Below are 72089 nucleotides of genomic sequence, written 5' to 3'. Positions count from 1 at the left end.
CGTAGGCCACCTGGAGTCAACCCGTGTATATAAGGGGACGACCCGGTGGCGGTTTAGGGCAAGAAACAACCAAGTCGATAACCAAGCCGACGAGTTGAGCCTCTTGGAAGTCAAAACCTCAGCAATACCAATCCCAACTAGACGTAGGCTTTTACCTTCACCGTAAGGGGCCGAACTAGTATAAAACTCTCTCATGTCCTTTGTCCCGATTAACCCCTTTAAGCTTCCTAGTGCGATGGCCCTACGATTAAGTCCTTGCTCTAGGACATCTGCCGTGTCAACTCCAGAACAGTTGGCGCCCACCATGGGGCCTGCACACGGTGGATTTGAGTTCTTGAAGGGCAACTTCGAAGGGCTCAAGGGATACGCTGTGGGCCGGATGACCAAGAGTGTAACGCCCTCGATGCGGCTATAGCTCCCACGTGTCGAGGCACGACTTAGAGACATAACCGCATTGAAAGCAATGTCGCAAGTTAGGCAATCATCACAACATCCCATGTAATGTATAATAAAAGGGGGAGATACATAGTTGGCTTACACTCGCCACGTCACATCAAAGTACATAAATAACATCCATCATTCAAACACTCATGGCCCGACTACGGCGCCAAAATAGAAAAGAACCCAACATGCGACAAGGCCCCGAATCAAACCCCAACTGGGCACCACTACTGATCATCAGGAAAAGACACGTAGTAACGCTGAGAGTCCTCGTCGAACTCCCACTTGAGCTCGTAATCGTCACCTGGAGCGGAATCACCTGGACCTGAATCTGGTATAGTAGGAATCTGTGAGCCACGGGGACTCAGCAATCTCGCACCCTTGCGATCAAGACTATTTAAGCTTATAGGAAGGGTAAGGCAAATATATGTGGAGCTGCAGCAAGCGACTAGCATATATGGTGGCTATCTTATTTGCAAAAGAGAGCGAGAAGAGGAGGCAAAGCGCGAGCGAGAGTCTAAAGGAACAACCTGCGCAAGCATAACTCCAACACCGTGTCCACTTCCCGGACTCCGCCGAGAAGGGGCCATCATGGTAACACACACGGTTGATTCATTTTAATTAAGTTTAGTTCAAGTTATCTACAACCGGACATTAACAAATTCCCATCTGCCCATAACCGCGGGCACGGCTTTCGAAAGTTCAATCCCTGCAGGAGAGTCCCAACTTAGCCCATGACAAGCTCTCACGGTCAACGAAGGAATAGACCTCCTCCCAAGATGTTCCGATCAGACTCGGTATCTCGGTAACTCAAGACACTTCGACAGGTTAAAACAAGACCAGCAACACCGCCCGAATGTGCCGACAAATCCCGATAGGAGCTGCACATATCTCGTTCTCAGGGCACACTCAGATGAGACTAGCTACGAGTAAAACCAACCCTCAAGTTTCCCCGAGGTGGCCCCGCAGGCAGCTCAGTTCGGACCAACACTCAGAGGGAGCACTGGCCCGGGGGGGTTAAAATAAGATGACCCTTGGGCTCCGGTAACCCAAGGGAAAAAGAGGCTAGGTGGCGAATGGTAAAACCAAGGTTGGGCATTGCTGGAAAAGCTTTAAACAAGGCGAACTATCAAGGGGTTCCCATTATAACCCAACCGCGTAAGGAACGCAAAATCCGGGAACATAACACCGATATGACGGAAACTAGGGCGGCAAGAGTGGAACAAAACACTAGGCGGGAGGCCGAGCCTTCCACCCTTTACCAAGTATATAGATGCATTAAGATAACATAGCAATATAATGATATCCCAACAAGTAAATAAATGTTCCAACAAGGAACGGCTCCAATCTTCACCTGCAACTAGCAACGCTATAAGAGGGGCTGAGCAAAGCGGTAACATAGCCAATCAACGGTTTGCTAGGACATGGTGGGTTAGAGGTTCAACATGGCAATTGGGAGGCTGACAAGCAAAAGGTAGGCATCGTAGCATTGGCATAGCAAGAGCGAGCAAACTAGCATAGCAAAGATAGTAGTGATTTCGAGGGTATGATCATCTTGCCTGCACAGTTGTCAGAGTTGACTGGATCCTCACAAGCAAACTCAACAGGCTCCTCGGTAGCGAACTCGTCTCCTGGCTCTACCCAAACAAGACAAACAAGTAACAAGGACACAATCAACCACGTGCAAGACCAAGCAATATGATGAAATGATGATATGCTATGCGGGATGCGATGCGGGATGTCAAATGCAAGATATGACAGGAAATGCATGAACCTGGCCTCAACTTGGAATTCCAAGGGTGCCACTGGAAATATGAGATGAAATCGCTTGAAAACGATATAAAGAACGCCGGAATCGGAGTTACGGTTTGGAAATGGCAAGCGTTTCAAAAATGACACCGGTCTGCGATTTACAGCAAGTAGGCATCTAAATGCAATGAGATGAACATGCTACAGCACCCAAACATGACAACAAAATGCATGGCAGGGATGAACACAAGATTCTTAACAAAAGTCTAGCACTGAGCTACGGCCAAATCATCCATTAGGAGGTTCAAACAAGCATGGCAAAAACGCAAATGCAAAACAGATTTCAGACTTTGTGAAATTAACACTAGTCTGAAATTTCAGATCACGAAGCCCTCTTCGGAGCAGCAAAACAACATGATACATGACCTAATTAAGACAAGTAAGAACATGGAATGGAGCTACTCAACAAGCTTAACAAAATACCCAAAGTGACCTGGGGCCAAAAGGGTCCACAAAATATACTAACGGGCACACGAACATAGCTAAAACACAAACAGTTTTCAGACTTAGTGAAAACTGAGACATGCTGAAATATAACTCACGAAGGCATGTAAACGAGCTCGATGCACTCACTACGGTGCAAGTCATGACAAGGCAATCATACAGACATTAAGAAGGCACAAAATTCTAGCTAGACATGGCAAGAACAATGGCATAGCATGCACGGATCAACTACAATAGCATCGGCAAAATCGCAAACGAGTTGACGATCTGCCCAGATTCACCACGAAGCAAAAGTAGAGCTCGATTGACTCAAGCTAGGTTGCTCCATAATTGCAAGTAAAGACATGGATGGATAGAGCATAACATGATTAACAAAACTCCTTTACTGATCATCCTCAAAAGAGGCACGGATCACTAGGAAACAAGCTGAACATATGGCATCATGAACTAAATAATCCCAGACTTAGTAAAAACTACCAAGTCCCTGAAAACAGATTCACCGGGTGCCTCACTTTGCAAGCTTGCACAAGTCACCACACACATCTTAAAAATGCATGGGTTGCACCTCTGGAAAGATAACAAAATCCTTAAACAAAACATATGAAGGACTCACAGGCATAGCATGCACACAACAAACATGGCAAAAATGACAAAAGTCCAAGATGAACTAACAGATCTGACAATTAACTCACGAAGGCCTCTTCTAACAGCATTTCGGGCATCAAGATGAACTTAAATGAAAATGATGCAATGGAATGAAATGATGTACTCGTCGAGGCGAACATTTTGATATACTATATGTCCAAAACGGAGCTACGGATGCTAAATTACGGGGCCTCGAACATAGGCACATGGATCTGCAATCTCGGGACTTAGAGAAAATTTCACCTCCGCGAAAAAGTCAACGCGGGACGGGTTCGCCCCGGGACGGAGGGATCCGGGCGCGGCAAGGGTGTTTGGTTCACCGTCTTGGTGGATCTGATCCATCTTCGGCCCGATCCGACCGGATCGGACTCCGGCGATGGCGGCGGCGACCGACGACCGGAGCGGCGCGGAGCGGGTGGCGGGGACGGCGTCCGACGGCGGAGATGGCGGGCCGCGGCGGCGCTGCGACGGGAAGGTGGCGGAGCAGGCGGTGTGGCGCGCGGCGTCGCGCGGCTGGCGGCAGGCGATGGCGGCGGCTGGGCAAGGCGGCGGCGATGGCGGCGGCTGGGCGAGGCGGCGGCGATGGCGGCTCCGGCCACCGGAGTCGGAAGAGGCGGCGGGGATGGCAGCCTCGGGCGGCGGCGCTCGGATGGGCTCGCGGGGGCCTGGATCGGGCCTCCCGGGCCGGCGGCGGTGGTAGGTGGCGGAGGCCACGTGGCGCGACGTGATTGGCGGCGGCGGGCGGTGGCGGACGTGTCCGGCGCCGGGCGGACGTGTCCGGCGCGCGGAGGAGAAAAATAGGGTTTCGGGGAGAGGGAGAGATCCGAAAAAACGGGGGGGTCTATTTATAGGCATAGGGGGAGTTAGGAGAGTCCAAATGAGGTGCGGTTTTCGGCCACGCGATCGTGATCGAACGCTCTAGGACATGGAGCAGAGTTTGGTGGGTTTTGGGCCAAATTGGAGGGGTGTTTGGCTGCAACACACACGAGGCCTTTTCGGTCCCTCGGTTAACCGTTGGAGTATCAAACGAAGTCCAAATGATACGAAACTTGACAGGCGGTCTACTGGTAGTAAACCAAGGCCGCTTGGCAAGTCTCGGTCCAATCCGGAAATGTCTAATCCCCACACACGAAAGAAAGCTAGAAATGACCACCGGAGGGGAACGAAGCACCGGAATGCAAAACGGACAACGGGGAAAAAGCTCGAATGCATGAGATGAACACGGATGCAAATGCAATGCACATGATGACATGATATGAGATGCATGACAAAGAAAACAACACACGGAGACAAAGACCCGAACCCGAGGAAATAAATATAACTTAACGCCGGAAACGGCAAGAGTTGGAGTACAAATAGGGAAAGTTACATCCGGGGTGTTACAAAGAGTCATCACGGCAAGATCTACATCGACGACGAAGGCTGGGGCCCCGAGGCCGGCTCAATCAAGTACGGGTACAGGGTCCCCTTCGGCGGAATTCACGTCTTTTCATCGGCCGGATCGGTGAGTCAGGCCCTGAGCCGGATGTCCACACCGACCTCATCGAAATGGCTCAGCGCGCCGGGTCCGCCCGTGTTCAATCTATCGTGAAGCATGCCTTCGTAGGCTGCATCCATGGCGGTGAATACTCCAAAGGATCGATGGAAGGCGGGGAGACGGCCATCTGCTCTGATACTGCATCATCAACAGGTGAGACGGACTCGTTGTACCAACTGCAAGACGGCATGCTCGGGGGCTGTTCCGATGGCAGCAGTATTTCGGACCCCCTTGGGCCGTCGAATTGGGCCGGAGTCTTCATGGCAGGGACGCAGCCCGGGCAGAACTCCACCACAGCGACAGCAGCAGCCACCGAGTCGGCAGCAGCCGGGTCAGGAGACCCCGCGCGCCCCCCGACTCAGGTTCTCATGGACCTCATGGATAAACTGACGACTCTGTTAGTCGTTGCGGTAGAGCCGGCGGATAAAGCCCAGCATGACGCGGAAGTAGCACGCCTGCGGGAGGAGATGGTGCAAGCTAAGGAAAATCTGGCCGCGGAGGAAACCCGGATGGCAGCAGAACGAGCAGCTTTGGATGCTCGTGCTCAGCAGCTTCAAGCAGAAACCTTCCGGCTCTCGGTGGATCTTAATGCATCAAACAAAGTCATGAGGAGGAGGCGTCAGAAAACTCAGTCGCGTCTGCCTCTAACACTGGATCCGAGGAATCTGTTCCATACACCCGGAGCTAGAGGGAGCAACCCGCCGGAGGCAAACCGGGTCACGACGCCCGGTGCACCAGTTTAGCCACGCACCATGGAGCCGCCGCGCATGAATACAGCTCCTCCTTGTTATATATCAACACCCCCGGGTCACTTCTCCAACCCCATGGAGAACCTCATTGCAGCGTCGGCTCGTTTGGCAGCTCTCCCGATGGAAGGCGACTCGCCAGCAGCAATTGAAACCCGGAGGATAAGAGAACTACTTCAGACAGCTTTGGCCCAGCAGGATGCATACTCCTACAGTCGAGACAGAATTCATTCAACTCCTCGCCCAAGCCGGAGCCCGAGTTATAGTAGGCACATGGAATCTGCAGAGATGTCAAGTAATGCTCAACGCCACAACCGGTCATATAGGCATGAACCAGTGCAGGCTGGAGCCCTTAACTTGGCGGATCAGGAGAGGATTCGTCAAGAGGCGGAACGGGCGGCTCAGATAGCAGCAGAGCAGGCGGCTCACCAAACCTTTCCGGCTTATCCAGCAACCTCGGTTGAGGTAGGAGTGGCTACAAGAACCGGAGGCGTACCTTGCCTGGTCCCAGCCATACGCAATGAGCGGTTGCCCAAGGATTTCGAGGGACCTCGTAAGGTGCCTAACTACACGGCTGATTTACAGCCAGGGCTTGGATTGAGAGTTATGAGATGACTATGGAGCTGTTGGAGGTTAGTGATGCTGCAATGGCCAAGTACTTTACCATGATGTTGGATGGAACGGCTCAGACCTGGTTGAAAGGATTACCACCCAATTCCATCGGCTCATGGGCAGAGTTGAAGGCACGGTTCATCCAGAACTTTAAGGACACGTGTAAGCAGCCAATGTCGATTATGGACCTGACCAATTGCAAGTAAGAGGATGGAGAATCTACAACCCATTGGGTGCGCCGGGTCAAGGAGATACATTCATATGATAAGATGGATGCCGGCTCAGCAGTCTTGATGTTGGAGAAAAATTGCCGTTTTGAACCTTTGAAGCAGAAGTTGGGGCGGCTTAAACGTGACTGTAATGACATGGGAACGTTGATGGCGGCTCTTGTCAAGTACGCTGATTCTGATACCACCAAAGACCCGGTGTCTGACGAGGAAAATGCAATAAAGGGAAAGAAGAACGGCAATGGCAAGGGTCACTAGCATAACCCGGCGAATCAGGGAGGTAATAAACGTAAGGCTGATGAGTTTGTTGCTAACACTAATGCACAGGGCGGTAATCAGCGGCGCAAGGGTAGACAACCCCCTCGATAGGGCGGGTCAGGCCCCACCCTTGAGCAGTTGTTGAATGAACCTTGTCCAAGACACGGCATCCGGGAGAAGCCAGCCACCCACCTGTGGAAGGACTGCATGATCATGAAGGCATTTAAAAATTCAAATGCATTTGATGGGGGTCACGGCCCAGGTGGCGGCTCAGGTAGAGGCGGCTTTCAGGGTCCGGGCGCCGGTTTAAGCGAAGGAGGTTTTCATGGTCAGGGTCATCCTGGTCACCAGGGAGGATATAATCAGCAACATGGCCAAGGGAATCAACAGCAGCAACAATCCGGCTATCAGAGCAACCCGAAACAGTTAAGTAGTGGACAATATCATGTCTTTACTACCAGTTTATGTAAGAGAGACCAGAAACTCCACAAGAGGGCCGTCATTGCCGTTGAACCAGCAATTCCACGTTATCTACGTTGGTCAGAGAAGCCTATTGTGTGGAGCAGAGAGGATCACCCGCCCCGGGTTGATAATCCGGGCCATTTGGCTTTGGTCGTGGCACCTCAGGTTGGTGGGTACAAGTTTACAAAGGTACTCATGGATGGAGGCAGCAGCATCAACATCCTTTACTATGAGACATTCCACCGGATGGGATTAACGGATAAAAATCTTAAACAATCCAACACTGTTTTTCATGGTGTGGTACCCGGTAAGTCGGCATACCCAGTCGGTAAGATCGAGCTGGAGGTAGCTTTTGGGGATGAGTATGACTCCAGGGCAGAAAAATTAACCTTTGAAGTGGTTAAGATCAAAAGCCCATATCATACTCTGTTTGGGTGGTCGGCTTATGCCAAGTTCATGGCTCGGCCGTGTTACGTGTATTTGCAGCTCAAGATGCCGGGTCACAAGGGCACCATTACAGTCCATGGGAGCCGGAAGATAGCCTTGGAATGTGAAGAGGGGGATGCTGCCTATGCTGAATCTGTTTGTGCAACAGAGGAGTTGAAATTCTACAAGGATCATGTTGACCCGGCGGACATGACGTCATTAAAGAAACCAACAACAGAGCATGAGCCGGAGTTAAAGTTCAAATCAGCTGATGACACTAAGATGGTTGACTTTGTGCCTGGCGATTCATGCAAACAGTTCATCATCAGCGCAAACTTGGATCCGAAATAGGAAAGCGCGCTCATCGAGTTCATCCGTGAGAACTAGGACATCTTTGCATGGAAACCTTCAGACATGTTGGGTGTCCCGAGGGAACTCGCTGAGCACACTCTTAATATCGATCCAAAGTTCAAACCTGTCAGACAGTTTCTTCGGCGGTTCAATGAAGAAAGGCGCAAGGCCATCGGAGAAGAGGTGGCCCGACTCTTAGCGGCTGGGTTCATTGTGGAGGTCTTTCACCCAGAATGGTTAGCTAACCCGGTGCTCGTGCTCAAAAAGAATGGCACCTGGCGTATGTGTGTGGATTACACAGATTTAAACAAGGCTTGTCCGGCTGATCCTTTTGCTCTTCCACGTATTGATCATATCATTGATGCTACGGCGGGTTGCGCACGGTTGAGTTTCTTAGATGCTTACTCCAGTTATCATCAGATTAAGATGACAGTCAAGGATCAAGAGAAGACAACATTTATAACTCCTTTTGGGGCTTTCTGCTATGTGTCTATGCCTTTTGGGCTTAAGAGTGCCCAGGCGACTTACCAGCGGTGTGTGCAGAATTTTCTTCACAATCAAATAGGCGCAATGTCCATGCCTATGTGGATGATATAGTGGTGAAATCCAGGGAAGAGGAAACCTTGGTCACAGACCTGAAAGAGACTTTTGATAATCTTCGGGTTTATAAGATGATGCTTAACCCGGCCAAGTGTGTTTTTGGAGTGCCAGCCAGCAAGCTCTTGGGTTTTCTGGTGTCTAATCGAGGTATTGAAGCTAACCCGTAGAAAATCAAGGCAATCACATCTCTAGCCAAACCAACCTGCATCAATGATGTTCAACGACTAGCGGGCCGTGTGGCTGCTTTGAGCCGGTTCATAAGCCGGTTAGGGGAAAAGGCTATGCCTCTATATCAATTGATGAAGAAAACGGATGTTTTTGTTTGGAGTGATGCTACGAACGCCGCTTTTGAGGATCTGAAGGCACAGCTAGCTGAGCTGCCGGTCCTAGCTGCTCCAATTGAGAAAGAGCCGCTATTGTTATACATGGCTGCCAACTCACGGGCTGTTAGTGTGGCTATGGTAGTAGAACGCAAGGAGGCTGGCAGAGAGCATCCGGTTCAGTGGCCGGTTTATTATGTCAGTGAAGTGCTAATTGAGTCTAAGCAACAATATCCACATTGGCAGAAGCTTGTTTATGGGGTGTTCATGGCAAGCCGGAAGCTTAAACATTACTTCCAGGGACATCCAATTACTGTGGTTAGCTCCGCTCCTTTGGGAGACATTATTCAAAACAGAGAAGCTATAGGGCGAGTTGCCAAGTGGGCAATTGAGCTTGGGTCTCATGGGCTGAAGTATGTTCCACGCACTGCGATTAAGTCCAAGCCCTGGTTGACTTCATCAATGACTGGACAGAGATGCAGATGCCAGAAGAAAAGTCGGACAACACATATTGGACTATTCATTTTGATGGGTCCAGGCAATTGGAAGGCTCGGGGGCTGGAGTTGTATTAACTTCCCCACGAGGTGATAAATTTTGTTATGTGTTATGATTGATGTTTCCGTGCACTAATGTGACGCCCGGATAATCAAAATACAGTAATCCACTGTTAAGGGTGCCATGTCAGTTATGTTACTGTTACTAATCCTCGGTTGATCCAAATCACAATCCAAGTTCAAATTTAAAATAGAAGTACAAAATTCAAATTTCTCAAACATGCAAAGTAAAATGTTCGAGAGGTGACAAATAATGCGTAGGTAATTATGGTGCAGAAAACATCTTTTTATAAAGTAGTTAAAAGCGCTAGTTTAATAAAAACTACAGTAAAACTAATATTTAAATGTCTTTTAAATACTAAACAAATATAAACTAATTATTTAGGGTGCCAAATCAATTATGGCAGTGTCATAAGTATTAGTACTAATTTAGGGCTAGGTTTATAATTTATAAAACAAAGGTAAGAGTAAACAGAAAAGAAATTGAAAAGGAGAAAGAAAAGGAAAACGAGCAAACAAAAAAAAAGAAAGGAAAAGAAAACATGACCCCCCCGTGCTGGGCCAAGTGGCCCAGCTGGCCTAAGCCGCCCGAACGGGCCGGCCCACCCCACGGCCCAGCCGGCCCCCCCTACTCTCTCCATAACCCCCCCAAAACCCTAGACGTTTCCCCCGTCGCCCCACTCGCCCCACGACTCCCTCTCGTTCCCCTCCTCCTCTCTCGCTGGATCTGGATCGGGAGGGCTCGATCCCGTCCCTGTCGCCGCCACCCGGATCGAACCCCGCCATCGCCGCCGCCCGGAGCTCCCCCACTGGACCGCCTCCTCTTCGGCGCATCGTCTCCAACCTCCTCCCCGTGCCCCACTGCCACACTCCCTACATCTACGGTGAGGCTCGGCCTCCACCCCCCTCTCTTCCGTGCCTCACGCCCCGCTCCGGCCACAGCCTTGCCCGCACCGCTCCCTAGCCTCGCCTACAGCCTTGCGCGCTGCTCCTGCGGCTGCTTGCTGTGCTTGCGCGCCGCCGCCTGGCAGCGCCCGCCTGGGCCATCCCGTGCCACCGCATGCCCCAGCTCCCCTCGCCCTGCTCGCCAGCCCCGCAGTCGCCGTCCACGCCATGCTCGCGCCGTCCGCCGTCCCGCTCCGCCCCTGCCCCTTGCCCTGGCCGGCGCCCTCCTCCGCCCTAGCCAGCGCCAGGGACCAGTCGGGCTGCGCGCGCCCTATCGCCACGGTGGCCTCGCCCTGCTGCGCCGCATGGAGGCCCCCGCGCCCTGCCTAGCTCGCCGTGGCCACCGGCCTCTCCCTGCTCCGGCGCCCTGCCGGGCTTGCCCGCCCGCTCGGGCTGCGCCCCACGCCCGTGCCCGCTAAGGCCACAGCGGCCTTTTGACAGCTGGGCCCCAAACCCCCTCTGTGTCTATGACGAAGGGGGCCCCCACCCCCCCAGAACGGATTTAAAAAAAATTATTAATTAATTAATTAATCTTAATTAATTAATTAACTTAATTAATTAATTAAAGAATTAATTAAACTAATTAATCCTGATTAGATTAGCCTAAGCAGATAACTAAACCCTAGTTAAACTAACAGAGTATGACAGGTGGGTCCCACTGGACCCACGCATCAGTTGACCCAGTCAACCCCTGTTGACTGGTGACATCAGCATGACATCATGCTGATGTCATAAATCCAAATTTCGAATTAAATTAAATAATTAATTAAATTCCAGAAATTAGTAAAATCTTTAGAAAATCATATATTTTAATCCGTAACTCGGATTAAATTATTTTCAACATGAAAGTTGCTCGGAACGACGAGACGAATCCGGATGCGCGGCCCGTTCGTCCGCCACGCATCCCTAGCATAGCGAACACGCAACTTTTCCCCTCCGACTCCTCTGCCCGAAAACGCGAAACACCGGGGATAATTTCCCGGAGGTTCCTCCCCTTCACCGGTACCACCTCGTACCGCGTTAGGGCACACCTAGCATCACGCCTTGTCATGTCATGCATTGCATTATGTTGTTTTGCATTATTTTTTTGTTTCTTCCCCTCTTCTCTCGCTAGACACCGAGACCGGACGCCCGCTGCTACCAGTACGACTACGGTGTTGACGCCCCTCTCTCTTTGCCAGAGCAACCAGGCAAGCCCCCCCCTTGATCACAGATATCGCCTACTCTTTCCTCTACTGCTTGCATTAGAGTAGTGTAGCATGTTACTGCTTTCCGTTATCCTATTCTGATGCATAGCTGTCCTTGCTACTACTGTTGTTACCTTTACCTGCAATCCTAAATGCTTAGTATAGGATGCTAGTTTATCATCAGTGGCCCTACATTCTTGTCCGTCTGCCATGCTTACTATCGGCGTGATCACTCGGAAGGTGATCACGGTATATACTATATACTTATACATGAATACATGTGGATGACTAAAAGACGGGTTCGGCTTCGTAGGAGTCCCGCGAGTGGATCTTTGTGGCGAAGCGACAGGGCAGGTTTGAGACCACCTAGGAGAGAGGTGGGCCTGGCCTGGTCGGTGTTCGCGAGTATAACACGTTTAACGAGATCTTGGGTATTTGATCTGAGTCTGGCTACTGGCCTATACGCACTAACATCTAACGCGGGGACAGTTATGGGCACTCGACGTCGTGGTATCAGCCGAGGCCTTCGTGACGTCAGCGACTGAGTGGCGCGCGCCGGATTGGACTGGAACGCCTGCTAGGCTAGGTCTGCTTCCGGCCGCGTTCGCAACATGCAGGTGTGCAAAGGGCGATGGGCCCAGACCCCTGCGCCATAGGATTTAGACCGGCGTGGTGACCTCTCTTTTGTGCCTAGTTAGGGCTGCGACGTGTTGATCTTCCGAGGCCGGGCATGACCCAGAAAAGTGTGTCCGGCCAAATGGGATCGAGCGTGTTGGGAAATGTGGTGCACCCCTGCAGGGAAGTTAATCTATTCGAATAGCCGTGATCTTCGGTAACAGGACGACTTGGAGTTGTACCTTGACCTTATGACAACTAGAACCGGATACTTAATAAAACACACCCTTCCAAGTACCAGATACAACCGGTGATCGCTCTCTCACAGGGCGACGAGGGGAGGATCATCGGTTAGGGTTATGCTATGCGATGCTACTTGGAGGACTTCAGTCTACTCTCTTCTACATGCTGCAAGATGGAGGTTACCATAAGCGTAGTCTTCGAAAGGACTAGCTATCCCCCTCTTATTCTGGCTTTCTGCAGTTTAGTCCACATAAGATATCCTTTTTTCCATTTGATACCAATGCATACATATGTAGTGTAGCTCCTTGCTTGCGAGTACTTTGGATGAGTACTCACAGTTGCTTTGCTCCCCCTTTTTTCCCCTTTCTATACTCGATTGCTGCGACCAGACGTTGGAGCCTAGGAGCCAGACGCCACCATCGCCGACGACTACTACTACTCGGGAGGTGCCTACTACTACGTGCAGCCCTCTGACGGCGGCCAGGAGTAGTTAGGAGGATCCCAGGCAGGAGGCCTGCGCCTCCTTCGATCTGTATCCCAGTTTGTGCTAGCCTTCTTAAGGAAAACTTGTTTAACTTATGTCTGTACTCAGATATTGTTGCTTCCGCTGACTCGTCTATGATCGAGCTCTTGTATTCGAGCCCTCGAGGCCCCTGGCTTGTAATATGATGCTTGTATGACTTATTTTATTTGTAGAGTTGTGTTGTGATATCTTCCCGTGAGTCCTTGATCTTGATCGTACACATTTGCGTGCATGATTAGTGTACGATCAAATTGGGTGCGTCACAAGTTGGTATCAGAGCCGACTGCCTGTAGGAATCCCCTTTTACAACTCCTTGGCCGAAGTCGAGTCTAGTGATTGCAAAACTTTTACTAACATGGCTGTGTGGCTTACGAGCCCACGTCGCCATTGGGTGGTATTAGGATCTTTTACTCCTCGTCTATACTCTGGGAATCTGATCTCTCTTCTATTCGGGTTAAATGATTTTGCTAAAATCTAACTCTAGGTTCTCGTTACCACTTCCTGCCGGAGAACCCTTTCATTACGGATGATCAACTGCTTCAACAGAAGATTCTGACAATACTCTTCGATATTTTCTCGAGACCTTGTGTCTGTTGCTTTTGCAATCCCCTACCACCGAAAAATCCCTATGGATAAATACTTACACCTGTCGTTCTTGCTTTTATTCCTAGTTGGTCTTGTTATTACAAGATACCCCGAAATACTCGTCGTTGTTTCAATAATCCTTTGAGCTTACTGCCTTTCTGTTCTTTGTCACCTGAATACCCCTATGGATAATTCTCACACTTATCGAGTATCCGCTCACCCCCAGTTGTTCATGTGTTACACAATGGTCTTCGAAATACTATTCGATCTTCCGAAAATCCTCAGCAGCTTATTGCTCTTGAAATTCTTTGCTTGCTTGCGTTATGGTTAATCCCATAAGTATAGTAATCTTATTGGCATTCTTTGCCACCGTCTTTTTGATCCTATTGATTCAACATGAGTGCGAATGCACGCAATCATCACTCGGATCCTAGAATTCATCCTTCCGGCTCAGACGCCAGTTTAAACCTGAGCTGGATCTCGACCAATCAATTGACCATCGATCGTACCCCTAAGGCTATTCAACTTATCCATCCCTGATCAGAGCATTGCTTCTGATCCCCTGTCTTGGAATTGATAATTCCTTTGCATTTGAGCCTTGAATTAGTCAGTTGTTTCTAAAGTCTGATCTCCTTGCATTGTTTCTCCCTCTGGTTGAGTACCGATGCTCACACCAGATCCCTTGAGGACCACCAGATCCTTTGTTGGATTTTATCCGACAGTGTCCATCATATTCAATAAGTCTGTGAGCCTTTCCTCGGATACATAATGCCTTTGGTAAATTGTATCCTCTGCTTTCTCAAGCATGCTCTACCATCGAGCTTGTATTATTTATTCTTGAAATTTGTGGTATATACTCCTAAGATGCCTTGATGGGTTGAACCTATGCCTTCCCCAAACGGTATGAACCCGAAAGTTTTCGCGAGTCATACTCTTCTGTTGCTCCGCCAGATAAAATTTCTACACTACAGCCTCATCAAAAGCGAGAAGTAAAATGAAAGGTTATGCATTGAAGAAGTGGGAGTCGACCTTGAGCCCTTGTGTTCATGCCCATGGACACGATGTAGATCTTATCGTTAAAGCTTCTCTTAAATTAAATTATTCCTTTGGTATAAGTTCATCTTATATCTGGGATCTGACCTTTTGCAATCGTGGTTTCGACCATGTTCTCTTTTAAATACCATTTCGCGTGCAAGTTTAAGCGCTTGTCTTCTGTAGAGCAATACCCCAGTCCAACCTCTACTTTGATCCGTCATCGAGTATTACCCCCTCTGGTATCTCGAGATTAGCATGGAACTGCATAACTTCTTATGAGTTCTTCTTCAAGTATTATTTGACTTTCGCTGCATCATCATTTGACTTGATGTCATCGCCAACCGATTACATCTTCATGAAATTTCTCGACAACTGTCGTGGTCATCATCAACATCCTGAGCTCTTCCAAGATATATATCGAATTCTTGATGAGAAATACCATCATCGCCCCTCAATAGTTTGTGTTATCACCGACCACTTTATTGCCTTCCGTTCAACACAAACTTATTCGTGTTTTGAGTTATACCTTGAGATCCTTGCTATCCAGCATTTGTTCTTCTTTACTTTCGAATGTTACCACCTTTTATGTCAAGAATGTCGTGGTAATTTTACCACCTCTTGAGAATTCTTGATATAGTAATATCTCTCGCCTTTTGCGTTCATTTCTTGGTCTCCGTATTGTTTCTAACCGGAATACCGACTAATGGTCTGTGTTGTGCAAATTCTAAACTTCTAGCAACCCTATTGCTTTGAAGTTATTGGTCTACAGTTTCATTCTAAGTCTATTGCTTATTGAATCATCATTCGAACATTGATCGTGCTACCTAGTCCAGATTCCTGGGTGCACCCTTCTATCATTGTTCAGTTGTGTATGTTTCCCTCGAGCATACATCATTATATCATTTGATTCGACAAATGATATTTCCTTGTTCACATAATTGTGGAAATCAATTCTTTGGAAACCTCGATGATTTGTTGCTGAGCCTATCAGCCACCTCCTCATCCTCTCCTTGGTTTACTGATGAACTCTTGTTTCAGAACCCGCTTCCATTTTTCATTTCCCGAGAATCTTACGATGTCTTCTCGTCAATTTGTGTTGCACCTTTTCTTCTCAGACATCCTGAGTCTGAGGTATCATGTCACCAATCAGATATGAATCTCGGTCAGACATTATGGTTGGAACATAATTCCAGGAGTTATAACATTAGTCTTTGACCCGATAAGGTGATGTCATGCCTAGCACACCTGGCCGGCGGACCTATTGTTATAGTTTCCATTTTAGTAAGGTTATCCATTCTTCCATGAGGAAATTGTAAGACTTATTCTATAAGTTGTTACTGATGGATCCTTTGTGTATCCATAGCCTGGTCTTTATTTGTTAGCCATGTCAATGCTATCTCGAAGCATGTCTATGGTACTCCGATTTTCAACAAAAACATTTGAAGACCAGTGTTAAATGTTTCTTGCTCAATTATCCAAACACCGATGTACGGGTAATGTCATGAAATTTCTCTCCCCTTACCTAAAGAGTTTTCTACATTATATCCTATCATGGATATCATACTCTGCTTGTCCTTGGGAAGGATATACCCTTGAAATATGTGTTTAAACACATTTTCCTTTCCATTGTTCTGTTTAATCTAATAATCACATTTTCCTTTTCATTGGTTGGGTTAACGTTTCTTGTGATCTAAATGATCTAAGAAGTAATATTCTCCTGCTTATGTAAACACCTCGGTGTACAATTCTGTCAGCAAGACCCTGTTACTATTGTTGATGACATTCCGATAACCACCGATGGACGAGAACCTTGCCTATTGGTCTGCCTCGTTTCAACGAGCAGGGAAATGGTTCTCTTCGTCCCTCGCCCTTGGTACCAACGTTGATGCCAACTTAACTGACATGCTATCCTCTGACATACCTTGCTATCTTGACCGTGCACCTGATAGTGCTTTCCTGCTTTCAACCCACATGGTGAGCCCATAAACCACAGGTTCCAGGATCGAAACCTGACTCTCATGTACACACCCTGTTGTCAAAGTTATTCCTCGCGCTTGACTTCGTATGTAATTTATGGGCCACCTGCCTAGTGATCTATTCTAGCATCAGGCGCAATACTTATTCTCATTGCCCTGAAACCCTTTCACCCACTGATTAGGCATTGAACGATTGCCTGGCCACTTGAAACTTCCATTGTGCACCTTCTTACTTCGCTCTCGATAATTTCGTAAGTTTCAATTCGAGAGTTACTTCCGCCACCTTCCTCGATGTTATCTACCAGATAGTCGACCTTGCAGAGGTTTGTTCTCCCAGAATGCCCACCCTGTATTTCTTTCGTAAGTACGATGGAGATCCTGAAGGAAGGACGACAACTTCATCATGATGACCTGAAGCAGAGAAATAAAGACATCAACATAATGGATCGACCGCTTAAAAAAGAGCAACCAAGATTGAGGACGCCCATTAGAATTTCGTAACCAAATACCTTCCACCTCCATTCCCCTCTTAAATCTCGGGACGAGATTTCTTGTAGTGGAGGAGAATTGTGACGCCCGGATAATCAAAATACAGTAATCCACTGTTAAGGGTGCCATGTCAGTTATGTTACTATTACTAATCCTCGGTTGATCCAAATCACAATCCAAGTTCAAATTTAAAATAGAAGTCCAAAATTCAAATTTCTCAAACATGCAAAGTAAAATGTTCGAGAGGTGACAAATAATGCGTAGGTAATTATGGTGCAGAAAACATCTTTTTATAAAGTAGTTAAAAGCGCTAGTTTAATAAAAACTACAGTAAAACTAATATTTAAATGTCTTTTAAATACTAAACAAATATAAACTAATTATTTAGGGTGCCAAATCAATTATGGCAGTGTCATAAGTATTAGTACTAATTTAGGGGCTAGGTTTATAATTTATAAAACAAAGGTAAGAGTAAACAGAAAAGAAATTGAAAAGGAGAAAGAAAAGGAAAACGAGCAAACGAAAAAAAGAAAGGAAAAGAAAACATGACCCCCCCCGCTGGGCCAAGTGGCCCAGCTGGCCTAAGCCGCCCGAACGGGCCGGCCCACCCCACGGCCCAGCCGGCCCCCCTACTCTCTCCATAACCCCCCCGAAACCCTAGACGTTTCCCCCGTCGCCCCACTCGCACCACGACTCCCTCTCGTTCCCCTCCTCCTCTCTCGCTGGATCTGGATCGGGAGGGCTCGATCCCGTCCCTGTCGCCGCCGCCCGGATCGAACCCCGCCATCGCCGCCGCCCGGAGCTCCCCCACTGGACCACCTCCTCTTCGGCGCATCGTCTCCAACCTCCTCCCCGTGCCCCACTGCCACGCTCCCTACATCTACGGTGAGGCTCGGCCTCCACCCCCCTCTCTTCCGTGCCTCACGCCCCGCTCTGGCCACAGCCTTGCCCGCACCGCTCCCCAGCCTCGCCTACAGCCTTGCGCGCTGCTCCTGCGGCTGCTTGCTATGCTTGCGCGCCGCCGCCTAGCAGCGCCTGCCTGGGCCGTCCCGTGCCACCGCATGCCCCAGCTCCCCTCGCCCTGCTCGCCGGTCCCGCAGTCGCCGTCCACGCCATGCTCGCGTCGTCCGCCGTCCCGCTCCGCCCCTGCCCCTTGCCCTGACCGGCGCCCTCCTTCGCCCTAGCCAGCGCCAGGGACCAGTCGGGCTGCGCGCGCCCTATTGCCACGGTGGCCTCGCCCTGCTGCGCCGCATGGAGGCCCCCGCGCCCTGCCAAGCTCGCCGTGGCCACCGGCCTCTCCCTGCTCCGGCGCCCTACCGGGCTTGCCCGCCCGCTCGGGCTGCGCCCCACGCCCGTGCCCGCTAAGGCCACAGCGGCCTTTTGACAGCTGGGCCCCAAACCCCCTCTGTGTCTATGACGAAGGGGGCCCCCACCCCCCAGAACGGATTTAAAAAAATTTATTAATTTATTAATTAATCTTAATTAATTAATTAACTTAATTAATTAATTAACTCAATTAATTAATTAAAGAATTAATTAAACTAATTAATCCTGATTAGATTAGCCTAAGCAGATAACTAAACCCTAGTTAAACTAACAGAGTATGACAGGTGGGTCCCACTGGACCCACGGATCAGTTGACCCAGTCAACCCCTGTTGACTGGTGACGTCAGCATGACATCATGCTAATGTCATAAATCCAAATTTCGAATTAAATTAAATAATTAATTAAATTCCAGAAATTAGTAAAATCTTTAGAAAATCATATATTTTAATCCGTAACTCGGATTAAATTATTTTCAACATGAAAGTTGCTCGGAACGACGAGACGAATCCGGATGCGCAACCCGTTCGTCCGCCACGCATCCCTAGCATAGCGAACACGCAACTTTTCCCCTCCGACTCCTCTGCCCGAAAACGCAAAACACCGGGGATAATTTCCCGGAGGTTCCTCCCCTTCACCGGTACCACCTCGTACCGCGTTAGGGCACACCTAGCATCACGCCTTGTCATGTCATGCATCGTCATGCTTTTGTTTGCATTATATTTATTGTTTCTTCCCCCTCTTCTCTCGCTAGACATCGAGACCGACGCCGCTGCTACCCAGTACGACTACGGTGTTGACGACCCCTCTCTCTTGCCAGAGCAACCAGGCAAGCCCCCCCCCCTTGATCACCAGATATCGCCTACTCTTTTCTCTACTGCTTGCATTAGAGTAGTGTAGCATGTTACTGCTTTCCGTTAATCCTATTCTGATGCATAGCCTGTCCTTGCTACTACTGTTGTTACCTTTACCTGCAATCCTAATGGTTAGTATAGGATGCTAGTTTATCATCAGTGGCCCTACATTCTTGTTCGTCTACCATGCTATACTATCGGGCCGTGATCACTCGGGAGGTGATCACGGGTATATACTATATACTTTATACATGATACATGTGATGACTAAAAGACGGGTCGGCTCGTAGGAGTACCCGCGAGTGGATCTTTGTGGCGAAGCGACAGGGCAGGTTGAGACCACCTAGGAGAGAGGTGGTCCTGGCCCTGGTCGGTGTTCGCGGATACTTAACACGTTTAACGAGATCTTGGTATTTGATCTGAGTATGGCTACTGGCCTATACGCACTAACCATCTACGCGGGGACAGTTATGGGCACTCGACGTCGTGGTATCAGCCGAAGCCTTCGTGACGTCAGCGACTGAGTGGCGCGCGCCGGATTGGACCGTAAGCCTGCTCTTGTATTAAGGGGGCTAGTTCTGCTTCCGGCCGCGTTCGCAACGTGCAGGTGTGCAAAGGGCGATGGGCCCAGACCCCTGCGCCATAGGATTTAGACCGGCGTGCTGACCTTTCTGTTGTGCCTAGGTAGGGCTGCGACGTGTTGATCTTCCGAGGCCGGGCATGACCCAGGAAAGTGTGTCCGGCCAAATGGGATCGAGCGTGTTGGGATGTGTGGTGCACCCCTGCAGGGAAGTTAATCTATTCGAATAGCCGTGATCTTCGGTAACAGGACGACTTGGAGTTGTACCTTGACCTTATGACAACTAGAACCGGATACTTAATAAAACACACCCTTCCAAGTACCAGATACAACCGGTGATCGCTCTCTCATAGGGCGACGAGGGGAGGATCATCGGTTAGGGTTATGCTATGCGATGCTACTTGGAGGACTTCAGTCTACTCTCTTCTACATGCTGCAAGATGGACGTTACCAGAAGCGTAGTCTTCGAAAGGACTAGCTATCCCCCTCTTATTCCGGCTTTCTGCAGTTTAGTCCACATAAGATATCCTTTTTTCCATTTGATACCAATGCATACATATGTAGTGTAGCTCCTTGCTTGCGAGTACTTTGGATGAGTACTCACAGTTGCTTTCCTCCCCCTTTTTCCCCCTTTCTATACTCGATTGCTGCGACCAGACGTTGGAGCCCAGGAGCCAGACGCCACCGTCGCTGATGACTACTACTACTCGGGAGGTGCCTACTACTACGTGCAGCCCGCTGACGGCGACCAGGAGTAGTTAGGAGGATCCCAGGCAGGAGGCCTGCGCCTCCTTCGATCTGTATCCCAGTTTGTGCTAGCCTTCTTAAGGCAAACTTGTTTAACTTATGTCTGTACTCAGATATTGTTGCTTCCACTGACTCGTCTATGATTGAGCTCTTGTATTCGAGCCCTCAAGGCCCCTGGCTTGTAATATGATGCTTGTATGACTTATTTTATTTGTAGAGTTGTGTTGTGATATCTTCCCGTGAGTCCTTGATCTTGATCGTACACATTTGCGTGCATGATTAGTGTACGGTCAAATCGGGGGCATCACAACTAACAATGCAACAGAGTATGAAGCATTGCTCCATGGTCTCCGAGTGGCAAAGGAGATGAGCTTGAGCCGGGTCAGATGTCTTGGTGATTTAGATCTAGTGGCTCAGCAGGTGTCTGGCAAGTGGGATTCCAAAGACCCTCTCATGGCGGCTTATCGCCGAGAGGTCGATGCTGTTGCAGGATATTTTAAAGGTTATCAGGTGGAACACATTGATCGTCGAAAAAACGAAGCAGCTGATGCTTTGAGCCGGCTGGGGTCTCAACGTAAGCCGGTACCACCCAACACCTTTTTAGATGTTTTGCATAACCCCTCTGTCAAGTTGCCCACAGAAGAAGATTTAGCTGTTCCTGACCCGGAGGCGCAGTTGGTGGCGGCTCTTCATGTCATCCCAGATTGGACGGTGTCGTTCTTGGCTTACATGACCCGGGGAGAATTGCCAGCGGACGAGACCCTGGCTTGACAGATAACCCGGCGGTCTAAGTCCATGACGATTTCAGATGGAGAGTTATTCCATCGCAGTGTTTCCGGAGCGTTTCAATGGTGTGTTTCCCCCGAAGAAGGTCAAGAAATCCTTTGTGAGATCCATGAAGGCGATTGTGGTCATCACGCCAGGTCAAAATCTTTAGTGGCCAAGGCGTTTCGTCACGGTTTTTACTGGTTGACGGCTCATGCTGATGCAGAAGATCTGGTCAGTAGATGTGATGGATGTCAGAAATTCGCACGACGAGCGCATGTGCCGGCTCAAGAGCTCCGAATGATTCCAATCACTTGGCCGTTTGCAGTTTGGGGGCTTGACATGGTGGGACCTTTCAAAAGGTCTAAGGATAAAAAGACGCATCTCTTGGTGGCTGTTGATAAGTTCACCAAATGGGTTGAGGCGGAGCCTGTGAGTAAGTGTGATGCAGCCACGGCGGTTCAGTTCATGAAAAAAGTAATCTTCCATTTCGGTTTTCCACACAGTATTATCACAGACAATGGCACAAATCTATCCCAAGGGGCTATGGAGGAATTTTGTCAGCGAGAACACATCTGGCTTGATGTTTCTTCCGTAGCTCATCCTCAATCCAATGGTCAAGCGGAGAGAGCCAATCAGGAAATTCTGAAAGGGCTAAAACCCTAGCTTATGGTTCCTTTACAGCGAACGCCGGGTTGTTGGGTAGAAGAGTTGCCTTCAGTGTTATGGAGTATCAATACTTACCCCAACAGGTCTACGGGTTACACACCCTTCTTCAGGGTTTATGGAGCAGAAGCAGTGTTGCCTAGTGACATCCGTCATGACTCGCCCCGTGTGACGGCTTATGTTGAAGCTAACAATGAAAGGGCCAGACAGGATGCGCTTGACTTGTTGGATGAAGAAAGAGACTTAGCAGCAGCACGGTCAGCAATTTATCAACAGGACCTGCGTCGTTATCACAACCGCCGGGTTAAGTCCAGGACTTTTCAGGAAGGCGACTTGGTGCTCCGGCTTGTCCAAGATCTTTCAGATGCACACAAGTTATCCCCACCTTGGGAAGGACCCTTTGTAGTCAGTAAAAATTTAAACAATGGGTCCTACTACCTCATTGACGTTCGAGAGCATGCAGACTCACGTGAGTCGGAAGAGGAGACCCGCCGGCCGTGGAACATTGCTCAACTTCGGCCATATTACACCTGAGCCACCGGCTCTCATCACGTACATACGTTCACATTGTATATACAATGATAAGCAATAAAGTAAGACCATCGGTCTCTTTTTCTTTTCAAAGACTATGCATCTTCATTATTCTTTATTCATAAATGACTATTAAGGAGCTGATCATATTTGAATCAAGTTTAACCTTTCTTTAGTCCGGCTTATGATCGTATTCGAATCTAGCTGTAAATCTCATGGTCACTTGGGGGCTTCCTGTTCAAACATAGGTCGTATTCGAACCAAAGAGAGCATAGCTGTCGTAACCCTCTTGATCGGCTCAAGGCCAAACTCACTTGGGGGCTTCTTGATCGTATCCGAATCATAGCTTAACCCCTTTTGAGCCGACTTGGATCGTATTCGAATCAAGGTCGTTAAAAACCTCTCAAGGTCATTTGGGGGCTTCCTATTCAAACATAGGTCGTATTCGAACCAAAGAGAATATAGCTGTCGGTACCCTCTTGGTCGGCGCAACGCCAAAGCCACTTGGGGCTATATGGTCGTATTCAAACCTTAGCTTAACCCCTTTGGTTCAGGTCACTGATCGTATTCGAATCAGAAACACCCAACCTTTTGAATACAGAGTTAACATTATGTTTGTTATCTGTTGCTTGCCTTTGAGTTTTTGTTGTTTCAATATTACAAATGAGATAGCCTGGTTTTCTTGTCGACTCAATAATTGAACAACACAGCCGCCCAGGTTATTCAAGCCGGTGGTTCAAGGATCCAAAGGTACGAGCTACTAAGATATGATGATCATTGAGTATTCAAGGAGTATTAACTTTTTATACATATTGAATTATCAAATTCATCACTCGGGTTATTTAAACCGGCGATCTAAGGATCAACAAGGACAAGGTATGGTTCTTAATTATACGCGCTTATCGGCTGCGTTAACTTTAGAGTTGGTATTAAATCTTATCCTTTATTTATATTTGTCTCTGTTTTTTGAGGTAGAAATATGGGCTGTAAATTAGGTGTTTAAGCCCAGTTGGTTCTAAACTGCCTTGCCAGGTTTTTTCCTTGTGTTCACAGGAACAGAGTTCAAACATTGCAGAGACAAGTATTAAACGATGCATAAGAAAGCATTAAACATTGGCATCTGGAAGCACAGATTCACGTAGACGTGTTTTATGCGCGATGGCATAAGCAAACATGCGGTGTTTTAAACAGCTAAGCTATTACAAGACTTTAATAAGCCCGTGAAGATGATCACTGTCCTTCCCTCGCCGGTTCACCATATTGAGTCTGCTGGAAGTTGGATTTTGACCAATCAAATCCGTTCATGGCGACAAATCCAGCTTCGTCGTCAATCAGGCCGACCGGGTCAATTTCCGGGGCAAATGTATCTTCTCTCACAGGTGGGATCAGATCGGCAACTTTGTATGAAGGAGTGGCCATCTTCTTATTTGCACTATCAAAACCTGGCTGGTATTTGTCAACGTTGGTATCATCTCCAAGGCTAGTCGCCTGAGGCCGGACTTCACGGACGCAGGCTATAAAGTCATCTTGATCAAAAGGAGACCTGTCCTCCTTCACGGTAGGATAGCCCCTTGCAACGTCCGCCGGGTCTAGGTCTGGCACCCAAGCTTTGGAACGGCTTAGGGCAGTCAGTGCACCGGCTCACACACAGGAGTGTTTTACCTCTTGGAATCTAGCAGGAAGGATGGATAGCTTCTACAGGACATCGCTAAGCCGGTTGGGTCCTTGATTTGCAGGAGAGATAGCGGCCAGAGCCCGTTGTGCACCAATGTAGAATTGTTCAACTAAGGTGTATATAGCCTTCAGTTTAATCAACGGGTCTTGGCTCAGATTTTTACTTCGCGGACCTGCATATATTTAAACAGAGTAAGTTGGTGGGTCACATTCCGGTTTGGCATAAAATACATGAAAGGTCAAAACAAGGCAGCTTACCAAAGATAGCAGCGACCATCTGAGACACCCGGCCCTTTAAACCGTTCAGCTCGGTTGATATTTCCTTCAGAGCTGTTTCGGCTGTCTCAGCTCGCCGGGTCAGAAGTGTTTTCTCATCTTCCCAAGTTTTCTCTTTGGCAGCAAAGCTGGCTTTCAAATTCTCCGTTTCAGAAAGGCTTATTTGCAGTTTGGAGGTGGAAGACTTGATTTCTGACTCCTGGCTCGATAGCCGGGTCTTTGCGTCAGTCAGTTGAGAGTTTAGTTCAGACAAGGCATTCTGTGAAACATTCAAATAATCAAAACTTGGTTTTAAAATTCCAGCATCCAAATTCAAGATTCAAGTCCCAAGTACTTTATGAATAAACCACTTGGCACTTGGGGTCTAATGTATGCCAAATCAAATTTTTTACGACTCTGCCAGCATATTTGAAGTCCCAAGTCCTTTACAAAGTAACAACACTTGGCACTTGGGGGCTAATGTACGCAGTTCAACAAGTTTATCAAGGATAAACCAGAATGTTAAGTACTTTACAGATGGTGTTCAATTCTGAAGTACCGATTCATTAATGATCAAATAAACCGGTCCTTGGGGACTATGGGTGAAGTCTTGTTCTATCAATATCAGGCAAAGATTCAGAAGTAAAGGTCTCGGCCTATATTCTAAGTCTACAGGTTATTCCGTTCCTCTCATAATCTACAGACTTGGAGGCTAAAGGAATACTGGTAAACTGGAAACCACATACCTCATACTTCAATTGAAGCTGCTTGACCATCTCAATCTCAGAATCACGACTGGAGTGTACATGACTGAGGTAGCCGGATAAGATATCACTGGCATTAAGACGGTCATAGTTGGCAACATCAAGACGAACCTTCCGCTTCTCCAAAGCTTCTTGCTTAGCTGTGCACCGTGCCAATACTGTCGGGTTCCCCGGCTCAACAAAGCGGCTCCCAATAATTTGAACATCTTGAACACGGGGAGACGGTGGGTCGGTTGAGCTTGATGGACCAGCTACAGAAGGGTTAATAGTGGTCTTGAAAAGGGATGGCTCTGGAGGATTTGCTTCATGGACAATAGGCGGGTCTTCTGGGGCGACAGTTAATGGAGAAGGTGGCCTAGCCGGCTCAGATGCCAGTACTGGTGGGTCTTCCACTGGTTTTGTTGCCTTTGCTTTCTTGGACTTAGCCTGACCGCTAAAGAAAAATATTGCAGGATAGTCAGCATTAAGATAACAATTGATCAAACTCGGAAGAAAAGAGGATTTTTAATTACCCACGAGCAGTCTTGAAAGCCAGAAGTTGTGTTTGTGATGAGTCGCCCGAGGAATGAGACACCTCCTAAAAAGGTAAAATAAAGGAGTTAAAGGAAATACAAGGAGCGGGATTCATTAAAACAAAGGTAAGGACAGTAATAAGTAAAACCTCGTTCGGACGTTTCCGAGGGGTCTGTTCAGGGACGACAACCGGCTCATCTTCAATCTCAACTTCACGACGGCTTTCATGCTGCTGCTTTTTCAAATGAAAGTTGGGATCCAAGTGAGCTAAGGGGTTGGAAAACCTTACTTTACGGATCACTCGTCGAACTTTGTGTCTTGGTAACGGCTCTGAGTCGGAGGAAATGATAGTTACCTCTGCTTCCCCGGCTTGACTAGCCCCAGTGTCATCCTGGTAAGGATCAATATCAATAAGATTGTTAAAAAGTTGGCCAAGGGAATCAAGGGCTACCTCCGAGTTAGATAAGTCATCAAGTTTCATCAAATCTTCAACGGTGGTTTTCTTTTTCTTCTTTGTTCTCCGGGTTGATTTCTTGGCGTTCATGGCGGCAAGCTTCGCCTTCTTGGCAGCTTCGTGATCGTATTTTGCTTTCCAAAAGTCAGAGTTGGCCTACAAAGACAAAAGGAAGGATCAGTGATAAATAATACGGCTGGACAAAATATAAAGGAAAAAGATAAGAACGCTCTTACTTCTGGTGCCGGGTTAAATTTACAGAAAGGATTTAACCCAACAACACTGCAGTCTTCGTACTTCGCATTCACCGGAACATTTGACATCGTGACGACATCTTCTTCGGTTAGCTGAACCGGGGTATGACGGAGAGAGTCATCCGGGTCTCCACCATATTCATACATTAACTTGGAACGATGGCTTAATGGAATAATCCGCCATGAGACCCAGCAGCGGGTTAGATCGACTCCTGTTAAACCGTTCCCCAACAAACCATTGATTCTCCTGATAGATGGAATCAGTTTCTTGCGTTCAGCAACAGTAAGTTTATCTGGCAGGGCGAACTTGGTGTCAAGACGATCGGGGCGGTAACCCGGCAGTGGCTTCTCATTGGCGGGCGAGACGTCCTGACAGTAAAACCAAGTTTGATTCCAGTCCTTTGGGTGACTTGGTAAAACTATGAGAGGAAAAACTGCACCCTGTCGGCGCTGAATCAATATGCCTCCAAGTTCTAAACTGAGGCCATTGGTGCACTCGTTTTGCCGGTTCAGATAGAAGTACTCTCTAAATAGTTCCATAGTCGGTTCTTGCTGAAGATATACCTCACAGAGCACCTGGAAGTTACAGATATTGGATATGGAATTGGGCCCAATATCCTGAGGATGGAGTTTGAAGAAGTGAAGAACTTCTCTGAAATTTTTTGAGCCGGGCAGTGAGAAGCCCCTGTTCATGTGATCAGTAAAAACTATCACTTCACCGTCTTTCGGATTGGGTCATTCTTCTTCCGGGTCAGGAGCACGATAAGACATGACATTTCTTGAAGGCAGAAATCCAATGAGGAAGAACTCTTTCAGTCGCTCGTCAGTTATGGTTGAGGGAACCCAATTGCAGATGGTGGGTGTCTTTGACGGCATGATGAACAAGAGACTGGAAAAGGAAAAATAAAGTGCCGGGTCAATTAACAGTTAAAGGTTGAAATTATAAAACAAGTAAACGGCGGCTTAACTAAGGGCTAATGACATATAGGGAAAAGAAAGCCGAAATGGTAAGCCGCCATGATTACAGATCTTTTCGGAAAGCAGATTCAGCTAAGTGTTGGCATAAACAATTTTCACCAAGCTATCATTATCATTTTGGATCAAAAGGCTATTTCAATAAGGAAAATATTCTAGACCTAAAAACCTAGTACAGATGAGTTCGTCGACTGTAAAGAAGCATCTATACAGGCAAAAGGGATCTACTGATATCAAAAATGAATGCCAAACAACTACCGCGCGAGTTATATCTCTTCTTTGGATCAAAAGAAGTTGCGGAGAAGATCTACAAGATGATCCATGGCGAACAGGTGAAGAACACTGAAGAACTCGCAAACCTAGAATAGATCTAGGTGCGTGAGAGAGAAAAAAACTTACAAGATGCAGGCCTGCCGCGAAGAGTCGCCGCGTTCTCTGGTCGGACTCAGGGTGATGCAGCGGCCAAGCTTGACGACGACGATGAGAGTTGCGGCGGCGGCGGAGCTCGAGCAGCGATGGAGGTTGCGAGAGGAAGAAGATGAGTAAGAAAGGAGAATGAGAAGGGCGGCCGCATGCCTATTTATAAGGGCAGATGCAAACAAACGGACGCGAGAATCAAGGGAGAACCAAAATAATGGCTATACAGCTATATAGACGCCTCGATTCTCGGGAAGCATTAAAAATCAAAGATCCATTGGAAGATGACGTCATGAAAGTTTTTGTGTTTTCAAAAAGATGACGTCACGGCGTGTTACAAAGTTTTTTCAGGCAGAAGAGGGATTTCGTCTAAGTATTGAAGATTGACAAAGAACAAGGTTCAAAGTCAACCTAGGGCCTAATGTTGGGGATATTACTACCAGTATGACCCGCCCAGGAGGGGTCGGGTCAGCCCTAATGGCGGGTCACCTAAGAAGCCCAATATGCAGTCAAGATGATAGTTTATTAAACATATAAAAAGCCCAAGGGCCTCGGGCCGGCTTAAGGCCCGTTATTGTAAACCGCCATATGGACAACAAATACTTGTACAGAAAGGCATGTAAAGAAAGTCACCCAGCCGGACACGATTATGAGTCGGCTGGGACTCCGTAGGCCACATGGCGTCAACCCGTGTATATAAGGGGACGACCCGGAGGCGGTTTAGGGCAAGAAACAACCAATTCGATAACCAAGTCAGCGAGTTGAGCCTCTTGGAAGTCGAAACCTCAGCAATACCAATCCCAACTAGACGTAGGCTTTTACCTTCACCGTAAGGGGCCGAACTAGTATAAAACTCTCTCGTGTCCTTTGTCGCGATTAACCCCTTTAAGCTTCCTAGTGCGATGGCCCTACGATTAAGTCCTTGAATAAAACTCCTCCAGCAAGGCCCAACATTGGTTTTACCATTTGCCACCTAGCCTTTTTCCCTTGGGTCGGCCAACCCAAGGGTCATCTTTATTTTAACCCGCCCGGGCCAGTGCTCCTTTGAGTGTTGGTACGAACTGAGTAGACTGCGGGTCCACCTCGGGGCAACTTGAGGGTTGGTTTTACTCGTAGGATGTCTCATTTGAGTGTGCCCTGAGAACGAGATATGTGCATCTCCTATCGGGATTTGTCGGCACATTCGGGCGGCTTTGCTGGTTTAGTTTTACCATTGTCGAGATGTCTTGTAACCGGGATTCTGAGTCTGATCGGATTGTCTTGGGAGAAGGAATATCCTTCGTTGACTGTGAGAGCTTGTGATGGGCTAAGTTGGGACACCCCTGCAGGGTTTTGAACTTTCGAAAGCCGTGCCCGCGGTTATGGGCAGATGGGAATTTGTCAATGTCCGGTTGTAGAGAACTTGACACTTAACTTAATTAAAATGCATCAACCGCGTGTGTAACCGTGATGGTCTCTTCTCGCGGAGTCCGGGAAGTGAACACGGTGTTGGAGTTACACTTGAACGTAAGTAGTCCAGGATCACTTCTAGTTCACGACCGTGCTTTGCCTTCTCTTCTCGCTCTCATTTGTGTATGTTAGCCACCATATATGCTAGTGCTTGCTGCAGCTCCACTTCATACCTTTTTACCTACCCATAAGCTTAAATAGTCTTGATCGCGAGGGTGTGAGATTGCTGAGTCCCCGTGACTCACAGATTACTTCCAAAACCAGTTGCAGGTGCCGATGATACCGTGCAGGTGACGCAACCGAGCTCAAGGAGGAGCTTGATGAAGATCTTGTTCGTTGTGTTGTTTCGTTTCAGTTGATCAGTAGTGGAGCCCAGTTGGGGCGATCGGGGATCTGTAGCATTAGGGGTAGTCTTCTTTATTTTGGTTCCATAGTCGGACCTTGTTTGTATCTGGATGATGTAATGCTATATTTATGTATTGTGTGAAGTGGCGATTGTAAGCCAACTATGTTCCTCTTTCTTATTCAGTACATGGGATGTGTAAAGATTACCCCTCTTGCGACATTGCCTTCAATGCGGTTATGCCTCTAAGTTGTGCTCCGACACGTGGGAGATATAGCCGCATCGAGGGTGTTACACAAACCACCTGTATGGTCAGGAGGCGAGGAAGGTATTCATACAACATCCACGGTTCAATATTGAAGTGTTCCTGGAGAGGACGAAGGATGGACAGTCAATCATCCACAGGCACTGGCCTAAAGTTATAAAGACCTTCAGCATCAATGAAGGCTCAACATTCACCTTCTGCTTCAGCAGTTTTCCAGATGAGATACATTTGTCTATATACCGTCTATGATGCTAATTTCGAAAGGTTATAGATGTTTCATGTGAAACTTGGTCCTGGTGTAGTTGTGTAATGGGGTAGCTGAGTGCTGAAGCTATATGATGTTGTACTCTGATGTATTCCAATTATGAAAATGAAATATATAGTGTGCTTAATATGAAATGTCAATTAGATTAATAAATGGATTATGAATAATCAGATAATTAGCCTACTAATTGGGTTTTGCTATTGCAAACGGTTGTTGAAAAAATACCATGGGCGATGACCTCAGGCAACACACACAGTTTCTAGGAATAAACAGTGTTGGATCAATGAACAATCACACACGACTTTCTCTTGAAAACTATTTGCGTTAGGCCACCTTGTGCAAACGTTTACTACATAAAAACTGTGTGTGATGGACAACCTTTGCCACACAGTTTCTTCTACGGACCGCATGTGATGCATTCAATAACGCAAACGATTTAACGGGAAAAATTGTGTGTGATGTACTTGTGAACTGAAACGTTTTCCTTGGAGCGACTGTGTGGGATATACATACGAACGGAAACGTTTAGTGGGGACTGACTGTGTGGGATGTACTTGCGACCGAAAACAATTTCGCCGTATAATTGTATTTTTAGCTTTACTGTACATATTTCCGTATTTGAGCGCTCGCCGGTCGCACACGACCTCATTTTGCCGAGCGTGTGTGCCAGGAGGGCATATCCCCGATGGTTTCTGGGTCGTGTGGGAAGGACCCCATATCACCCACACTCACTAGGCGACGGTTCCAAATGACGTCGCAGAAAGGGGTTAAAAACCGTTTGTATAGGATCGATGCGTACCAGTGTCTGCTGCCTTCAAGCAATGTACTGCCCAGGCAAAACGAATACACCCTTACGGGGCATGCGACCATAAGCATGTCGACAAGAAAAACAAACCCTTTATGGGATATAGGTCTGTTCTTGACGAACTCCTCGACAAACCCTGTCCGATACATGCGACACCGAGCACTGACTCAGCTCACAGCCTTCGAGCATGTTGGGTACTCCGGCAGGTAGCTAAAAGTGGGGAGGCCATCCTCACCACCACCACTCCAGAGAATCACTCTCTGGAGGATGATGATTTTAACGTCCTTACAGTCTTCGAGACTTCCTCTTCAAATAATAGGCGTAAGAGGGCACTTCGCGACCTCACCGAAGTCCACCAAGTAACCGTAATGAGCCCATGGAACGACGCGGCAATAACCTTCACCGCTGACGACGAACCAAGGGCCCGACCAGTCAGAGCACACACCGCCTTAGTACTAAACCCCATTGTGCACGGCTTTCGACTTACCAAAGTGCTCATTGACGGCGGCAGTGGGCTTAACCTCATCTATGAGGACACGCTCGACAAAATGTAGGTTGATAGAACATGCATCAAGCAAAGCAGTACCACCTTTCGAGGCATCATCCCCAGTCGAGAAGCACGATGTTCGGGGAGAATTAAGCTTGACGTAGTATTCGGCATGCTTGAAAATTATAGGTCAGAGGAGTTGCTCTTTCACGTTGTTCCCTTCATAGCGGATATCACGCCCTTATAGGGTGGGCCGCTTTCTCACGCTTCCAAGCCATACCCCATTCCGGGTACATGAAGCTTAAACTGCCAGGTCCCAATGGAATAATCACAGTACGAGTGATCTGGATAAAGCACTCTGTGCCGAAAACAAAACCGCATCCTTGGCCCTTGAGGCACCATCCAAAGCCTTTGCGGCCGAACAACTAACCACCCTACGATCTACGATGGACAAGGATGATATGATTTTCGATAAGAGACCTAAATCCACCTCTTTCAAACTAGCAGATGAAATAGTTAAATTTCAAGTGCACCCGACGGATCCTAATAAAACAACGTCCATCGGAGCACAGCCGGATCTGACGGTAGACGCCGCCTTACGCGCGTTCCTACGTGAAAATTGGGATATCTTTGCATGGCACCCTTCGGACATGCCCGGGATCCCACGCAGACTGGCCGAACACAGCCTCAACATAATCAAAGGGTTCAAACCAGTCAAGCAAATGTCGCGGCGGCTTTTTGAACCCAAACGATAAGCTATGGAGCTAGCCAAACTACTCGAGGCCGGATTCATCAGAGAAATCAAGCACCCGGATTGGCTAGCCAACTTGGTCATGGTGCCGTAGAAGGATAAATCTTGGCGCCTTTGTGTCGATTTCAAAGACCTCAATAAGGCTTGCCCTAAAGACCTTTCTCGTTGCCCCGCATTGACCATATCATTGATGCGACCACGGGACACGACTCATTGTGTTTCCTCGACGCTTACTCCGGATACCATCAGATTAAAATGAAGGAGTCCGAACAGGTGGCAACGGCGTTCATCACCCCGTACGGGCCTTTCTATTTCAACACTATGCCTTTTGGGCTTAAAAACGCAGGTGCCACTTACCAATGCATGATTCAAACATGCTTGGAAAAACAAATCGACAAGACAGTTGAAGCATATGTGGACGACGTAGTCATCAAGACTAAACATGTCGAATCATTGGTGGATGATCTCCGCCTCACATTCGATAACCTCCGAACATACAACATACGGCTCAATCTGAAAAAATGCGTCTTCGGCGTTCCAGCCGGGAAGCTACTAGGGTTCATTGTCTCCCACAGAGGAATTGAAGCAAACCTAGCTAAAATCCGAGCCTTGATGCAATTGGCTACGCCAATAGACTTAAAACATGTCCAAAAGCTAGCAGGGTGCGAGGCGGCTTTGAGCCGCTTCATCTCTAGATTAGGGGAAAAGGCATTACCACTTTATAGACTGCTCAGATGCACCGACAGCTTCGAATTGACAAAAGCGACCACAGCCGAATTGGAAGAAATAAAAACCTTATTAGCAGGCAACCCAATCCTACCCGCCCCAAGTGTTGACGAGCCTATGTTGCTTTATATCTCCACAACTCACCGGATAGTGAGCGTTGTAGTCATCGTCGAGCGAGGAAGAGGGACATAAATCCCCCATCCAAAAGCCAGTCTATTACGTATTGAAGGTCCTCACACCATGGAAATCCTGATACCCTCACTACCAAAAGATATCTTACACGATCTTTATGGCATCCCGAAAACTCCGACACTATCTTCAAGTGTTCGATCATGGTGGCATTCGAAGTACCACTTAACAACATTATAAACAACAGGGGCGCCACCGACCGCATAGCTAAATGGGCCATCGAGCTCTTACGGTTCTAAATAACATACAAGCCATGCCGAGCTATTAAATCTCAAGTGTTAGCCGACTTCGTTGCAGAGTGGACGGAAGTCGAGCTCCCTAAAGAGTACAGTTCCTACTCCAACTGGATAATGTACTTCGACGGCTCTAAAATGCTAGCCGGACTGGGGGCTGGCTTCTACCTCTTGAGCATGAGTTGGTTTTCCCTTGAAGAGGAAAGGGTGATGCAGCAAAGTAGCATAAGTATTTCCCTCAGTTTTTGAGAACAAAGGTATCAATCCAGTAGGAGACAATGCACAAGTCACCTAGTACCTGCACAAACAATCAAGAACCTTGCAACCAACGCGATAAAGGGGTTGTCAATCCCTTCACGGTCACTCGCAAAAGTGAGATCTGATAAAGATAGTAAAGTAAATATTTTTGGTATTTTTGTTGTATAGATTGGAAAGTAAAGATTGCAAAATAGTAAATGAAATGTGATGTAAATAAAAGAGATGCAATATAAATAAGAAAGAGACCCAGGGGCCATAGGTTTCACTAGTGGCTTCTCTCAAGGTAGCATGTATTACGGTGGGCGAACAAATCACTGCCGAGCAATTGATAGAAAAGTGCATAGTTATGAGAATATCTAGGCAATGATCATGAATATAGGCATCACGTCCGTGTCAAGTAGATCGAAACGATTCTTCCTCTACTACTATTACTCCACACATCGACCGCTATCCAGCATGCATCTAGAGTATTAAGTTCATAAGAACAGAGTAACTCATTAAGCAAGATGACATGATGTAGAGGGATAAACTCAAGCAATATGGTATAAACCCAATCTTTTTATCCTCGATGGCAACAATACAATACGTGCCCTGCTGCCCCTACTGTCACTGGGAAAGGACACCGCAAGATTGAACCCAAAGCTAAGCACTTCTCCCATTGCAAGAAAGATCAATCTAGGAGGCCAAACTAAACCGATAATTCGAAGAGACTTGCAAAGATATCAAATCATGCATATAAGAATTCAGAGAAGAACCAAATAATATTCATAGATAATCTTGTTCATAAACCCACAATTCATTGGATCTCGGCAAACACACCGCAAAAGAGTATTACATCAAATAAATCTCCAAGAACATCAAGGAGAACTTTGTATTGAGAATCAAAGAGAGAGAAGAAGCCATCTAGCTAATAACTATGGACCCAAAGGTCTATGGTAAACTACTCATGATTCATCGGAGAGGCTATGGTTTTGATGTAGAAGCCCTCCGTGATCGATTCCCCCTCCGGCAGATCGCCGAAAAAGGCCCCAAGATGGGATCTCACGGGTATAGAAGGTTGCGGCGGTGGAAAAGTGGTTTCGTGGCTCTCTGCGATCGATCTAGGGTATAAGAGTATATATAGGCGAAAGAAGTACGTCGGTGGAGCTATGTAGGGCCCACGAGGGTGGGGTGCGCCTACCCCCTGGCGCACCCTCCTGCCTCGTGGCCGCCTCACGGAGTTCCAGACTTCCACTCCAAGTTTCCTGGTTTGCTTTCAGTCCAAAAAAGATCATCGTGAAGGTTTCATTCCATTTGGACTCCGTTTGGTATTCCTTTTCTGCGAAACTCTAAAATAGGCAAAAAATAGAAACTGGCACTGGGCCTCCGGTTAATAGGTTAGTCCCAAAAATAATATAGAAGAGCATATTAAAGCCCATTGAACATCCAAAACAGATAATATAATAGCATGGAACAATAAAAAATTATAGATACGTTGGAGACGTATCAAGCATCCCCAAGCTTAATTCCTGCTCGTCCTCGAGTAGGTAAATGATAAAAATAGAATTTTTGATGTGGAATGCTACCTAACATAATTATCAATGTAATTTTCTTTATTGTGGCATGAATGATCAGATCCAAAAGATTCAAGACAAAATTTTAATATAGACATAAAAATAATAATACTTCAAGCATACTAACAAAGTAATCATGTCTTCTCAAAATAACATGGCCAAAGAAAGATATCCCTACAAAATCATATAGTCTGGCTATGCTCTATCTTCATCACACAAAATATTTAAATCATGCACAACCCCATGACAAGCCAGTCAATTGTTTCATACTTTTGATGTTCTCAAACTTTTTCAATCTTCATGCAATACATGAGCGTGAACCATGGACAAGCACTATAGGTGGAACAGAATGGTGGTGGTGGAGAAGACAAAAAGGAGAAGATAGTCTCACATCAACTAGGCGTATCAACGGGCTATGGAGATGCCCATCAATAGATATCAATGTGAGTGAGTAGGGATTGCCAGGCAACGGATGCACTAGAGCTATAAGTGTATGAAAGCTCAGAAAGAAACTAAGTGGGTGTGCATCCAACTCGCTTGCTCACGAAGACCTAGGGCATTTTGAGGAAGCCCATCATTGGAATATACAAGCCAAGTTCTATAATGAAAAATTCCCACTAGTATATGAAAGTGACAAAATAGGAGACTCTTTATCATGAAGATCATGGTGCTACTTTGAAGAAAAAGTGTGGAAAAAGGATAGTAGCATTGCCCCTTCTCTCCTTTTCTCTCATTTTTTTATTTGGGCCTTTCTCTCCTTTTTTGCCTCTTTTTTCTTTTCTTTTTTATTTTTCGTCCGGAGTCTCATCCTGACTTGTGGGGGAATCGTAGTCTCCATCATCCTTTCCTTATTGGGACAATTCTCTAATAATGGTGATCATCACACTTTTATTTACTTACAACTCAAGAATTACAACTCAATACTTAGAATAAAAAATGACTCTATGTGAATGCCTCTGGCGGTGTATCAGGATGTGCAATGAATCAAGAGTGACATGTATGAAAAATTATGAACGGTGGCTTTGCCACAAATACGATGTCAACTACATGATCATGCAAAGCAATATGACAATGATGGAGCGTGTCATAATAAATGGAACGATGGAAAGTTGCATGGCAATATATCTCGGAATGGCTATGGAAATGCCATAATAGGTAGGTATGGTGGTTGTTTTAAGGAAGGTAAATGGTGGGTTTATGGTACCGGCGAAAGTTGCCCGGTACTAGAGAAGCTAGCAATGGTGGAAGGGTGAGAGTGCATATAATTCATGGACTCGACATTAGTCATAAAGAACTCACATACTTATTGCAAAAATCAATTAGTTATCGAAACGAAGTACTACGCGCATGCTCCTAGGGGGATAGATTGGTAGGAAAAGACCATCGCTCATCCCCGACCGCCACTCATAAGGTAGACAATCAAAAAAAAATCATGCTCCAACTTCATCACACAACGGTTCACCATACGTGCATGCTACGGGAATCACAAACTTTAACACAAGTATCTCTCAAATTCACAACTACTCAACTAGCATGATCCAATATCACCATCTTCATATCTCAAAACAATCATAAGGAATCAAACTTCTCATAGTATTCAATGCACTTTATATGAAAGTTTTATTATACCCACCTTGGATGCCCATCATATTAGGACTAATTTTATAGCCAAAGAAAATTACCATGTTGTTCTAAAAGACTCTCAAAATAATATAAGTGAAGCATGAGAGATCAATAACTTAAATAAAATAAAACCACCACCGTGCTCTAAAAAGATATAAGTGAAGCACTAGAGCAAAATTATCTAGCTCAAAAGATATAAGTGAAGCACATAGAGTATTCTAATAAATTCTGATTCATGCGTGTCTCTCTCAAAAGGTGTGTACAACAAAGATGATTGTGGTAAACTAAAAAGAAAAGACTCAAATCATACAAGACTCTCCAAGCAAAACACGTATCATGTGGTGAATAAAAATATAGCCTCAAGTAAAGTTATCGATAGACGAAGATGAAAGAGGGGATGCCTTCCGGGGCATCCCCAAGCTTAGGCTTTTGGTTATCATTGATTTTTACCTTGGGGTGCCTTGGGCAACCCCAATATTAGGCTCTTGCCACTCCTTATTCCAAAATCCATCAAATCTTTACCCAAAAACTTGAAAACTTCACAACACAAAACTCAACAGAAAATCTCATGAGCTCCGTTAGTATAAGAAAATAAACCACCACTTTAAGGTATTGTAATGAACTCATTTTTTATTTATTGTGGTGTTAAACCTACTGTGTTCAAACTTCTCTATGGTTCATACCCCCCGATACTAGCCATAGATGTATCAAAATAAGCAAACAACACACGAAAAACAGAATCTGTCAAAAACAGAACAATCTGTAGCAATCTGTAGGTTTCGAATACTCCTGTAACTCCAAAAATTCTGAAAATTTAGGAAGACCAGGAAAATTTGTATATTGATCTACTACAGTTGGAATTGGTATTTTATCGCTCTCTGGTAAAAAAATAAAATTATTTTCGTGAGCGCATACTTTATGTTTTTCTCAGCAAGATCAAACAATAATCACCCAAAAAGATCCTAAAGGCTTTACTTGACACAAACACTAATTGAAACATAAAAAACACAATCATAACAGAGGCTAGATGAATTATTTATTACTAAACAGGAACAAAAAGTAAAGAGCAAAAATAAAATTGGGTTGCCTCCCAACAAGCACTATCGTTTAACGCCCCTTGCTAGGCATAAAAACAAGAATAGATCTAGATATTGCCACCTTCTCCCTTTTGGTGAAAAAGAGAGAATTTCTTATCTAAAGCACTTATCTTTCTATTTTGTGAGAGTACGTGGCCATTAATGGTAGAAGAAAGATTAAGCACACTACGAAAATCTACATCTAAGCTAGCCTTCATCTCTTTGATAATTTCATTCTGATAAAAACACAAAAGAGAGGTGGATTCAACCTTTTCACTCATGGGGTACCCGAATATAGTTATCATATTTTCATAGGTATCGATGCATCCCCCTCAACAAAACCTTCTTCAAAAGTAGAATCTAAAACTTGCTTGAAAGAAGAAGGTAAGCCAACATAAAAACTTTTTAAGTAAATCTCAATTTGATATTGGGGCACATAGCTGGCTCGGATCCTTAATAGCCTATCCCAAGCATCTTTCAAAGTTTCATCAAGCAAATAACAAAAATTTCCAGGATCATCTTCATCAAAATTATCCAAGCTCTCATCGATAATCCCGGTAGGTCTTTCCATAGCATCATTATTTGTGAGATTAGAAAGGATAGAGGGGCTATCCAAAGTATTAAAACCCGGGAGAAAACCCTTAGCCCCTTTTGGTTCGGCCATGGCAATAGAAAGGCAAAGGTTTTTGAAAATCGTTCTAGAAGTGGGGGAGAGGAAAACAAGAGGCGAATGGCAAATAATGTAATGCGAGGGAGAAGAGTTTATGATGGGTACTTGGTATGTCTTGACTCGGCGTAGATGTCCCCGGCAACGGCGCCAGAAATCCTTCTTGCTACCTCTTGATCATGCATTGGTTTTCCCTTGAAGAGGAAAGGATGATGGAGCAAAGTAGTGTAAGTATTTCCCTCAGTTTTTGAGAACCAAGGTATCAATCCAGTAGGAGACAACACACAAGTCACCTAGTACCTGCACAAACAATTAAGAACCTTGCAACCAATGCGATAAAGGGGTTGTCAATCCCTTCATGGTCACTCGCAAAAGTGAGATCTCATAAAGATAGTAAAGTAAATATTTTTGGTATTTTTATTGTATAGATTGGAAAGTAAAGATTGCAAAATAGTAAACGAGATGTGATGTAAATAAAAGAGATGAAATATAAATAAGAAAGAGACCCGGGGGCCATAGGTTTCACTAGTGGCTTCTCTCAAGGTAGCATGTATTACGGTGGGTGAACAAATTACTGCCGAGCAATTGATAGAAAAGTGCATAGTTATGAGAATATCTAGGCAATGATCATGAATATAGGCATCATGTCCGTGTCAAGTAGATCAAAACGATTCTTCATCTACTACTATTACTCCACACATCGACCGCTATCCAGCATGCATCTAGAGTATTAAGTTCATAAGAACAGAGTAACTCATTAAGCAAGATGACATGATGTAGAGGGATAAACTCAAGTAATATGATATAAACCCCATCCTTTTATCCTCGATGGCAACAATACAATACGTGCCTTTGAAAGTGCAACTATCCCTAGGTGGTTTTGGTAATTCATAGCAACATATAGCTCATTGAGCTAATACTATTCCAAGATGATTATTTCAGGAAAGCTCAATGATTGGCATGGCATGGATGTGAAAGTGGAACCCTCAAAATGCTAAGGACAAAGGATTGGCTCAAGCTCAAAAGCTCAAGACTCTTCATTTTATATTTTAGTGATCCAAGATCACATTGAGTCTTTAGGAAAAGCCAATACTATTAAGGAGGGATGAGGTGTTGCTTAATGAGCCTCTTGCTTCATGTGCTTAGTGATATGCTCCAAAACCCTCAACTACTTTCCCATATCCACATATGACCTAAACCCTAAGCCAAACTCGGTCCTACCGATTCTTCCTATCCGGCGCCACCGAGTTTCACTTGTCATTAGCCACTGCCAAACCCTAGCAATTCGGTTCTACCGATAAGGATCTCGGTCTCACCGAGATGGGGTTGCAAACTCTCTGTTTCCCTTTCGTAACTTTTCGGTCTCACCGAAAGAGCGAATCGGTCCCACCGAGATTGCAATGTAAACTTAGTGTTTCCCCTTTGTAACTTTTCGGTCTCACCGAGTTCCACTCGGTCTCACCGAAAGAGCAAATCGGTCCCACCGAGTTTGCCTGACCAACTCTCTGGTTAGCTAATTACCAAATTCGGTCTCACCGAGTTTGTGTAATCGGTCTCACCGAGATTACGTTATGCCCAAACCCTAACCATATCGGTCCTACCGAGTTACATGTCTGTCCCACCGAAAATCTCTAACCGTCACTAGGTTTACATTTTCGGTCCGACCGAGTTTATTGATTCGGTCCCACCGAGATTGGAAAACTGTGTAACGGTTGGATTTTGTGTGGAGGCTATATATACCCCTCCACCTCCTCTTCATTCGAAGAGAGAGCCATCAGAACACACACACCGTTCCAACTCATATGTTCTGAGAGAGAACCACCTACTCATGTGTTGAGACCAAGATATTCCATTCCTACCATATGAATCTTGATCTCTAGCCTTCCCAAGTTGCTTTCCACTCAAATCTTCTTTCCACTAAATCCAAATCCTATGAGAGAGAGAGTTGAGTGTTGGGGAGAGTATCATTTGAAGCACAAGAGCAAGGAGTTCATTACCTACACACCATTTGTTACTTCTTGGAGAGTGGTGTCTCCTAGATTGGCTAGGTGTCACTTGGGAGCCTCCGACAAGATTGTGGAGTTGAACCAAGGAGTTTGTAAGGGCAAGGAGATCGCCTACTTCGTGAAGATCTACCGCTAGTGAGGCAAGTCCTGTGTGGGCGATGGCCATGGTGGGATAGACAAGGTTGCTTCTTCATGGACCCTTTGTCGGTGGTTGCTTCTTCGTGGACCCTTCGTGGGTGGAGCCCTGTGTGGACTCGCGCAACCGTTACCCTTCGTGGGTTGAAGTCTCCATCAACGTGGATGTAGGATAGCACCACCTATCCGAACCACGGGAAAAACATCCGTGTCTCCAATTGCGTTTGAATTCTCCAAACCCTTCCCTTTACATTCTTGCAAGTTGCATGCTTTACTTTCCGCTGCCAATATACTCTTTGCATGCTTGCTTGAATTGTGTGATGATTGCTTGACTTGTCCTAAAATAACTAAAATCTGCCAAGAACTAAAATTGGGAAAAGGTTAAGTTTTTATTTGGTCAACTAGTCTAATCACCCCCCTCTAGACATACTTTCGATCCTACAGCCTTGCTGCCCCTACTGTCACTGGGAAAGGACACCGCAATATTGAACTCAAAGCTAAGCACTTCTCCCATTGCAAGAAAGATCAATCTAGTAGGCCAAACTAAACCGATAATTCGAAGAGACTTGCAAAGATATCAAATCATGCATATAAGAATTCAGATAAGAACTGTTGGGGATATTACTATTAGTTGAGACCCGCCCAGGAGGGGCCTGGTCAGCTTTAATGGCGGGTTATGCAAGAAGCCCAATAAACATTCAATATTGTAGTTTATTTAGTCTTATAGAAGGCCCAAAAGCCTGGGGCTGGCTTAAGGCCCGATATTATAAATAAACCGCCATATGTAAGGAAAGACTTGTAAAGAAAGACATGTAAAGGAAGTCACCGAGCCGGACACGATTATAAGCCGGCCGGGACTCTGTAGGCCACCGGGCGTCAATCCATGTATATAAGGGGACGACCCGGTGGCGGCTTAGGGCAAGAAACAACCAAGTCGATAACCAAGCCGGCGAGTTGAGCCTCTTGAAGATCGAAACCTCAGCAATATCAATCCCAACTAGACGTAGGCTTTTACTTTCATCATAAGGGGCCGAACTAGTATAAAAACTCTCTCGTGTCCTTTGTCCCGATTAACCCCTTTTAAGCTTCCTAGTGCGATGGCCCTACGACTAATTCTTGTTCTAGGACATCTGCCGTGACAATTTCACGACAGTTGACGCCCACCGTGGGGCTCGCGCACGGTGGTGTTGAGTTCTTGAAGGGATTTTTTTTCTCAAGAATCAAGGAGTTCGCAATCAGCCAAATAATGAAAAGCTGGTACGGGAAGCTCTACTCTAAGTCAAAAGGATGAGAGTTGCGTGTTATGCGCCGCCATGACCAGATGAGTCGCCAAAGCCAGATCAATTTGCGTTGAAAAAACCGGATCAATTTTTGGAGCGTTGCGGCGCGGCGCCGAGACCGACAGGAATTCCACCAACTGCATCAATCCGGTCGGCGCGTCGGTTTACTCGGCAGCTGTTGGAATTTTTCTCCGCACCTATAGCACTCAAGTCCCAAGGTTATTTTTGTTTTGACCGGCCACCGCTTCGTTACGCAAGACCAAAGCAAAAGTACTAGTACGGCTTAAACTAGCACTCTGCCACGTGAAAGCCAACATCAACTATTCCTTTTTGGGAAGAGGGCTAGTACTACTTGAGTACTACTGGATCAGATGTGTCCCGTCCTTAACAGCTAGTAAATCCATCCAAGTCGACCTCCGAGTCGGAAGAAGTGCTACTACAGGATCATTCGCACGCTGAAGTCATGAGAAGAAGATAAGGAAAGAAGCAAAACAGCTTGTTCGTTAAAAAAAAGACAAGCCGTTTTTTTCTCCAAGAAGATAAGCCGTTTTTTCCTGCACTTTTGAGTCGCCTTATCAGGGTCACCTTCGCTGTCTTAAACCGCCATGGTCCCCGGCAGTTTTCAAGTCGCCTGCTGCCACGTAATTGCTGGTTCAGGACATCTATTATTTTCTGTGGCCAAGCCGGTTTGCGCCGTTTCAAGCCGGCTCACAAATGCCACGCTCGACGTCTACGTTTACGTCGGCTTACGGCAACACGTTTAAATTGCCGCGTCGGCTTACGGTGCTGCGCTCGACGCCCCCATCTGCATCAGCGTACAACGTCACGCCTGACGTTTACGTCCACGTCAGATTTACCTTGCTGGTTTTACCGATCACAGCCTCCAGGCCGCCAGCATGGCCAGACTACCAAGTCTCCCGTGCACCGAGTCCAGCATCGCTCTGGTTCGTCGGCCTCCCGCAGAAGTTGACTATAGTACAACGTGACTACGCGCGATTGGATAATAATCAGGTGTTATCCCTCCTATATTTTTTATTAATATATTTTAATTCCTCTGAGCATCATTACATTGCCTTATTGGTGTTTTTATATACAGGTAAAATTATTATTATATTGCGGGTATAGAGCACGCATTGGCAACGTTTTGCAAAGACATTTTCGTCAGTACCACACTACCCGATGAACGAATGTGAGCAAATCACCGCCCCTATGGCCTGGTCTACATCAACTCGCCCGTTCGTGTGGCTTACTGTGCCAGCAATTACTCGAGTCACCGGGGCCACTCTAAGCCGCCGCCGAGCGCGGGCTTCCAGGGTCGTGTTGAGACACCTCTTCTGTGTTGAGCCGCCGGGGCCGCATTGAGCCGCCTCTGTCGCGTTGAACGGATCATCCGTCATCCGAGCAAATTAGTGTTGTCAAGGAATTGTGCGGTTTGCCGGATCGATCAATCAAGTTGACTGACGTGCTACTAGCTAGCTTTGGAGTGAAGCTCCAATGAAGCAAGTGTATGATAGAGGCAAAGGTGTCCCGATGTTTCGATGAGATGGTGGCTATCGTTTTCTGTGGGAGTCGACCTTGACGATCCGACTACGAACGTGCGAGACGTCGCGCCTTAGCAATCGCTAAACCAACTTCTGAGGGGTTATTGACCACGCCGGAGCACGATCAACCTGACCACGAGGGCCTGTTTCCTGCGAGCAAACGAAGAACAAGCAAGAAACTGAGATTGCAATCTGGATATTGCGAATATAAGATGAAAGCTTTATTGATCAAGGTGGGGGTTCTGTGACGTCTTGGTCTGGTCGTTGGACACAAACGAAGTACGCGAAGTTGCAGCTATGGCGAACTTTTTAATCTAAACAAAACCCAAAGTCTAAACGATGCCCTAAGGGCTGTATATATGGAGGAAGAGAGGGGAATTTCGTGGCCCTTGAGGGTGGGGTCCGAAACCAACCCTAACTCTTGTTTCCCCACACATACGGACTCTAAAAATAGCCTATACTTAAGTATTTCGAAATTACATGGGCCTGGCCCATTAATAAGGTGGCGCAGCACCTAGAATAGCCTATGGACGAATATTATGAAGTGGCATCTGTATATTTCGTCCAAGGCTTCATGCACTCCTTATGGCGGCTTCAAAGTCCTGAAATCATCACTTGTAACTCCGTTCTTGATCCCCTTGCGCATGCCATCAACTCCATGCGTGTTCTTGCTCCAATGTTCATCCTTCTCCAAGCTAGGCCCTTCATTTGTAAGCAAAACAAATGTATCCAATTTAGGCAGCATCATAATCTCATGAACATTAGAATCATTACCAAGAAACGAAAGTACCTGGTAATTTAATTGGCGTGCGCGAGCTCTAGTAATTGGTCCAGTATATGTAACAGTAGGGGCTGTGGGTGTAACAATGGTATTGATGTCCTCATCATCCTCCCCTTCTTGAAATGAAGTCGTCCTCGACGGAAGCTCATCTTCCTCACCCAAATAAGGCTTCAAATCTGCAATGTTAAAAGTGGGACTAACCCCAAAATCTGCAGGTAGCTCAAGTTTATATGCATTATCATTTATTTTCTCTAAAACCTTAAAAGGACCATCAGCACGTGGCATTAGCTTTGATTTGCGCAGATTAGGAAATCTATCTTTACGCAAATGTAACCAAACAAGATCTCCAGGTGCAAACACAACATGTTTTCTACCCTTATCTCCAGCAAGTTTATATTTAGCATTCATACGCTCAATGTTTTCCTTAGTTAACTCATGCATTTTTAAAATCAATTCAGAACATTCTTTAGCATCAAAATTAACCTTTCTCTGAAGATGGAAGAGGCAACAAATCAATAGGTGCACGAGGTAGGAAACCATACACAATTTCAAAAGGGCACATCTTAGTAGTAGAATGCAATGAACGATTATAAGCAAATTCAATATGAGGCAAGCATTCTTCCCACATTTTCTTGTTATTCTTCAAAACAGCCCTAAGCATAGTAGACAATGTTCTATTGACTACTTCAGTTTGTCCATCAGTTTGGGGGTGACAAGTAGTACTAAAAAGCAGCTTAGTCCCCAACTTAGCCCATAAACATCTCCAAAAGTGGCTAAGAAATTTAGTATCACGATCTGAAACAATAGTATTTGGCACACCATGTAAGCGAATAATTTCACGAAAGAACAAATCAGCAAATTAACAGCATCATCGCTTTTATGACATGGTATAAAGTGTGCCATTTTCGAGAACCTATCCACGACAACAAATATGCTATCCCTCCCCTTCTTTGTTCGAGGTAAACCTAAAACAAAGTCCATAGATATATCCTCCCAAGGAACACTAGGTACAGGCAAAGGCATATATAAACCATGAGGATTGAGTCGTGACTTAGCTTTTTGACATGTAGTGCAGCGAGCAACAAAACGCTCAACATCCCGTCTCATCTTTGGCCAAAAGAAATGTGTAGCAAGTATATCCTCCGTCTTCTTGACGCCAAAGTGTCCCATTAATCCTCCTCCATGCGCCTCCTGCAACAACAAAAGACGAACGGAGCTAGCTGGAATGCATAGCTTGTTAGCACGAAACACAAATCCATCGTTAAGAACGAACTTGTTCCAAGTTCTCCCTTCCTTACAATTCTGCAATACATCTTTAAATTCAGCATCATGAACATATTGATCTTTGATGGTCTCCAAACCAAATATTTTAAAGTCAAGTTGTGAAAGCATAGTATAACGACGAGACAAGGCATCAGCAATAACATTTTCTTTACCCTTCTTGTGTTTAATGACATAAGGGAAAGTCTCAATGAATTCAACCCATTTAGCATGTCTACGGTTCAGTTTTGCTTGACTTTTAATGTGTTTCAAAGATTCATGATCAGAATGTATAACAAATTCCTTGGGCCATAAATAATGTTGCCATGTTTCTAAGGTCCGAACAAGAGCATATAATTCTTTATCATAAGTAGAATAGTTCAGACTAGGCCCACTCAATTTTTCAGAAAAGTATGCAACAGGTTTTCCATCTTGTAATAACACACCTCCTAATCCAATTCCACTAGCATCACATTCAAGCTCAAAAGTCTTATTGAAATTAGGAAGTTGGAGTAAAGGAGCATGTGTCAACTTATCTTTCAATACCGTGAAGGCTTCTTCCTGTGCGGTACCCCAAACAAAAGGTACATCCTTCTTTGTAAGCTCGTTGAGAGGTGCAGCAATGGTGCTGAAATCTCTCACAAAACGCCTATAGAAACCAGCGAGGCCAAGGAAACTCCTCACTTGTGTGACCGTTTTGGGCTGCGGCCAACTCTCAATAGCTTCAATCTTGGCTTTATCAACTTCAATTCCCTGTGGAGTAACAACATAGCCAAGAAAAGATACTCGGTCGGTGCAAAAGGTGCACTTTCCAAGGTTACCAAACAAACGTGCATCACGTAGAGCAATAAAAACAGCACGTAAATGTTCCAAATGTTCCTCCAAAGATTTGCTATAAATCAATATGTCATCAAAGTAAACTACAAATCGTCCAATGAAAGCACGTAAAACTTCGTTCATTAACCTCATGAAAGTACTAGGTGCATTAGTTAACCCAAAAGGCATGACTAACCACTCATATAATCCAAACTTAGTTTTAAATGCTGTTTTCCATCTCCCAATTTCATACGAATTTGATGGTACTACGCAAATCAACTTTGGAGAATATTGTAGAGCCACTCAATTCATCAAGCATATCATCTAGCCTAGGAATAGGATGACGATAACGAATAGTAATATTATTAATGCCTCTACAATCAACGCACATACGCGACGTACCATCCTTTTTCGGCACTAAAATGATAGGAACAGCACAAGGACTAAGGGATTCGCGTATATAACCTTTGTCGAGCAGTTCTTGTACTTGACGCTAATCTCCTTCGTCTCCTCTGGATTGGTACGGTATGGTGCACGGTTGGGTATGATGCACCGGGAATTAAGTCAATTTGATGCTCAATCCCGCGAATAGGTGGTAATCCCGGTGGCACGTCTTGTGGAAAGACGTCAGCGAACTCCTGCAAAATGTTAGTGACAGCAGGAGGCAAAGAGGAAGGCACGTCCTCGAATGAAAATAATGCCTCTTTGCACACAAAAGCATAGCAAACAGATTTGCTAAAATCTAGATCATCAATATCAGATTTGGTGGCAAGTAAACATGCACTTTTCAATTTAATTTCAGAAGCAACACTAGATTGTTTATTATTATTAGGCTGCATTTGTTGCTCAAATTCTTTTGCCACAATCTGATTTTCACTTTTTTCTCCTGTTTTGCTTTATTAGCTCTATTAATATCATCTTTCAAAATGGAATCAGGAGTCATAGGAAGCAAAGTAATATTTTTATCCTTATGAACAAGAGTATACTGATTGTTTCTACCATGGTGTACAGAATTTTTATCAAATTGCCATGGTCTACCAAGTAATAAGGAACATGCTTGCATAGGTACCACATCACAATCAACATAATCAGCATATGTAGAGATACTAAAATGCACACGAACAGTACGTGTTACCTTAACCTTGCCGCTGTTGTTGAACCATTGGATGTAGTAAGGATGTGGATGTGGTCTTGTGGTGAGAGATAGCTTCTCCACCATCTCGATGCTAGCCAAGTTGTTGCAACTCCCTCCATCTATGATCACGCGAACAGAACGTTCCTTCACAACTCCCTTTGTATGGAACAAATTATGCCTCTGATTTTGCTCAGCTTGTGTAACCTGCACACTCAAAACACGTTGAGCAACTAAACATTCATACCTGTCAGCATCTTCAGGAGCCATGTATTGCGTCTCATGATCAGAATCGTCTCCACCGTGTTCGTCACGTGTAATAAGAGCCAAAGTCTCCTCATCATAGTCACTAGCGGACTCATACCCACCATCCTCAGTAACAATCATCACACGCTTAGATGGGCATTCTCTCGCATAATGACTCCACCCTTGCAACGTCGACAAATAATATCATGTGTTTGCCCTGTTGATGCCATGGATGAAGAAGAGCTCTTTGCAGGCCCAGAAGGTGTGCTCTTGGCAGATAGTGGTGATTGTGCCTGCTTTATTGTATCACGGTTGGAGGTGGCAGCCGACGGAGGCGCCGGTGTAGCAGAACGTGTGGAAGTAGATGATGCACGTGGTGTCCATGAAGAAGGTCGACCTGCAGAAAAGTTAGTCCGCGCCAATGCCTGTCGATCCTGCACTTCACGTTCAGCTTTACAAGCAAGATGGAATAAACGAGTGATATTAGTATACTCCTTATACTCTAGAATCGTCTGAATCTCTCTATTTAATCCACCCATAAAACGTGCAAGCATAGCTTCATTCTCCTCAACAATACCACATCTAATCATGCCAGTTTGTAATTCCTGATAATATTCTTCTACAGAATTTTTTCCCTGTCTTAAGCGCTGCAATTTTTGAAGTAATTCACGTTGATAATATGGTGGAACCCAACGAGTACGCATAGCAGTTTTCAAAGCAGCCCAAGTAGCAGGAATGGGATATAATCTACAATGCTAGACCACCAAACACATGCAAAACTAGTGAAAGCACAAACAGCAGCAGGAACACGTCTCTCCTCGGGATATTGTAAACATGTAAATCGTTGTTCAGTTTCTAACTCCCAAGTAAGATATATATCAGGAACATATCTACCCTCAAATGGTGGAATATTCAATTTTAGTTTAGGGAGATGGTCATGATCTCGTACCTGAGGGTGAGCCCTACCATTGCCATTATTTGCATGTGGACGACCTGATGGTTGCTGTGCTGGTGGTGGCACGTAGTTCTGATTTTGATCAACCTCATCCTCATAATCGCCAGCAAAATCATCCTCCTCCGCATCAGCAGCAGGAGCCACAGAAGTAGCAACAGCAGCACCAACAGTTTGGCCAGGTGCAAGAGGGAGACGGCTCGCTCGGCGGAGGGCTGTTTCACGATGTGTAGGTAGTCGTCGTTGTTGTTGTTGTAGAGGTGCGTTAGGTGCAGCCGGTGGTGGTGGTGGAAGACGCGCGAGCAATTCATTAAACCTGTCATCGAGCTTTGTTTCGAACGTCTTCTCCATGTCATCTATCTTCTCCATGGCCTCTTCAAATCTGTTTAGCACATCCTGCACCTGTCCATTCATCATTTGCTGAAATTTATCATGCAACTCCTGATTCGTCATGTTCTCCCAGTCAGTCTCGTCGGCTTGTGATCCTGCCATGGTTAGCAACAATAGAAAACACACAAGAATATGATCCTACAGAATACTAACAAGAGGTGGTGGTGGCGGGTGTCACAAATCCGTCAAGCAAATCTCAAATTCTTACCAGTTCTTACCCAGCAGCAGGCGGTGATCGGCAACCGTTGTAGTCAAAACTCTCAAAAGCTTGGATAGAGCGATTGCCAGGGAGAGTCAAACGCACGACGTAGAGGTATGTGGAGCTGGGAAGGCTTATAGTATGGTAGCAAAAAGGGTCAGCAATAATCAATTCAGAGATGCAAAGTTGAATAAACGCTCAACGACGGTACTGTGCTGGTCCTAGGCTAGACCGTGCTAGAGACGCGAGCCTAGAACACTAACAAAATCACGGCGCTGCACGTAAATAAGGGAAAAGCACACTCTGGAACTTTTTTTTTCGCTTTTTTTTTGCACTCCTCTTTTTTTTTTGCGCTCCTCTTTTTTTTTGCGCTCCTCTTTTTTTTTTGCGAAAAATCACTATAATGGCGAGTGTCTCAAAACTCTTCCCTCGTCAAACTGATAGGATGGGCACGAAATTTTTTTTTCACTTTTTTTTTTCGGAAATCAGGGCAGCGACGATGAAAAAGTGCGACAAAAAATCACTATGATGGCACGTGGCTCAAAAGACTCAGAAAAGCCTAAAAATAGGATAGGGAAAAAAATATTTTTGCCCGTGAAAATTTTGGCCTAAAAACTGCCCGGGGGTCTCCAGACTCTTTTTTTTTTCGAGACCTACGCAGGCAAGGAAACACGAATCGGAATTGAGATTGATCTCAAAAACAAACCTAATATGAGAAGAACTCGGATTGGTGGTGGATATATGGTGGTGGTATATGGCAGCGGTGGTTGTATATGGTAGCGGTGGTGGTATATGGATAGAGATTGATGGTGGTATATGGATACGGATTGGTGGTGGTATATGGATATGGATTCAGAGCGGTGGCGGATAAGCAAAAGTGGTAGATGGACGATGATGATGGTGCGGCGGCGGCGTGACAACTTGTGACCAGAACTCGAAACTCTAAAAGACTAGACTCTAAGACCAGCAACTTGACACGACGATGCAACCGCAAATTCAACAAAGCAAAAACCCTAAAAAGATTATGCAAAGGCTCAGATTGGTTCGGATATGATGAACTAACCCTAATTTTTTTTGTGTGGCTTTTTCGTGGACTGTAGGTATGAAGAACAGACTCGATCTAATCTACGAAAAACTGTAAAATCTCACCGAGCAACCTGGAAATCTGATACCACTTGATAGAGGCAAAGGTGTCCCGATGTTTCGATGAGATGGTGGCTATCGTTTTCTGTGGGAGTCGACCTTGACGATCCGACTACGAACGTGCGAGACGTCGCGCCTTAGCAATCGCTAAACCAACTTCTGAGGGGTTATTGACCACGCCGGAGCACGATCAACCTGACCACGAGGGCCTGTTTCCTGCGAGCAAACGAAGAACAAGCAAGAAACTGAGATTGCAATCTGGATATTGCGAATATAAGATGAAAGCTTTATTGATCAAGGTGGGGTTCTGTGACGTCTTGGTCTGGTCGTTGGACACAAACGAAGTACGCGAAGTTGCAGCTATGGCGAACTTTTAATCTAAACAAAACCCAAGTCTAAACGACGCCCTAAGGGCTGTATATATGGAGGAAGAGAGGGGAATTTCGTGGCCCTTGAGGGTGGGGTCCGAAACCAACCCTAACTCTTGTTTCCCCACACATACGGACTCTAAAAATAGCATATACTTAAGTATTTCGAAATTACATGGGCCTGGCCCATTAATAAGGTGGCGCAGCACCTAGAATAGCCTATGGACGAATATTATGAAGTGGCATCTTGTATATTTCGTCCAAGGCTTCATGCACTCCTTATGGCGGCTTCAAAGTCCTGAAATCATCACTTGTAACTCCGTTCTTGATCCCCTTGCGCATGCCATCAACTCCATGCGTGTTCTTGCTCCAATGTTCATCCTTCTCCAAGCTAGACCCTTCATTTGTAAGCAAAACAAATGTATCCAACTTAGGCAGCATCATAATCTCATGAACATTAGAATCATTACCAAGAAACGAAAGTACCTGGTAATTTAATTGGCGTGCGCGAGCTCTAGTAATTGGTCCAGTATATGTAACAGTAGGGGCTGTGGGTGTAACAATGGTATTGATGTCCTCATCAGTGTATCAAAGTACTACTAATTGCAATGCACAGAGTTCAAGTACGGCGCGTCCATTTCAGATTGTACCTGGACCAAATCATCAAGAAGTCCACTCAGGTGATATCTTTCCTTTATATTTTGTCAGCATATTAAATCGTTTGAGAACAATTACATTGGTCTGTGATATTTTTTCGCAGGACCATTATTCATTACAAAAGTGCCGCATAACGCGCGTGCCAACATCACTTTTGGACTAGCGTTTATTGAGCCGCTGAGGCCGCATTGAGCCGCCTCTGCTGCGTTGAGCCGCCGGGAGTCACCGGTCTGCCTGAACCGCTGAGATTATATTGAGCCGCCTCTGACGCGGCATACAGATCATCTGTCATTCACAAACATCGGGTGATATCTATCTGAACTTATCTTATTAAACACTTATTGTTTTTGTCAAAGAACAATTACTCTGCCCTGTAACATTTTTACACAGGACAATTGTTTATGCCATTATACCGCGGATGCACGTTCGGCTGTGCGCACAGCTTCACGGACATGTGTGTTGCGGTCCATTTTGCATCAACACGTCGGTCGGCTTGCCCGTCTGCACCGGCTTACAACACCGCGGCTGACTCATTTGTTTGCTCCCGCAGCCAACTCGGCCATGATTGATTTCGGCCTCACCATGGTGATCGTCAACTCCACGGTGATAATTACTGACCTGACGCATCAGGTGAAATCCATCCAGTATATTTTATATTATATATTGCTTTCTTTAAAAGAGCAATTACTCTGGCTTGCAAGTTCTCCAGTGCAGGACAAGTTATATCACTGAAATGTTGAATGACTCATACCGGTCTATATCACGGTCAAATATGGAGAGTCTCAAGCCAACTCCTCGAGTAGTCTTAAAACTCGGGGGCTACAATGACATGACTCGGGAACTCCGGGTCATTGGAGGGAATGATAACCCGGTTCCAGAAGACACCGCCATATTGATGAAAATTTAAAGGCCATCAGAAAATTGTCGGTTCAAAATAAAGATTCTGGTTTAAAATCCGGTTAAAGAGACATCTCTCTCCCGCAAAGCTTTTAAGCTCTCAAATCTGGTTCAAACATCCGGCTCCAGGTAAATTTATCTCTTACAAAACTTTTTAGCTCTCAAATCCGGTTCAAACATCCGGCTCAAGGACAATCCGTATCCCACAAAATTTTGAAGCTTTCAAATCCGGTTTAAAGTTCCGGTTCAAAAAGAATTAATCTCTTGCAAGATTCTAGTTCTCAGGAAAATTAAAGGTTGCCAAAGAGAAACTTGCTTCCATGATGCGTGGTTCGAACATGGGTATCCTGCCTTACGGCTTATCTTATTATGGTCACTTGAGGGCTTCCTGCTCATCGAGCATAGCTGTCGGTACCCTCTTGATCGACGCGATGCCAAAATTTATATGGTCACTTGGGGGCTTCCTGTTCAAACATAGGTCGTATTCGAACCAAAGAGAACATAGTTGTCGTAACCCTTTTGATCAGCGCAAAGCCAAACTCACTAGGGGGCTTCTTGATCGTATCCGAATCATAGCTTAACCCCTTTTGGGTCCGACTTGGATCGTATTTGAATCAGGGTCGTTAAAAACCTCTCAAGGTCATTTGGGGGATTCCTGTTCAAACATAGGTTGTATTCGAACCAAAGAGAACATAGCTGTCGGTACCCTCTTGATCGGCGCAACGCCAAAGCCACTGAGGGCTACATGGTCATATTTGAATCCTAGCTTAACCCCTTTGGAACGGTTTACTGATCGTATTCGAATCAGAAACTTCAATTTTTATTTGGTTTAAGTTTTTGCAAACAATCTTTTGGATTTTGATACTTTTTGCTCATATCTGAAGCATATAAGTGTGGTTTCACTTAAACCCGGCTTGGCTTTGGACGATAAGTCGCCAGCATGTGACAATCATCATATATTTGGAAGTATTGGCTTCTAAGGATTGGGTTATCACCCTTACTGCACATGTCATGTAAACCGGCAATACAAATTAAATATCACAATGGTTATATGTGGGATATTATGATCCGCCCTGCGGTAAACCGCCAAGGGATCTTGTGATTTACTTATGTGCAGGATAAGACTACATTTGAGTGGTTACCCGCCCTGGCTTTTGACGTTAAGTCGCCAGGGCATATGTTGTTTAAACTCTATGCAAGATTTACAGAGCTATGACATACATAAATGATTAAGTTCCAGCCCATCATCAAATATTGAAATTGGTGTCTCAAAAGGGGTATCAATTCTTGATTTTCTCAAAGGCTATAAGCCGCCGGGTTATAAAAATTCCGGCTTACAATGGAGGCATATTAAATCGCCATCGTCCAAGATCCGCCGGGTATTTAAACTCCGGATTTACTTGTCAACAAATAAGGTGTTCAAAGTCGCTTTTGCGCAATGGCTATTATTTTATCAATGGATATGATTTATTCTACAATGGAAAGAATAGTCCCGAGTTGCGGTAGGCTTACAACCCGACACTTTGGGGCTACATTATTCAGTTTGAGATTATATCAAATATGCAAGTCCCATGTCACTGCCAGCATGCACCATGGCACTTGGGGGCTAATGCAAAGACAATTTTACTGGCCTTATTGAAGACCCGACTCATCACATCATAATGAGCCGGCCCTTGGGGGCTACCAATTGCTCCTATCAACAATTCAAGGTACACAAGTTTTATTCCATTATATTGAAGGGTCCACTACTCAGTTGGTAAAGCGCAAAGCTCTTAACCTTGTGGGCGTGGGTTCAAGCCCCATGATGGGGATTACATCATATGATGTTCTTTTCAAAAGAAGTATATATAAAGTCCCAGGTCAATATTATCTTACCGAGCCGGCCCTTGGGGGCTACACGTTGTTGTTCAAGTCTATATGATCATATTTATAAAGTCCCTGCTCATTATTGCATAATGACCCGGCCCTTGGGGGCTACACTGGTTATAGTTTTTTATGAGTATAAGGCAATTACAAGTCCCAGGTTGCTGCAACCATGACAACCCGGCACTTGGGGGCTACATATATGGAGTATTCAGTCTTTACTAGTGACTAAGATGAACAACATGGATTTCTTCAAAGTGGCAGTATTTATATTGAAGCAAGTCTTAAGTCATCACTTTGTTTCTGCTGGGGCTACAGGTAATATGGATATAAGGGATAAAAAATCTTCAAATTCTCAGTTTTGAGTAAATCAGATTGACCCGGTGTCACCAATAACTATGACCCGGCGTTAGCAACAATTATGACCCGGTGCTATTAATATTTACAAACCGGATATTTTGACAATGATAAACCGGCAAGTTCTACAAGCCGGTTGAAAGTCAGATGAGTTTTTTCAAGACCAATATTTTCTAAACCGACGCTTTGGAAGCCGATTCAAGTGGATTATTTTTACAATATTTCTCTATAAGATACCAATATCTGCAAATTTGCTCTGAAGCTAGCCTATTGACCCGGATTTCTCAAAAGAAGTATCTGGATTTTTTGCATTGGCAAGGTTTGGACATATCTTTTAAAAGAGATTTGCTATAAGATCTTTGAGTATGCATCCAGGAAGAAATGACAAGGACTTAAAGATGATCAGGATCAGTTTAACATGGATAAATCCAAATTAAACTGGGGGCTAATGTCGGGGATATACCCCGCGGTATGACCCGGCCGGAATCATGACCCGACCGGGCTTGGCGACTCACCAGAGACCTGGCTGGAGCTTGGCGGCTCACTGGCGATCCGCCCGGACATGGCGGTTTACATGTAACCCGCCTGGACATTGTGACTCACTGGAGACTCGGCGGGCGGATCAGACGGACGACAAGGCCCAAGGCCCAGCAGGCCGGCTTATACTCTGGTGGGCCAGCTTAAGAGGAAAGGGATGACGAATATTTCCTTCACGAGGAAGCAAGACCCGGAGTTGTATTCAACTTGTGAGGAAGGATATACTATTCCTAGTCCTACTAGGACTCCACATGTAACCCGCCCCTTCAACATATATAAGGAGGGGCAGGGCTCCCCAAAGGGGGACATAAAATAATCTCTAGGGTTAGACACAAAGGGGGAGCCGGCTTATGCGGCGACTCTCTCATGAGCATAATGAGATCTAGCCACAAACATCATGTAGGGTTATTACCGGATGATGTTTCCCGGGGCCCGAAGTTGTCTAAATCCTTGTTTTATGTTGCGTCTCTCGATTCCACTCAACCCCTCTCAAGCTACCACATAGATGCGTTGGCCTCGCGACTAAGTCCTGACACTAGGACATCTGCCGTGACAATTCCACGACAAGAACCAAATAATATTCATAGATAATCTTGTTCATAAACCCACAATTCATTGGATCTCGGCAAACACACCGCAAAAGAGTATTACATCAAATATATCTCCAAGAACATCGAGGAGAACTTTGTATTGAGAATCAAAGAGAGAGAAGAAGCCATCTAGCTAATAATATGGACCCGAAGGTCTGTGGTAAACTACTCACGCTTCATCGGAGAGGCTATCATTTTGATGTAGAAGCCCTCCGTGATCGATTCCCCTCCGGCAGATCGCCAGAAAAGGCCCCAAGATGGGATCTCACGGGTACAGAAGGTTGCGGCGGTGGAAAAGTGGTTTCGTGGCTCTCTGCGATCGATATAGGGTATAAGAGTATATATAGGCGAAAGAAGTACGTCGATGGAGCTACATGGGGCCCACGAGGGTGGGGGCGTGCCCTCCCGCCTTGTGGCCGCCTCGCGAAGTTCCAAACTTTCACTCCAAGTCTCCTGGTTTGCTTTCGGTCTAAGAAAGATCATCGCAAAGGTTTCATTCCATTTGGACTCGGTTTGGTATTCCTTTTCTAAGAAACTCTAAAATAGGCAAAAAAAATAGAAAGTGGCACTGGGCCTCTGGTTAATAGGTTAGTCCCAAAAATAATATAAAATAGCATATTAAAGCCCATTAAACATCCAAAACAGATAATATAATAGCATGGAACAATCAAAAATTATATATACATTGGAGACGTATCACTGGCGTCATCTTGACATCCCCTACGGGAGACACAGTCCGCTGCGTGTGGCAAATCATGTATACGAAGTCTAATAATGCAGCCAAATATGAGGCACTTCTACATGGTCTCTGCATGGCTGTCTCCATGGGCATACAACGCCTAGAGGTGCACGGTGACTCAAACCTCGCAATATCTCAGGTAAATGGAGAATTCGATGCAAAAGATCCAAAAATGGTGGCATAACGAAACACCGTATTAAAAATATCGGCTCGGTTCGAGGGGCTTGAATTTCATCATGTCGCTCGAGACAGTAACCATGCAGCAGACATACTCGCTCGCGTGGGAACCAAGCGCGACCCCGTCCCGCCTAATACCTTGGTGGAAAGGCTCTTCAAGCCATCCGTGGTATGGCACGACGAGAGCGGAGATGCTAGTACGGACCTGATCACGCCCCCATCAGCCAAACACAATACAGATATCATCAGGGGTTCGGATACTGAAATAATGCCCTCTGCTCATGACATCATGGCTGTTATTGCTCCTTGGACCGAACCCTTCCTGGCCTACCTTAATAGGCCGGAGCTTCCCGATGATCAAAATGAGGCCCGTCACATAGTTCGGCGTTCTAAAGCCTACAAAGTTCACGAAGGTGGGATGTACAAGAAAAGCACTACCAGAGTTCCCCAAAGGTGCATCTCCGAAGAGGAGGGACGACAACTCTTGGCCGAAATACATGATGGTTTGGGCGACCACCACGCCGCAGCTCGGGCCCTCGTAAGCAAAGCCTTCTGGACAGGATTTGTCTGGCCAACGGCCCGAGAAGACGCACAAGCCCTTGTCCAACGTTGTGTGGGATGTCAGCTTTTTGCCAACCAAAGTCATATGTCTCCCACTGCCTTAAGAATAATCCCCATCACTTGGCCCTTCGCGGTCTGGGGGATCGATATGGTCGGACCCCTTAAAGGGGGAATTCTCAAAAATAAATATTTACTGGTTATGGTGGATAAATTCACTAAGTGGATAGAGGCCAAACCAGTAAGAACGGCTGAAGCAGGACCGGTGATTGATTTTATATCCGGTGTGGTACACCGCTACGGTGTCCCGCACAACATCATCACTGATAATGGCTCCAATTTTACGGCCGATGAGGTGAAAAACTGGTGTGCTAAATTGGGCATTAAACTCGACTATGCATCTGCCTGTCACCCTCAAAAAACGGTCAGGTTGAACGGGCCAATGGCCTGATAATGAGCGGCATTAAACCCAGATCGGTGCCCTCCCTACGGGAGTCAGATAAGCACTGGGTTGAGGAACTCGATTCCGTGCTCTAGGGGTGCTACCTCTTGAGCTTGCGTTGCTTTTTCCCTTGAAGAGGAAAGGGTGATGCAGCAAAGTAGCATAAGTATTTCCCTCAGTTTTGAGAACAAAGGTATCAATCCAGTAGGAGACTATGCAACAAGCCACCGAATACTTGCACAAACAAACACCAACTTGCAACCAACGACAAAGGGGTTGTCAATCCCTTCACGGTTATTCACAAAGTGAGATCTGATAGAGATGGATAAATGGTAAAGTAACATTTTTGGTATTTTTGGTTTATGGAACGGAAAGTAAAAGATTGCAAAGGAAAGTAAACTAGAATTGTAGATCGGAAACTTATACGATGGAAAATAGACCCGGGGGCCATAGGTTTCACTAGTGGCTTCTCTCAAGATAGAAATTATTACGGTGGGTGAACAAATTACAACCGAGCAATTGATAGAAAAGCGCAAAGTTATGACGATATCTAAGTCAATGATCATGAATATAGGCATCACGTCCATGTCAAGTAGATCGAAACGATTCTGCATCTACTACTATTACTCCACACATCGACCAACTCCTGCCTACATCTAGAGTATTAAGTTCATAAGAACAAAGTAACGCATTAAGCAAGATGACATGATGTAGCGGGATTAACTCAAGCAATATGATGAAAACCCCATCTTGTTATCCTCGATGGCAACAATACAATACGTGGCTTGCTGTCCCTACTGTCACTGGGAAAGGACACCGCAATATTGAACCCAAAGCTAAGCACTTCTCCCATTGCAAGAAAAACCAATCTAGTTGACCAAACCAAATTGATAGTTCGAAGAGACTTGCAAAGATATCAAATCATGCATATAAGAATTCAGAGGAGATTCAAATAATATTCATAGATAAGCTGATCATAAATCCACAATTCATCGGATCTCGGCAAACACACCGCAAAAGAGTATTAGACCAAATAGATCTCCAAGAACATTGAGGAGAAATTTGCATTGAGAATCAAAGAGAGAGAAGAAGCCATCTAGCTACTAGTTATGGACCCGTAGGTCTGAAATAAACTACTCACGCTTCATCGGAGAGGCAATGGTGTTGATGTAGAAGCCCTCCGGGATCGATTCCCCCTCCGGCAAGATGCTGGAAAAGGCCCCAAGATGGGATCTCACGGGTATAGAAGGTCGCGGTGGTGGAAAAGTGGTTTCGTGGCTCCCCTGGATGTTTTTGGGTATAAGAGTATATATAGGTGAAAGAATTAGGTCAGGGGAGCTACGAGGGGCCCACAACGTCGGGGGGCGCGCCCTCCACCCTTGTGTCCGCCTCGAGGCTCCTCTGACTTGTACTCCAAATCTCCTGGGTGTCTTTTGGTCCAAGAAAAATCATGGCAAATGTTTTATTCCATTTGGACTCTGTTTGGTATTCCTTTTCTGCAAAACTCTAAAACAAGGAAAAAACAGAAACTAGCACTGGGCTCTAGGTTAATAGGTTAGTCCCAAAAATCATATAAAATAGCAAATTAATGCATATAAAACATCCAAAATATATAATATAATATCACGGAACAATCAAAAATTATAGATACGTTGGAGACGTATCAAGCATCCCCAAGCTTAATTCCTGCTCGTCCTCGAGTAGGTAAATGATAAAAACAGAATTTTTGATGTGGAATGCTACCTAACATATTTATCCATGTAATTCTCTTTTATTGTGGCATGAATGTTCAGATCTGTAAGATTCAAAACAAAAGTTTAATATTGGCATAAAAACAATAATACTTCAAGCATACTAACAAAATAATTATGTCTTCTCAAAATAACATGGCCAAAGAAAGCTAATCCCTACAAAATCATATAGTCTGGCTCTGCTCCATCTTCATCACACAAAATATTCAAATCATGCACAACCCCGATGACAAACCAAGCAATTGTTTCATATTTTGACGTTCTCAGACCTTTTCAACTTTCTCGCAATACATGAGCATGAGCCAGGGACATAGCACTATATGTGGAATAGATGGTGGTTATGGAGAAGACAAAAAAGGAGATAGTCTCACATCAACTAGGCGTATCAATGGGCTATGGAGATGCCCATTAATAGATATCAATGTGAGTGAGTAGGGATTGCCATGCAATGGATGCACTAGATCTATAAGTTTATGAAAGCCCAAAAAGAAAACTAAGTGGGTGTGCATCCAACTTGCTTGCTCATGAAGACCTAGGGCGTTTGAGGAAGCCCATCGTTGGAATATACAAGCCAAGTTCTATAATGAAAAATTCCCACTAGCATATGAAAGTGATATCATAGGAGTCTCTCTATCATGAAGATCATGGTGCTACTTTGAAGCACAAGTGTGGCAAAAAGGATAGTAACATTGTCCCTTCTCTCTTTTTTCTCTCATTTTTTGGGCCTTCTCTTTTTTGGCTTTTCTCTTTTTTTATTTCCTCACATGGGACAATGCTCTAATAATGAAAATCATCACACTTCTATTTACTTACAACTCGATACTAGAACAAAAATATGACTCTATATGAATGTCTCCGACGGTGTACCGGGATGTGCAATGAATCAAGAGTGACATGTATAAACAAATTATGAACGGTGGCTTTGCCACAAATATGATGTCAACTACATGATCATGCAAAGCAATATGAAAATGATGATGTGTGTCATAATAAACGGAACGGTGGAAAGTTGCATGGCAATATATCTTGGAATGGATATGGAAATGCCATAATAGGTAGGTATGGTGGCTGTTTGAGGAAGCATATTGGTGGGTTTATGGTACGCGAAAGTTGCACGGTACTAGAGAGGCTAGCAATGGTGGAAAGGTGAGAGTGCGTATAATCCATGGACAAAACATTAGTCATAAAGAACTCACATACTTATTGCAAAAATCTATTAGTCATCGACACAAAGTACTACACGCATGCTCCTAGGGGGATAGATTGGTAGGAAAAGACTATCGCTCGTCCCCGACCGCCACTCATAAGGAAGACAATCAATAAATATATCATGCTCCGACTTCATCACATAACAGTTCACCATACATGCATGCTACGAGACTCACAAACTTTAACACAAGTATTTCTCAAATTCACAACTACTTACTAGCATGACTCTAATATTTCCATCTTCATATCTCAAAACAATCATAAGGAATCAAACTTCTCATAGTATTCAATGCACTTTATATGAAAGTTTTTATTATATCCCTCTTGGATGCCTATCATATTAGGACTAATTTTATAACCAAAGCAAATTACCTTGATGTTCTAAAGACTCTCAAAATAATATAAGTGAAGTACGAGAGTTCATAAATTTATATAAAATAAAAACCACCGCCGTGCTCTAAAAATATATAAGTGAAGCACTAGAGCAAATTTTCCTAGCTCACAAGATATAAGTGAAGCACATAGAGTATTCTAATAAATCACGATTCATGCGTGTATCTCCCAAAATGTGTGTACAGAAAGGATGATTTTGGCAAACTAAAAAACAAAGACTCAAATCATACAAGACGCTCCAAGCAAAACACATATCATGTGGTAAATAAAAATATAGCCTCAAGTAAAGTTACCGATAGAGAAAGACGAAAGAGAGGATGTCTTCCCGGGGCATCCCCAAGCTTAGGCTTTTTGACGTCCTTGAATATTACCTTGGGGTGAATTGGGCATCCCCAAGCTTAGGCTCTTGCCACTCCTTATTCCATAGTCCATCAAATCCTTACCCAAAACTTGAAAACTTCACAAAACAAAACTCCAACAGAAAATCTCGTAAGCTCCGTTAGTATAAGAAAACAAATCACCACTTTTGGTACTGTTGAAAACTCATTATTTATTTATATTGGTGTAATATCTAATATATTCCAACTTTTCCATGGTTCATACCCCCGGTACTAGCCATAGATGCATCAAAATAAGCAAACAACACGCGAAAAACAGAATCTGTCAAAAACAAAATAGTCTGCAGCAATCTGGAGATTTCGAATAATTATGTAACTCCAAACATTCTGAGAAATTAGGAAGTCCTAGATAATTTTTATTATTAATCCTCTGCAAAAATAATCACTATTTTATCGCACTTTTGTTAAAAATTAAAACTAATCTCCTGGGCACAAAAGTTTCTGGTTTTCAGTAGGATCAAATCAATCATTACCGTAAGCTATCCTAAAGGTCTTACTTGGCACAAACACTAATTAAAACACAAAACCACATCTAACCAGGGGCTAGATGATTTATTCAAAGGAAAACAGGACCTAAAAAGTAAGAACAAAAATAAAATTGGGTTGCCTCCCAATAAGCGCTATTGTTTAACGCCCCTAGCTAGGCATAAAAACACGAATAGATCTAAGTATTCTCCTCTTCGGTATTCAATTCTTTTCTCATCAAGTCTTCCAAAACTCGTCTAAGTAATTCTATTCTTTCTTTTATCTCCCTCCTAGTAGATGAACTTAGATCGTGAAAAGGACTTTGATTGGTAATTTTAACATTCATAAACCCGTAATCGGGATCATCCCCGTAAATATCATCATATTAAATACTTAGCTCATTTCTAATGGGTTCCTTCATCATTTTATTCAACCAATCCCTATTAAATCCTACATAAATTCCTCTGGTTATCCAATCAAAATTTTCAAAAGGTTCAAGATACAAAGCTTGAGAGATCTCAGAATGGGGAACCCTTTTCCTAAGATTTTCAATATAAGATTGATAATCCCTAGATTCCAAACTACGCATAGTTTTTTATCTTGCAGGATGTCTATGATTGCAGGGTGTTCAACATAAAATATCCCTAGCTTCTTGGATAATAAAATCAAATTCATGCATAAGAATAATAGTGGCAATCTTTTTAGCTATAGGGTGATTGATTTTAGGGAGTTCATAAAACACTGTTTGCAAAGCAGGATGAAGATGCACAAATTTTCTTTCTAATTTATCAACAAGCATCACAATAGCATCAGCATAACAATTTGTCTCAAGAAGAATAGTTCTTTTATTAATAGGTAAGGATTCGGTACAGTCGAAGAATTCTTGAATAATACTTTTCCCTATAATATTACCGTCTACTATATGAAATATTTTAGTTTTGTAATTCGGAGGCTTTTCAGCTCCAGGATCCAAAGAGCAAGTTTCAAGATTCTCTTCAAGATTTTCAGTGATAACATCCCCATTTTCAGACATGGTGGCAACAAACGAGCAAATGGAAAAGACGAACGAAAGAGGGGCGAAGAAAAGGTGAATCTTTTTGAAAAGCATTTTAGAAGTGGGGGAGAGGAAAATGAGAGGTGAATGGCAAATAATGTAATGTGAGAGATGAGAGTTTATGATGGGTACTTGGTATGTATTGGCTTGGTGTAGATGTCCCCGGCAATGGCGCCATAAATCCTTCTTGCTACCTCTTGAGCTTGCATTGGTTTTTCCCTTGAAGAGGAAAGAGTGATGCAGCAAAGTAGCGTAAGTATTTCCCTCGGTTTTGAGAACCAAGGTATCAATCCAGTAGGAGACTACGTAACAAGCCACTGAATACCTGCACAAACAAACACCAACTTGCAACCAACGACAAAGGGGTTTTCAATCCCTTCATGGTTATTCGCAAAGTGAGATCTTATAGAGATGGATAAACGGTAAAGTAATATTTTTGGTATTTTTGGTTTATGGAACGGAAAGTAAAAGTTTGCAAAGGAAAGTAAACTAGAATTCTAGATCGGAAACTTATATGATGGAAAATAGACCCGAGGGGCCATAGGTTTCACTAGTGGCTTCTCTCAAGATAGAAATTATTACGGTGGGTGAACAAATTATTGCCGAGCAATTGATAGAAAAGCACAAAGTTATGACGATATCTAAGGTAATGATCATGAATATAGGCATCACATCTGTGTCAAGTAGATCGAAACGATTCTGCATCTACTACTATTACTCCACACATCGACCGACTCCTGCCTACATCTAGAGTATTAAGTTCATAAGAACAGAGTAACAAATTAAGCAAGATGACATGATGTAGCGGGATTAACTCAAGCAATATGATGAAACCCCCATCTTGTTATCCTCAATGGCAACAATACAATACATGCCTTGCTGCCCCTACTGTCACTGGGAAAGGACACCGCAAGATTGAACCCAAAGCCAAGCACTTCTCCCATTGCAAGAAAAAACCAATCTAGTTGGCCAAACCAAATCGATAGTTCGAAGAGACTTGCAAAGATATCAAATCATGCATATAAGAATTCAGAGGAGATTCAAATAATATTCATAGATAAGCTGATCATAAATCCACAATTCATCAGATCTCGGCAAACACAGCGCAAAAGAGTATTACATCGAATAGATCTCTAAGAACATCGAGGAGAACTTTGTATTGAGAATCAAAGAGAGAGAAGAAGACATCTAGCTACTAGCTATGGACCCGTAGGTATGAAATAAACTACTCACGCTTCATCGAAGAGGCAATGGTGTTGATGTAGAAGCCCTCCGTGATCGATCCCCCCTCCGGTAGGATGCCGGGAAAGGCCCCAAGATGGGATCTCATGGGTACAGAAGGTTGCGGCGGTGGAAAAGTGGTTTCGTGGCTCCCCTGGATGTTTTTGGGGTATAAGAGTATATATAGGCAAAAGAATTAGGTCAGGGGAGCTACGAGGGGGCCACAAGGTCGGGGGCGCGCCCTCCACCCTTGTGGCCGCCTCGAGGCTCCTCTGACTTGTACTCCAAGTCTCCTGGGTGTCTTCTGGTCCAAGAAAAATAATGGCGAAAGTTTTATTCCGTTTGGTATTCCTTTTCTGCGAAACTCTAAAACAAGGAAATAACAAAAACTGGCACTGGGCTCTAGGTTAATAGGTTAGTCCCAAATATCATATAAAATAGCATACTAATGCATATAAAACATCCAAAACAGATAGTATAATATCATGGAACAATAAAAAATTATAGATACGTTGGAGACGTATCCGGGGGCTGCGAACTACACCTAACCAAACAACTGGATACACACCTTTCTTCATGGTGTACGACGCAGGAGCTGTCCTGCCCTGCGACATTATTCATGACTCACCTCGAGTGCGCATGTACGAAGAGCGAGAAGTCGAGCTTGATCGGCAGGATGACCTAGACGGCCTCGAAGAGGAGTGAGATATTGCGCAAGCCCACTCCGCATTTTATCAACAACAGGCCAGGCGATACCAAAGCAGAGAAGTGCGGGCCAAGACATAATATTGGCGACCTCATATTGCATCTCCCGGAGAAGAAGAAGGATAAGCTCAAACCAAGATGGAAGGGCCCCTTCATCATAAATGAAGTTCTCACAGGAGGAGACTATCGCCTTCGTAATGTATCAGATAATCGCCTTGAGCTGAATCCATGGAACGCTGCTCGGCTCCGACGATTCTACGGATAGTTCGATAGCACCTTTTTTTACTAGGTTCCTTTTTCTCCTCTCCTTTTTTTTATTTTTTCCTTTTTATATCCCAGGGTATGTTCGGATATACCGAACTGTTTGGGGTACACATCTTTAAATGCATACACCCCACTATAACTGGGGGCTTCTTTGATGAAGCTTATTACTAAAAGCTTGTTGCTTACATTGTTTATGTCATTTGTTCTATACATCTTTTGCCATTATATGCACCTCTATGGCTTAAGTTTTTGCCAAGCTAGGTTGCCTCGCTCCTGTGTTTATACCCTACGTTCCTGATCGTTCGGCTAGGGTGTAAAGGGAGCACCTCTGTGATTGTTACAACCGGGTAATCCGGATCTGTACCTCAGATGGGTGAAGCCGAAAGCTAGCGTTCTTAAGGGAATAATTGGTCGGCAAGCAACAACGAATTATTTACGTTTATGTAATTCTTCTAACAAATAAGGGATAGGTTGCTCGTAATTCTATCTTTTGGATCAAAGCCTAGGCATGCATAATTAAGCACGCTGACCCAAGGAAAGGAACCCTTAACGGAACTATTTTCCCTGGAAGACATTTCTTACATTAAATATTAATATAACATAACTCCCCGAACAATTTTTGTGATTGCCTGGTTTTGAACATAGGGAGTTTTTATTACATTCAAATATGGTATCCGGAAACACTCCAACTTTTTGGTTCGGAGGTTGAAGCCGAAGGCCCGCGATGACAAATTTTGACAAGTTCGGTTGGAGATAAGTTATATTATAATGTACATTGATACATCGAATCGAACGCATACTCTTTATCTATGCCATCTATAAGGTTGTTTAAACTATAGTCTTCTTGCGAATATTTCGCAGCTATCATCACTTGGTCATATACCAAGTTCATGGGAATCTCTTTCCCATCCGGTCCCCGAGGTCCAACCCGGGCCATACAATTCGGATCGAGCCCGGTGTAGCGTGTTTTCACCATCGCCCATGCCTCTCGTGCACCTTCCCCGCATGCTGACACCTTCCATAGCTCAAAACAGCGCCGGGCAACTTCATGTCGGGCACCTTCCCCGCATGCTAATCGCTTCAAGTCTCGGCACCGGGCAGGTAATAGTTTGTGTAATTTTAATATATATTAAATTTACACAAACTATTACCTGCATGTCTTTCAAAAACAGGTGAGGAACTCCAGCAAGTCCGTCCCGGGCGGCTCGAATATATGCGTCCACAGTGCTGAGGGCGGTAATTTCCTGCTTAGTAAAAACTAGAGCACACATGGTCTCTTTTAGTCGTCGATGATTCATCATGCTCTCCACTTCAGAATTTGTGATGGATACGTCTTCTGAATCCTCATGAGGTGGATGATTCGGTGCTGCATATGTATTGGCTCTCGTCTTGGTTGATGAGCCCGGTGCCGGATTAGCTGATTGGCTAACTGGGGCTTTGGACATGGTTTGCCGTGTGCTCCTCCTGAAATAAGATGGGAGGAGAAATATGACAATCTGATCTTATGCCTAGGCACATGTTAAAAGTTATACCTCTTTGATGAAGGAGGGGGCTCAACGGCACTCCCGGTTTCCTTTCGTTTTGAAGGCTCATCCTGCGTAGATGCTACCTTCCTGGAGGCCGCCCTCGATGGAGTGCGGCTCGCTGAGCGTCGATCCTGTGAAGCACGATTCAGTGTGATGGATGAGACGCAAGTGGGTGGCTCCTTTTTTGAGGATGATTTCCGAGTACTTACCTTGGACAAAGGGAAATGCCGGGGTAGTCAGCAATGATAGCCACTTCTGAGCCGTCAAGGCTCGCTTGATAAAAAAACTCCATCATCAAACTCTATGAATATATCCGGATCCTCGTGGAAGCCGGGGTCTTCGTTGCGAGCATAGTCCTCTGGCTGTGGGGAGGGGCAGTGAACATTTTCGACTACCTTCCTCCATGTATGTTTTGAGACGACCAGAGAAATTTGATTTGCATGCCTCGATAATGAGGTAGGACAATGCTGATAATCAAAAAACTCACCCATTCAATGGGGTTATACATGGAGAAACCTTCCCAACAATTTAAATTGGTGAATTCTTATTTCTCCCCCTTATAAAGATCTCCCAGAATGGCGGCCAGAGTGGCTGGGGTATCCGGGCCCTCACACTTATAATGAGACACGTCGTCCATTCTGTTGTAACACCATAAAGGGTTCACTCTAGACTGAAGGGGCTGGATGCATCACTTTATCGCGATGGCCATAACTTCGATTATCGAGAGTTCGGAATGAGAAAGTACCCTGACCTTGCTAACTAACCTCTTTACTTCCGCATTGTCTTCTTACTTGGGGCTCCGAGGGCGCCAATTGAAGCGTTTCTTCAAAGGAGCAATGGAGAATTCGGGAAGTCCACATCGAACTAGGTCCGGAATGGGAACGTCTTCAATATAAAACCATTCCGAAGTCCATTCTTCGGATCCCTTCTTGGGAGTTCCAACGAGGTAATCTGATCCGGCCATGCGCCATACATCGGTGCCGCCCACTTCAAATATAGACCCCCCTTGATGACGAGGGATGAGGCAAAATAACTTTCTCCACAGTTCAAAATGAGCCTCGCAGCCTAAAAACAGTTCACAGAGAGCGACAAAACCTGAAATGTGCAGGATGGAACCTGGTGTGAGGTTGTGCAGCTGGATCCCGTAGAATTCCAATAGACCTCTGAGGAAGGGGTGGATCGGGAATCCTAAGCCCCTCAGAAGAAATGAGACGAAGCACACCCTCTCCTCCTTGTTGGGTTGGGGAAATTCTCTGCTAGCACATCATTGCCAATCGAGGCCAAACTCGCCCGCACGGAGACTAGATCTGCGGGAGGGAGATATCCCTGCGTCTGAAGTCGATTCAGCTGGAGGTGAGACACTGAGCAGCTTCACCAATCACCCGCTTGAGGGCCATGAGGTCACGAGGAAGAGCCAGGAGCACTCGCCATGTTTTGAAGTTTTTCGTGGTTTGCTCTGATGCTCTTTGCGCAATATGGGATGGCATGGGGAAATCTAACCTCCTTATATAGATGTCGCCTTTGTGTGGTAAGGGGTTTATTTGTAGAAATTATGGACCGTTCACATTCACCCGACGCGTGGAAATTAAGGCGATGATAGGAAGGAATCGTAAAGGCAGAACATGGAGGTCAAAACCGGACTATCGTCAATCCGGAGTATGATGAAGAACCTGCCTTGCAATGCCGAAGACATAAGCCGGACACTACATCGTCGTTGAAAGCAAGTTTGGGGGCTACTGAGGGAGTCCTGGATTAAGGGGTCCTCAGGTATCCGGTCTATTCGATATGGGCCGGACTGATAGGTCGTGAAGGCGAAGCAGAATACCACCTCCCGTGTTCGGGTAGGACTCCTATGTGCATAGAACGGCAAGTTTGGTGTCTGGGTGTAATGTTTCCTTCCTTTGTAAGCCGACTCTGTAGGACCCCAGGCCCCTCTGGTGTGTATATAAACCAGAGGGTTTAGTCCGTAGCGACTATCAGAATAATCATAGGCTAGACAGCTAGGGTTTGGCCATTACGATCTTGAGGTAGATCAACTCGTGTAACCCCTATAATCATCGAATATAATAAAGCAGGACATAGGGTTTTACCTCCTTTAAGAGGGCCCAAACCTAGGTAAACATCATGTCCCCATTGTCCCTTGTTACCGTTGATCCTTAGACTCGCAGCTTGGGCCCCCCTACCCGAGATCTGCCGGTTTTGACACCGACAGCCGCGACAGTGATGTTATTTTTCTTGGTTGGGATTTGTTACAGTATTTCTCTCTTAATTAAAGGAATAGCAAGCCATTTTCCTTATTTCAAAGAAAATATGACAGTCACAACCGAGTTGGAAAGGGCAACAACATCTAACTCCAGCTTACAAACTATACAAAAGCACGAGGGTTAATTGTTCATTAGGTTTTTTAGAAAAAACCCAGATTGAAAAGGGAAATAACATCTAACTCCAGCACTATTTTTGGCAGTCACAATCAAATGGACCAGTCAGGTCCATAAAATGAACATCCTGGGTCGTAAAATTTACCAGATAATGACCTCAAGATGTTGTAAATAGAAGCCCGGCACATTCAGAAGCCCTTTTGTCCACCTGAAACTCCTTTTTTGCTCTTCGACATACCCATCCATCAAAACCATGCTGCTGAGACACTTAAGCCTGATGGACAATAGTAACCTCGCATTCAGCAGGAAGAATGTGACAAATCTTGTGCTTGCATGGTTGGCTACATATCGTTCGAGCATTATTGTCTTCAATCGAATGTCATGAGAACTAAGAAAATCCTTGTGCTTACGGTAACCTTATTGGTTATACCTTTCTTACCCTGTCATGTTGCCTAAATAGACATGAAGACTGAAAATAGTTAAGGTCTAAAAAAGAGTGTCCAAAGAGCAACAGCTGAACGGTTAATTCTAGTACAATATATACAAGCTTTCAATGTGCGCGAAATTATCACCTTTATGTACAACTTCTCCAGACATGAAAAGCATTGTAGCAAGCCAATAATCTTGTTCCAATCAAACTATTCATATTGCTATATAAGATCTTGACAGAATCCAACACCATTGATAGGCCATCCATAGACAAACTCTTCATTAAGCGTAGAACATAATATTAGTACAAAGTGTACTCCAAGATGATATAGAACTTATGTGCATAAATTAAAAATGCAGCTTATGATTACAAGTGTAGATGATAATATACAGTACCTGAATAACCGAGGAGCCAAACACCATCTTGAAATGAGCACAAACATCATGTATTACACCCAAGGTCTCCAGTTTAATCTCATAGACGAACTTATTTGCGAAGGTGAATAACAAGAATTAAGGAACAACCTTTGAAGTGAAGGGGCATGTTTGATGATGAGCTCCCTGATACATCTCCAACGTATCTATATTTATGAAGTATTCATGCCATATTTACAACAATTTTATATGGTTTTGGTATGATTTGCATGGAACTAACCCAGAGTGACGCTGTTTTCAGCAGAACTACCGTGGTGTTATTTTTTGTGCAGAAATGAAAGTTCTCCAAATGAGCTAAAAGTTTTTGACGATTTTTTGGAACAAAATAGACCCCCGAAGCTTTGTGGGAGGGCCAGAAGAGCCACAAGGAGGGCACAACCCACCAGGACGCGCCTAGTGGGCCTGTCTTGCCCCGGTGGGTTGTGCTCACCTCAAGGCCCATCTTCACGTGAAACCAATGCCAAAAAATCTTATAAATAGAGAAACCATCATAAATAAACCTAGATCAGAAGTTCTACCGCCGCAAGGCTATGTAGCCACCGAAAACCAATCTAGACCCCGTTCCGGCACTCTACCGGAGGAGGAAATCATCACCGGTGTCCATCTTCATCATCCCGGCGGCCACCACGATGAGGAGGGAGTAGTCCACCCTCGGGGCTGAGGGTTTGTACCAGTAGTTATGTGTTTAATCTCTCTTTCTCTCTCTATCTCTCTCTCTCGTGTTCTTGAGATGTCATGATCTTGATGTATCGCGGGCTTTGTTAATATAGTTGGATCATATGGTGTTTTCCCCTCTCTATTTTGTTGTGATGAATTGAGTTTTTCCCTTTGAGATTTCATTGTTATCAGATTGAATACTTTTATGGATTTGAGAGCACTTGATGTATGTCTTACATATGAATACTCGTGGTGATAATGGGGTATCATATTGATTCACTTGATATGTGTTTAGGCATTCAACTTGCGGATCCCCGCGGTGACATTGGGGTAATCTATGCATAGGGGTTGATGCACGTTCTCGTCTTTTGTTTCTCCGATAGAAATCTTGGGGCACTCTTTGAGATTCTTTGTGTTGGATTGAGTATTATGAATCTGAAATTATTTGGTGTTATTTTAGTACGTACTCTTGGATAGATCGATCGGAAAGAATAGCTTCGAGGTGGTTTCATACCCTACAAACGATTTCTTCTTATGTTCTCCGCTAGATAGGAACTGCGGAGTGATTCTTCGTTGCACGTTGAGGGATGATTATATGATCCAATTATATTAGCATTGTTGAGAGATTGCATTAGCGAAAGTATGGACCATAGGCCTCATTTTTAAGCATTGCAATACCGTTTTTGTGCCTATTTACTATTTGCTACCTTGCTATTTTTATTTATTCAGATTATAAAAATATATTTCTACCATCCATATTACACTTTTATCACCATCTCTTCGCCGAACTAGTGCACCTATACAATTTACCATTGTATTGGGTGTGTTGGGGACGCAAGAGATTTCTTGTATTTGATTGCAGGTTTGTTTGAGAGAGACCATCTTCATCCAACGCCTCCCACGGATTGATAAACATTAGGTCATCCACTTGAGGGAAAATTGCTACTGTCCTACAAAACTCTGCGCTTGGAGGCCCAACACGTATCTACAAGAATAAAGTTGTGTAGTAGACATCAAGCTCTTTTCTGGAACCGTTGCCGGTGAGGTGAGTGCTTGAAGGTATATCTTTAGATGTTGCAATCAAATCATTTAGTTTCTTGTTTATCACTAGTTTGGTTTATAAAACAAAACTACAAAAAAATGGAATTGAGGTTGCATCATATTATTCATCTTTATAATGTATTTCATGAAAATGATGGAAAGGAAAACTATGCTCAATTGACAGAAGAAGAATTCAATAGAATGTTTGGTATAAATGATGAGCATGATTGCAATGTTGTTAGTATGAATTCTTTGAATATCCATGATGCTAATGATATGCAAAGCCATAAGCTTGGGGATGCTATGTTTGATGAAGATGATATTTTTAGCCCCCCAAGATTTGATGTGCAAATTTGTTATAATGATTGCATGCCTCCTATTTATGATGATTATAATGATGAAAGTGGATTTGGAGAGGTCATGACTTTATTTAGTGATGAATCCACCATTTTGGAGGAGGCTTCAATTGACTATGATAACAAAGTTGCTATCTATGATGATTATGGTGATGACATGTATGCTATAAAGAATAATGATAACCATGAAACTTGTCATCATGATTTTAATTTTATCTCTCATGATAGTTATTTTGTTGAGTTTGCT

Source organism: Triticum urartu, chromosome 6, assembly GCF_003073215.2.
Source record: "Triticum urartu cultivar G1812 chromosome 6, Tu2.1, whole genome shotgun sequence".
Classification (NCBI taxonomy): Eukaryota; Viridiplantae; Streptophyta; class Magnoliopsida; order Poales; family Poaceae; genus Triticum; species Triticum urartu.
Note: the sequence above shows the minus strand (reverse complement) of the source record.